At 38.7% G+C, this 72,089-nt stretch overlaps 1 protein-coding gene, 1 long non-coding RNA gene and 1 other non-coding gene across 7 annotated transcripts; 1 reads left to right on the top strand and 2 right to left on the bottom strand.

The window, feature by feature from the left end:
- Nucleotides 1-39,731: 39,731 nt before the first annotated feature.
- Nucleotides 39,732-40,973, top strand: LOC132615258 (polygalacturonase inhibitor-like). Its single transcript, XM_060329824.1, has one exon. The coding sequence runs from the start codon at nucleotides 39,806-39,808 to the stop codon at nucleotides 40,799-40,801; it is 996 nt and encodes a 331-aa protein (XP_060185807.1). The 5' UTR covers nucleotides 39,732-39,805; the 3' UTR covers nucleotides 40,802-40,973.
- An 863-nt stretch (nucleotides 40,974-41,836) lies between these two features.
- LOC132614908 (uncharacterized) lies at nucleotides 41,837-48,653 on the bottom strand. Of its 5 annotated transcripts, XR_009572498.1 has the most exons (6): nucleotides 48,507-48,652; nucleotides 48,187-48,292; nucleotides 45,226-47,637; nucleotides 44,870-44,945; nucleotides 44,546-44,612; nucleotides 41,837-42,284 (listed from the first exon to the last, which is right to left on the bottom strand). It is a non-coding gene; the product is annotated as an uncharacterized LOC132614908 (long non-coding RNA). The 5 variants fall into 5 exon arrangements; XR_009572497.1 differs by having other exon boundaries at nucleotides 44,870-47,637; XR_009572496.1 differs by having other exon boundaries at nucleotides 44,546-44,945.
- A 6,202-nt stretch (nucleotides 48,654-54,855) lies between these two features.
- Nucleotides 54,856-54,961, bottom strand: LOC132616305 (small nucleolar RNA R71). Its single transcript, XR_009573095.1, has one exon. It is a non-coding gene; the product is annotated as a small nucleolar RNA R71 (small nucleolar RNA).
- Between the last annotated feature and the right edge of the window lie 17,128 nt (nucleotides 54,962-72,089).

Below are 72,089 nucleotides of genomic sequence, written 5' to 3'. Positions count from 1 at the left end.
ATAAGAGGACCCAAGTTCATTTATTTCATTCCATTTTCACCTCTCACTTCAAGAACACTCTGGAAAACCCTCACTACTCTTCATCCACAAGAACTCAAGAAAGATTCATGATCAACTTCATCAAACCCACAAAATCAAGTGTATGAAACATAACAAAGTTCATCTAAGCCAAGGAATCCCAAGGGAAGTGGACTAGGGTTTTTGTGCAACAAGAGAATTCCCACTCAAGGCTTATTCTTCCATTATCTAAGGTGAGTTTTATGATCATTCTTTGTTGTTTAACGTGTTTAAAGTTAAAACACTTGGATTGTAGAAAGATATAGAAAATGGGTCATAAATGTTGGAATAGTGTCATTGTTAGGTAAAGGCTTGGATTGAGTCATGATGATTGATATTTTGTGATTGTAAGTATGTTATGAACGACATTTAGAACATGGAATAAGTATTATATGTGAGAAAATGAAATAATGAACTATGACCATGATTATAGAGAAGTTGGAGTGAAATTGCGAAATGTGGGTAATGTAGATGAATAATGATTGTTGCTTGTGATATTGTGAATGTTGTTATCGATGTTTGGGAGTTGATATGGAATATGGGGAAAGTTGTATAAACAAAGGAAATGCTGCCCAATTTTCTCTAGCTTTAGAAAACACGTTCTTATAATCGTCTAACTAATGTTAATACGAACTCCCTTGAAGGTAAGGACGTGAGCATTGAAGGAGAACGATCAAGCAGTAGAATAGCTAAAAGAAAAGGTATGTAAGGCTAGTCCTTTCTTTCTAAGGCATGACTCTTATAGTATAAACCCTCCCATCTTTCCATGGTCTTCCTACATACCATCAATTATGAATCTACGAGTATAAAGAGCTTCATACGAGGTAAAGAAAAGAGATACGTTACGAGCATGATGATGCCGATGATGAACATAAGTCTAGAAGTCCTAAAGCTCAGGATATGACATTCACACGAAGTTAATGATCCTTATGTAATTAATATGATATTATTTTCCCTACCTCTCCATGACTTTCTTATATTCCGGAACTAAGAGTCTATGTTCATAAATAGCCACATGAGATAAAGATAAGAAACACATTATGAGCACGATAATGAAGATGATGAGCTTAAGTATAAAGATTCTAGAGATCATGGTATAATGATTCTACAAAGATAACGAGGTTAACTTTGATCCATTAATATTGTTTGTTGTATATACTCACCTTATATTCTAATTCCTTCAAGGTGAGTATGAATGCTCCATAATGTAATCGGGGGTTATCGACCTTATGTCACCTCGATATTGTTATAGATTGTCTATAAGATCTACTGCATGTCTTATGACCAATGTTCCGAAAAAAATTACGATTCTATCTTCATAGAGGATTTCATATGACATAAAAGGTAAGAGATATGCCATAGATGCGAGGATGGTAATGATGAGCCTAAGTCTGGGGATTATAAAGTCTACCATACGATATTTATACGAAGTTCATGCTACGAATATGATATGATTTTCATAGATTGCCTTTAAATTCAAATGCATGCTTTAATGAAAGGTGACGATGAGCTTATGAGATATATGTGATCGCAATGATGATGATGAGATATACCGAGCCTTGTCATGGCCGGGTACGGAAGACATGTATGTGATATTGTCGAGCCACTATGTGGCCGAATACGGATAATGCTTTATGGGTATGAGCAGATATGGTACTACGATGATGAATTATATGACACAATGATGCATGCGTTATGATGATTCATGTACTACGATTATGTATATATGATATATGTATGAAATGTATTCATCCTTAAAGGTCACGCAGGTCTTGCCTTCACCTTATGACATATGATTTCTCTATAATGTTTATTTCATTCATGCCTTACATACTCAGTATAATATTCGTACTAACGTCCGTTTTCTTTGGACGCTGTGTTCATGCCCACAGGTAGACAGGGAGACGGCACAGACCTATAGGAGCTATCAGCAGATTTACTGGAGCACTCCATTATTCCGGAGGTGCTAATTGGGTTTATCCTTTTGTGTATATATATGTATATGTATTTTGGGCACGACGGGGTCTTGTCCCGTCCATATGTCTAGTACTCTAGTAGAGGCTCGTAGATATGTATGTGTGGGTAGTATGGTCTCACGGGTTCTCCTCGTACGTATATATTATTTTGACAGCTGGAAGGCTTATGTATATAGGGTAATTATGTTTCCAAATGAAAAATGGTTTTCCTATGATTATGAGCATGATAAGTAATAGAATGAGTGGCGCTCGGTGGTTAGCCCCGGGTATCCATCATGGCCCCTAGCCGGGTCGTGACAAAAGTGGTATCAGAGCAGTTCAGTCCTAGGAAGTGTCTACGAGCCGTGTCTAGTAGAGTCTTGTTTATGGTGTGTTGCGCGCCACACTAATAAACAGGAGGCTACAGGGCATTTAGGAAAAATGACCATCTTTCGTCTTAAGAGATCGTGCGATAGAGATGTGTTATAAGATTTCCTTCTCCTTAATAATGTGCTATGATTTCAGAAATGCCGCCAAAGGGAAAAGTTGCAGCCGCGCAGAAGGGCAAGACTACGGTGAAACGGCGGGTAGAAATAGAGCCACTAATGAATGTAGAAGAGGGTGAATCACATAATGAGGCTACATCTAATACTTCTCCTACCCCACCTATTATAGAAGAACAAGAAGGGGCTTCAGCTCCGGCTCCTATGCCTCCAGTTCCTCCACCAGTTGCTTCGGGTCAACAAGTGACCGAGGCTATCCACTTATTGATACAACTAGTTGCCGCCCAGGCACAACAGCAGGGTTCGGGTTCAAGTGATAGGGTCATTAGTACTGGAGCCCGTGATTTCATGAGTTTGAATCCTCCAGAGTTTTTCGGGTCAAAGCCGGATGAAGACCCTCAAGGTTTTATTGATGAAATGTTGAGAACATTAAGAATTATTCATGCCTCCGAAACCGAATCGGTGGAGTTAGCATTTTATAGACTCCGGGATGTGGTAGTCTTCTGGTATAATAACTGGGTATCATCAAGAAAAGAGAATGCGCCTCCTCCGGTTTGGCAAGAATTTGTAGATGCCTTCCTCCGCCACTATTTGTGTCACGACCCAACCCCGTGGGCCGCGACCAGTACCTGAGCTGGGCACCTATACGTACCCGATACCCAAATTAGCATATTAACAGAATAATAATATAATAATAGTATCAGTGGACGCTACAGAATTTAACAGAAAAGCAGACTTGGCACACATAGGCCGATAAGGCCATCATAGAACAAAGTATCCCAAACATATGTACAGAACCCACACAGATGTATCCACAGACCTCTACAGAACATATCATAATCATAAGACGGGACAGGGCCCCGTCATACCCAGAACAAAGTACATATCCAGATAGCAGTGACAGACTGTACCAAAAGATGGGCTCTGAAGAAGAGAGCGCCCCAAAATAGCAGAAGTGGGATCCTAAACAGATGGATCAGCGAACCTGTCGTCTGTACCTGCGCGGCATGAAAACGCAGCCCCCGAAGGAAGGGGGTCAGTACGAAATATGTACTGAATATGTAAAGCGGAATCACAGAAGTCAAATCATAATGGTTACAGAAAATGAGTACAAAATCCAGAGTGTCAAATGCATATTTCCCAAAACAGACAGAATGTGTACAGAAACATATGTCATATCATATCCGGCCCCTGCCACGGGACTCGGCAGACAGAACGTGGTCACCCTCCCGACACTGGTGCCACAATACAGAGGAATCAGAAAAAGGGGTGTGGCCCCGTATCATAAAATGTCATATCAGAATGGCCATAACAGATCAGATCAGAATAGGCGGACATGGCACATCATACTCCACAGACCCATGTACGCGTATACTTGCCCCCTCACATCGGGGCACGGCGAACAATGCAGAGAATCACGCTTGACAACATATCCTGGCCCGGGCTCAGTGTGGGGAACATTGGGGCATCCACGAATGGAGTAGTGAGAAACTAATGCAATTTAAAAATATCATAAATGTTTTCAAAGACTCGATGAAGCGTAGCAAAGACAAACAAATCAAATGGAGTCGGACGAAATCAGAATTAATACAATTCGGATATCATAATAATTTACAGAAATATAACCTCCCTGGAGTCATTCCGAGTGTCAAAATAATTTATAAGATTTAATAGAATATTTAAAATAATATTCTTTAAGCGATTAGTAGGGTAATCAAAACATTTCTTTCAAAAATCGCTTAAAAAGTAAGCTTTAGCAAATTAGGGGCAAAACCGGAAATAGTGGGCCCGCCTCGGGACAAATAAGGCGGCGGGCTCAAATTGTGCCCTCTAAGCATATAGTATCACCTAAAAAGGTTATACAGACATTCTATGACTTTCTGAGTAATTTAGAGCAAAATTGCATAATTCCAGAAAAACACGTATCAAAAATGATTCAATTCTACTGAAGGAAAAACTGAAGTTTTGTCTTGCGGATTCCGAGGGCCAAGAGGTCCTTCGAGGCCCGGATCCGACCCTAACTCACTAAGGGCATGCCAAGGGAAGAAATAGGGTTGCTTTACATACCTTTCACGCTCCTTAAGCCTTTCCAAATTCACTTCCCGTTTCGTCGAAAAACTGCAATTGGTCAAGTTTACCAATTGTAAGCTATGAATACCAAAGTTCCAACTTAATGCATATTTGGCTACCGAAATTTCGGCAGCACTTCCCCTATACATATAGCACCCCAAGAATTCAACTCGGCTATAAATCATCAACAACAACCCAAACGACAACAACAATATCAACAATGAACATTAAAAACATAAATATCCTTCAACTAGTCATTTTTCTCACAAGTTGACATAATCTTCAATTCAACCCAACTTTCAACTAAGATCAATAATTTCACATTCAACAACAATCATGATCATCACCATATAGTTCTAGAAACATTTCATATCGTTTTCCTCAAGATATACACTCGATATACATAATATACAACTTTCCGCCAAAGTCATAACTTATGCAACACATCAAATCTTTGGCATACAACTTCATAACAAGTTTCCAACTTCCAAATTCATCAATGATCATCACTATTAGCAACCAAACAACTTCATTTCCTTAATGTCGGAAAATCATACTAAAACGACATAAGTTTCTACATTCCAATTCAATACAAACTTATATCATTCTAACTTCATTTACATATCAAGCATTACAACAACACTCCAATACACTAAACAACTTAATTCATTTCTATTCCAAATGCAATATACCACACGGCCATATGCTTATTTTCCCATATCAACTAAATTCATCCAACGTTCAATTCCCATATGCATTTCATCACAATCACAACTAGAATATAACATGAATTCTATACATTTTGGCTATACAACATATATATACACACGGCTACACCTCCAATTCCAAACCCACATTACAAACTTCCATTTTTCCATACAATCAACACATTTCTACATACTACAACACAATCAAAACTTCATAACACAATAAAAAGGTAGAAATTCTTACCTTTTCTTCAAGTCTTCTTCACTTGAACTTGTGTTCACTTTGAGGAATCTAATGCTCCCCACTCCAAACCAACTATACCAAGTTACAAAGGAACCTTGACTTAGTAGGAAAATCACAAGAAATGAATTTTTGGAGCAATATGTTTTGTGGCTATTTTTCTAAGCCAAACCCGAAACCCTCTTGGTTTTTGCTCTTGTTCTTGACTTCTTTCTTGCTTATTTTTCTTGAATGTTCTAATGCATATAATGAAGACTTTAGGCTTCTTATATTAATTGTCACATGATCATGCACATGACTAATTAATTGGGCTTGGATCAAGACCTTATGTTAATTAATCACATGGAAATTTAATACAAAATTTTGGGCTTGGGCCACTATGGCCGGCCACTACAATGCATTGGGCCTTAAATTCCATTCCATTATTTTTGGCCCAATGACTTATAGTCCACGTTTTGTAATTCCCGAAACTAATTTCCAAAATTCCAAAATTTCCCTTAGCCTTGTCTCACACTTTCATGACTCTATTCTTTCATGCATAACTCCTATGTCCAACAAAATATCAAATTTGACCTTATATCTCAAGAATCCAATATAATTCAAGTTTTTTTTTTTTTCAAACGTGTGAAAACACGGGATATAACATCCTCCCCCCCTTTAGAACATTCGTCCTCGAATGTAAAATTAATCTTATAGGGTTGGAAAATACTTTCGGGGAGTTTTTGATTATAGACAACACATACGTCATACCATTGATATTGAAATGAAATTAAACAGGAATTTAAGGTTACCTGTGGGCATAGGGAACAGATGAGGATATTTTTTCTTCATTTCCTCTTCAGCCTCCCACGTCATTTCCTCCCTATTATCGTTCCGCCACAGTACCTTAACAGATGCTACGTCTTTATTCCGGAGCCTCCTTACCTGACGATCAAAAATAGATACGGGCTGCTCCTCGTACGATAGTTGCTCCGTCACCTGAATATCATCCGCAGGAAATATTCTGGAAGGGTCACCAATGCATTTGCGGAGCATAGACACATGGAATATCGGATGTACCGCTTTCAAATCAAATGGCAAATCTAACTCATAGGCGACATTTCCAACCTTCCGAACAATCTGATAAGGCCCAATATAACGCGGACTGAGCTTACCCTTTCTGCCGAACCGCATCACGCCTTTCATAGGCGATACCTTCAGAAATACCCAATCGCCTACCTGAAACTCCAACGGTCGATGTCGTTTATCCGCATATGACTTCTGTCGACTCTGGGCTGCCAACAGTCGCTCTCGAATAAGTTTTACCTTGTCCACGGCCTGCTGGACCATATCTGGGCCAATCAACTCTGACTCGCCAATATCAAACCAGCCGATCGGCGATCTGCATTTCCTGCCATATAATGCCTCATACGGAGCCATCTGGATGCTAGAATGGTAACTGTTATTATATGCAAACTCAATCAACGGCAAGTGATCATCCCAGCCGCCTCTGAAATCAATAACGCATGCCCGCAACATATCCTCCAGCATCTGTATAGTGCGCTCGGCCTGTCCGTCGCTCTGAGGATGAAAGGCTGTGCTCAGACTCACCTGAGTCCCTAGACCCTCCTGAAAAGACCTCCAGAAATGCGCCGTAAACTGGGCGCCTCTGTCAGAAATAATAGATAGAGGAATTCCATGAAGCTTCACAATCTCCTTAATATAGAGCCTGGCATAATCCTCGGCGGAAAAAGTAGTCCTGACGGGAAGGAAATGGGCTGATTTCGTCAGCCTATCAACAACGACCCAGATGGAGTCATACTTCCGTGGAGTGCGAGGCAAACCTGTAATGAAGTCCATATTAATAACCTCCTACTTCCAAGTCGGAATCTCCATTTCCTGCAATAGTCCACCCGGCTTCTGATGCTCAATCTTGGCCTGCTGACAATTAGGACATTGGGCGACGAATTCTGCAATATCCCGCTTCATACCGTCCCACCAGTATAAGAATCGAAGATCATGGTACATCTTCGTAGACCCAGGATGGACTGAATAGCGAGCATAATGTGCCTCGCTCATAACCTGCTGCCGAAGGCCTGCAATATCCGGTACACACATCCTGCCTCTGTGTAACAAAGTGTCGTCCGATGAAAACTCGAACGGAGTCTCCTCCTTATCATAGGTTGTGTCCCTGTACCGAGCTAAGACAGGATCTTCATATTGTCGCCGCTTAATATCGTCCCTGATGGACGACTCAGAAACCCCTCGAACAGAAATCCGTGTATCTCCAGAATCGGCCAGACGAACCCCGAGACTAGCCAACTGCTGAATATCACGTGCTATCTCTCTCCTGTCTGGCTGTAAGTCGGCCAAACTGCCCATAGACTTCCGACTGAGCGCATCAGCAACAACATTAGCCTTACCCGGATGATACAGAATATCCACATCATAATCTTTCAGAAGCTCCAGCCACCTCCGCTGCCGCAAATTAAGCTCTCTCTGTCTGAAAATATACTGGAGACTCTTATGATCAGTATAGATATTCACATGAACGCCATATAAATAGTGTCTCCATATCTTCAGAGCATGAATCACCGCTGCGAGCTCCAGATCGTGGGTAGGATAATTCTTCTCATGCTTTTTGAGCTGCCGGGAAGCATACGCTATAACTCTGCCGTGCTGCATCAATACACAGCCCAAACCCCATGCCAGAAGCGTCACAATAAATAACATACCCGTCCGGTCCCTCTGGAAGAGTCAGAATTGGGGCTGTAGTCAGCTTCTCCTTCAGCAACTGGAAGCTCCGTTCACAAGCGTCAGACCACTGGAACTTAGCTCCCTTCTGAGTCAGCCTTGTCAAAGGCGCTGAAATCGAAGCAAACTTCTCCACAAACCTCCTGTAATAACCTGGTAACCCCAGGAAACTGTGTACCTCTGTGGGCGTCGTAGGTCTGGGCCAATTCTTCACGGCCTCAATCTTCTGTGTGTCCACCCGGACACCATCAGCTGCAATAATATGCCCCAAGAAAGCCACTGAAGACAGCCAGAATTCACACTTAGAAAATTTTGCATATAATTTCTGATGCCGGAGTACCCCTAATACCGATCTCAAATGCTCTGCGTGCTCCGCCTCAGACCGAGAATAAACCAGGATATCATCAATGAATACAATTACAAACATATCCAAGAATGGCCTGAATACCCGGTTCATCAAATCCATGAATACTGCGGGGGCATTAGTAAGCCCAAAAGACATAACCCTGAACTCATAATGCCCATATCGGGTCCGGAAAGCTGTCTTAGGGACATCGGCCTCTCGTACTCGTACCTGGTGGTAACCGGATCGAAGATCTATCTTCGAAAAACACTTAGCGCCCTGCAGCTGATCAAACAAATCATCAATCCTGGGGAGGGGGTATTTATTCTTTATAGTTACCTTATTCAGCTGTCGATAATCAATACACATACGCAGCGACCCGTCCTTCTTACGCACAAATAATACCGGGGCTCCCCAAGGCGAAGTACTGGGTCTGATGAAGCCCTTATCTAACAAATCCTTCAGTTGCCCTTTCAACTCCTTTAATTCTGCAGGCGCCATTCTATACGGAGGAATAGAGATAGGCTGAGTGTCTGGGAGTAAATCAATAGAGAATTCTATCTCCCGCTCTGGAGAAAGACCTGGAAGCTCGTCGAGGAAAACATCCGGAAACTCATTAATCACGGGGATTGACTGAAGTGTCGGCGTCTCTGCATCCAAGTCTTGTACCCGTACCAGATGATAGATATAACCCTTTCTAATCATTTTCTTTGCCTTAAGGTATGAAATAAACTTACCTTTCGGCGATGCTGTATTACCAGCCCATTCTATAGCTGGCTCCCCGGGAAACTGGAAGCGAACCACCTTATTCTGGCAATCAACATTAGCGTAACAGGAAGCTAGCCAATCCATACCCATAATAACATCAAATTCAGTCATATCTAACTCTACCAGATCTGCCTTAGTGTCACGGTCACAAACAATTACGGAACAATCTTTATATACTTGTTTCGCTACAATAAAGTCCCCGATCGGTGTGGCTACCTCAAATGGCTCTATAGGTTTAGACATAATACCAATTTTTCCAGCAACAAGGGGTAAAATATATGATAAAGTTGAACCTGGATCAATTAATGCATACACAGACCGAGAGAAGACCAATAAAGTACCTGTAACGACATTAGGAGATGCCTCCTGATCCTGGCGACTAGCCAAAGCATAAATGCGGTTCGAAGGACCGCTAATACCAGAAGCTCCACCACGGCCTCTGCCGCAACCCGCTGGCGCTGGAATACCCTGCCCCGTAGGGCGCATAGCCACTGACGAAGATGAAGACCCAGCGACTGATCCGGTAGGCTGCGCTGCACCACCCGAACTACCCTTATACGGGCAATCTCTCACAGAATGGCCCTGATGACCACAAGAAAAGCATGCACCGGTGGATCTGTAGCACTCTCCCGTATGGTATCTGCCGCAAAAAGAACACTGAACCCTGGGTGGCCTCATCTGACCAGAACCCCTATCTGTCCGTGAACCTGAAGCCCTGGAGCTCTGGCCTGCTCCTGAATACCCTGGGCTATCAAATCTGCGACCGGTAGGATGGGGAGGTGCGCTCTGCGCCCGCTGAGATGAAAATATGCTAGGCTGCTGCAGCTGTTGGGGCTGTCTGCCCCGAAAATCTCCAGATGACCTAGCCCTCTTGGGCTGTCTCCGATCCTAGCCCCTGTCAGGCTGGTGTCCTCCTCTGCCCCGATCCTCCATGCCCTGGGCGTGGGCCTGAATACGGGCAATGTCCATACCGGGCTGAGCAGCCAATACTAAACAGTTATCAACAAAATACCGGTCCAGCCCCATAATATATCTGTGTATCCGGTCCGCCATAGTAGTCACCACAGTAGGTGCATATCGGGCCAAAGAATCAAACTCCAGACTATAGTCCCGGACACTGCGGCCCTTTTGCCTCAATAATAAGAATCTATCAGATCTGGCTCGTCGCAACTCTGGGGGCTGAAAATGTCCAAGAAATGCCTGAGAAAAATCGCCCCAAACCGCTGGGGGAGCGCCGTCCCCTCTGGATAGCCCCCATGACTCGTACCAGTTTGCCGCCACATCATATAACCGGTACGAAGCTAACGCGACTGACTCTGTCTCGGAAGCATTAATCAAATCTAGAGTGCACCGCATCTTCCTGATAAACTCCTCAGGATCCTCCTCGGGCTTTGTCCCGAAGAACTCTGGAGGACTACAAGTCAAAAACTCACGGGCTCTCGAACTATCACGCCTGACTGCCCGGTCACCTCCCAGTCCATGCCCCTGAACCTGCCCTGCCACAAGTCTCGTCAGCAACTGGACTGCCTCCCTCATAGACTGAACCTCAGTGCCTGGCCGTGGAGCTGGAGGCTCAGGTACTGGAACTGCGGGAGCTGGCGGTGGAGCCGCCCCCCGATCTGCAGCTACGGCTGCCCCTATCTCCTCCACGAGTGGCGGTGTAGAAGAACCCTCTGTCTGGGGCAAAGTCTCCGGAGCAATATGTGCCTGGGCCCTGGTAATCCTCTGGACCCGGCTAGTCTCTCCCAAGGCTGCTGACTTGGCCTTTTGGGCCGCTGTTGCCTTTTTTGGAGGCATATCTGCAAATATAGCCACTCGTTAGGGAGGGGTCATCCTGATAACACAGCTCTATCGCACGATCTAAGACAGAAAGAAGGGTAGTATCCTAAATGCCCTGTAGCCTCCTGTTTATAAGTGTGGTGCACAACACACCGATAAACAAGACTCTACTAGACACGGTCTGTGGACAATCCGAGGACGAACAGCTCTGATACCACTTTTGTCATGACCCAACCCCGTGGGCCGCGACCAGTGCCCGAGCTGGGCACCTATACATACCCGATACCCAAATTAGCATATTAACAGAATAATAATATAATAATAGTATCAGTGGACGCTACAGAATTTAACAGAAAAGCAGACTTGGCACACATAGGCCGATAAGGCCATCATAGAACAAAGTATCCCAAACAAATGTACAGAACCCACACAGATGTATCCACAGACCTCTACAGAACATATCATAATCATAAGACGGGACAGGGGCCCGTCATACCCAGAACAAAGTACATATCCAGATAGCAGTGACAGACTGTACCAAAAGATGGGCTCTGAAGAAGAGAGCGCCCCAAAATAGCAGAAGTGGGATCCTAAACAGATGGATCAGCGAACCTGTCGTCTGTACCTGCGCGGCATGAAAACGCAGCCCCCGAAGGAAGGGGGTCAGTACGAAATATGTACTGAATATGTAAAGCGGAATCACAGAAGTCAAATCATAATGGTTACAGAAAATGAGTACAAAATCCAGAGTGTCAAATGCATATTTCCCAAAACAGACAGAATGTGTACAGAAACATATGTCATATCATATCCGGCCCCTGCCACGGGACTCGGCAGACAGAACGTGGTCACCCTCCCGACACTGGTGCCACAATACAGAGGAATCAGAAAAAGGGGCGTGGCCCCGTATCATAAAATGTCATATCAGAATGGCCATAACAGATCAGATCAGAATAGGCGGACATGGCACATCATACTTCACAGACCCATGTACGCGTATACCTGCCCCCTCACATCGGGGCGCGGCGAACAATGCAGAGAATCACGCTTGACAACATATCCTAGCCCGGGCTCAGTGTGGGGAACATTGGGACATCCACGAATGGAGTAGTGAGAAACTAATCCAATTTAAAAATATCATAAATGTTTTCAAAGACTCGATGAAGCGTAGCAAAGACAAACAAATCAAATGGAGTCGGACGAAATCAGAATTAATACAATTCGGATATCATAATAATTTACAGAAATATAACCTCCCTGGAGTCATTCCGAGTGTCAAAATAATTTATAAGATTTAATAGAATATTTAAAATAATATTCTTTAAGCGATTAGTAGGGTAATCAAAACATTTCTTTCAAAAATCGCTTAAAAAGTAAGCTTTAGCAAATTAGGGGCAAAACCGAAAATAGTGGGCCCGTCTCGGGACAAATAAGGCGGCGGGCTCAAATTGTGCCCTCTAAGCATATAGTATCACCTAAAAAGGTTATACAGACATTCTATGACTTTCTGAGTAATTTAGAGCAAAATTGCATAATTCCAGAAAAAAACGTATCAAAAATGATTCAATTCTACTGAAGGAAAAACTGAAATTTTGTCTTGCGGATTCCGAGGGCCAAGAGGTCCTTCGAGGCCCGGATCCGACCCTAACTCACTAAGGGCATGCCAAGGGAAGAAAGAGGGTTGCTTTACATACCTTTCACGCTCCTTAAGCCTTTCCAAATTCACTTCCCGTTTCGTCGAAAAACTGCAATTGGTCAAGTTTACCAATTGTAAGCTATGAATACCAAAGTTCTAACTTAATGCATATTTGGCTACCGAAATTTCGGCAGCACTTCCCCTATACATATAGCACCCCGAGAATTCAACTCGGCTATAAATCATCAACAACAACCCAAACGACAACAACAATATCAACAATGAACATTAAAAACATAAATATCCTTCAACTAGTCATTTTTCTCACAAGTTGACATAATCTTCAATTCAACCCAACTTTCAACTAAGATCAATAATTTCACATTCAACAACAATCATGATCATCACCATATAGTTCTAGAAACATTTCATATCGTTTTCCTCAAGATATACACTCGATATACATAATATACAACTTTCCGCCAAAGTCATAACTTATGCAACACATCAAATCTTTGGCATACAACTTCATAACAAGTTTCCAACTTCCAAATTCATCAATGATCATCACTATATGCATTTCATCACAATCACAACTAGAATATAACATGAATTCTATACATTTTGGCTATACAACATATATATACACACGGCTACACCTCCAATTCCAAACCCACATTACAAACTTCCATTTTTCCATACAATCAACACATTTCTACATACTACAACACAATCAAAACTTCATAACACAATAAAAAGGTAGAAATTCTTACCTTTTCTTCAAGTCTTCTTCACTTGAACTTGTGTTCACTTTGAGGAATCTAATGCTCCCCACTCCAAACCAACTATACCAAGTTACAAAGGAACCTTGACTTAGTAGGAAAATCACAAGAAATGAATTTTTGGAGCAATATTTTTGGTGGCTATTTTTCTAAGCCAAACCCCGAAACCCTCTTGGTTTTTTTCTCTTGTTCTTGACTTCTTTCTTGCTTATTTTTCTTGAATGTTCTAATGCATATAATGAATACTTTAGGCTTCTTATATTAATTGTCACATGATCATGCACATGACTAATTAATTGGGCTTGGATCAAGACCTTATGTTAATTAATCACATGGAAATTTAATACAAAATTTTGGGCTTGGGCCACTATGGCCGGCCACTACAATGCATTGGGCCTTAAATTCCATTCCATTATTTTTGGCCCAATGACTTATAGTCCACGTTTTGTAATTCCCGAAACTAATTTCCAAAATTCCAAAATTTCCCTTAGCCTTGTCTCACACTTTCATGACTCTATTCTTTCATGCATAACTCCTATGTCCAACAAAATATCACATTTGACCTTATATCTCAAGAATTCAATATAATTCAAGTTTTTTTTTTCAAACGTGTGAAAACACGGGATATAACAATTTGCCACCCGAGGTCCGCCGAGCTAGAGCAGATAGGTTCTTAAATTTGAAACAAGGAAATATGAGTGCCCGGGAGTATAGCCTTCAGTTTAATTCATTGGCTAGATATGCTCCAACCATGGTGGCCTATATGGGAGATAGGGTGCACATGTTTGTTAGTGGCTTAGGGCCACATTTATTTAAACATTGCTTAACGGCTTCATTGCAAGACGGTATGGATATTTCCCGTATCCAAGCCCGTGCCCAGAATTTAGAAGAGCAACAACATCCGCAAAAGGGCGAGCGTGATATTGAAAAGGGGTAAAGTAAGGGCCAGATCCATAAGTGCCGATAGCGACAATAGAAGGGGATTGAGGCAGTCATATTCAGGCCAATCGGCGACTAGTTTACCTCCACGAGTTGCAGGCTAGGGGTCCGATTGCTCTAGTCATTCCGGACCGGATCAGAGTTTCAAAGAGTCGGGCTCTCGGTATAGGAGTGATTCAGGCTAGACGGGATCATCTATACAACAATGTACCCAGTGGGATAAGCTACATTGGGGACTGTGCCGATTGGGTTTGGATGTTTGCCATGTTTGCGGCCAATCAGGTCACATTATGAGAGAGTGCCCATTTTGAGGCGGTAGGCATCCGGTTCATCCCACAGGATCAGCGGCTGGTTCTTCTTCGGTGCGCCCGGGAGGACAGACTCCCCCGATTCCAGTAGGCCGAGGTAGAGGCAGAGGGGGAGCATCTCCTTCAGGTGCCACTCAGCCCCGTATGTATGCTTTAGCTGAGTCATAAGATCTAGAGTCATTCCCCGATGCCGTCCCAGGTATATCTGCACCTTTGATAATGTGTTAAAGGAGAAATAAATATTTGTAATATTAAGCAAGTATGAATTTAGTGGTTTTAGGCTATGTAGCGACGGTAATCGGTAAAGTATGATATGTGGTATTAACAATGTTTATACATCCTTGAGGACAGTATTGATCCATCACCTGTAATCTTCATGAAATACCTTTTTAAAGGTACTACCGATGAGACTTAAGGGGGGCGGGGGGTTGTAAGGACGATGGTACTCACGTTTTAAGGAAGTAAAGTATGAAGAGTAGAACTTCCAAGATAGTAGTTGCTGAGTGATAGAGAAAAGATAGGGTCAGTTAGAAAAATAAAGTGAGAGATTGACGTACGCTACCGTGTAAGTTAGTTATTAACGAAAGCTTCCTTATCGTGCAGACTATATTGTCAATATGTTTTATGAAGATGTGAGTGTAAAGAAAATATGCGAGACATGAGTTATAGCACTTTAGAAGTTTACTGTTACAAGATTATTGAGTTAGTAGTACGAGGCTGCATAATCAATGAAGGACACGAGAGGTGTCCTAGAAGAATTAACTGTATGATAGAAAGGGAATGGGAGAGGCATAGGCAGATATAAAAATGCCCTCCCAAATAGACCCAGGATGTAAGTTAAGAACTAGAAATGTAAGCTTGATAAAGGTATGTATGTTTTCTTTTTATGCATATAGGTCGTGTGTGGCCGACTTATACTGCTATTGTGTTGTGGCCATGTGAGGCATTATTATTATGGGCTGTTGTGATAGAATAGTAGTGCCATATTACAGGGGAAACTCTAGCGATTTTTTTTTTTTAATCCCCAAGGACTTAACATTCGAGGACGAATGTTCCAAAAAGGGGGGAGAATGTTACACCATGGAAATTTTTCATTAACGTACAGTGAATAGACTAACGAAGAGCACGACGTATAAAATGTTTTGATAAGCAAGAAATAGCATTTGACGATCCTAATAGAAATTTTAAAGACATTTGAGGTGAGGGAAGAAGGTTGTCAAGGCAAGCAAGGGGTAAGTTGTGTGTCATGTAAGAATTACGAGTAACAAGTTAAGGATGGCGTAATGATATCTTGGGGAAGAGTGATAATGTCCCTTAGATTGGTATTGAAGTGTTAAAAAAGTGCCAAGAAGGTTCCATAAGGATTGGAGATCAAACGAGTCGACGAGAACGAGATCGGAATAGCTGGGCATTATACAGCCCAACAATTGGCCATATAAATTATACTAGCCGTATGTTAGGCCGTACATTTAGCCCAGAAGGGCAACCTTCACTGGACCAAACATATGGCCAGACATACGGCCCATATAAAATGTACGGACCGTATGTTGGTCCGTATGTTCGTGTCGGGACAGATTGTATGATTTATATAAGAGGAACCAAGTTCATTTATTTCATTCCATTTTCACCTCTCACTCCAAGAACACTCTAGAAAACCCTCACTACTCCTCATCCACAAGAACTCAAGAAAGATTCATGATCAACTTCATCAAACCCATAAAATCAAGTGTATAAAACGTAACAAAGTTCATCTAAGCCAAGGAATCCCAAGGGAAGTGGACTAGGGTATTTGTGCAAGAAGAGAATTCCCACTCAAGGCTTATTCTTCCATTATCTAAGGTGAGTTTTATGACCATTCCTTGTTGTTTAAGGTGTTGAAAGTTAAAACACTTGGATTGTAGAAAGATATAGAAAATGGGTCATAAATGTGGGAATAGTGTCATTGTTGGGTAAAGGCTTGGATTGAGTCATGATGATTGATATGTTGTGATTGTAAGTATGTTATGAACTACATTTAGAACATGGAATAAGTATTATATGTGAGAAAATGCAATAATGAACTATGATCATGATTATGAAGAAATTGGAGTGAAATTGTGAAATATGGGTAATGTAGATAAATGATGATTGTTGCTTGATTGTGATATTGTGAATGTTGTTATCGATGTTTGGGAGTTGATATGGAATATGGGGAAAGTTTTATAAACAAAGGAAATGTTGCCCAATTTTCTCTAGCTTTAGAAAACACGATCTTATAATCGTCTAACTAATGTTAATACGAACTCCCTTGAAGGTAAGGACGTGAGCATTGAAGGAGAACGATCAAGCGGTAGAATAGCTAAAGGAAAAGGTATGTAAGACTAGTCCTTTCTTTCTAAGGCATGACTCTTATGGTATAAATCCTCCCATCTTTCCATGGTCTTCCTACATACTGGGAATTATGAATCTACGAGTATAAAGAGCTTCATCCGAGGTAAAGAAAAGAGATACGTTATGAGCATGACGATATTGATGATGAACATAAGTCTAGAAGTCCTAAAGCTCAGGATATGACATTCTCACGAAGCTAATGATCCTTATGTAATTACTATGATATTATTTTCCCTACCTCTCCATGACTTTCTTATATTCCGGAACTAAGAGTCTATGTTCATAAATAGCCAGATGAGATAAAGATAAGAGACACATTATGAGCACGATAATGAAGACGATGAGCTTAAGTCTAAAGATTCTAGAGCTCATGGTATAATATTTTTACAAAGCTAACGATATTAACTATGATCTATTGATATTGTTTGTTGTATACACTCACCCTATATGCTAATTTCTTCAAGGTGAGGCAAAATGTTTATGAATGCTCCATAATGTAATCGGGGGTTCTCGACCTTATGTCACCCCGATATTGTTATAGTCTATCATACGATATTTATACGAAGTTCATGCTACGAATATGATATGATTTTCATAGGTTGTCTTTAAATTCAGGTGCATGCTTTAATGAAATGTTACGATGAGCTTATGAGATGTATGTGATAGCAATGATGATGATGTGATATACCGAGCCTTGTTATGGCCAGGTACGGAAGACATGTATTGTCGAGCCACTATGTGGCCGAATACGGATAATGCATTATGTGTATGAGCAGATATGGTACTACGATGATGAATTATATGACACAATGATGCATGCGCTATGATGATTCATGTACTACGAGTATGTACATATGATATATGTATGAAATGTATTCATCCTTAAAGGTCACGCAGGTCTTGCCTTCACCTTATGACTTATGATTTCTCTATCATGTTTATTTCATTCATTCCATACATACTCAGTACAATATTCGTACTGACGTCCGTTTTCTTTGGACGTTGTGTTCATGCTCACAGGTAGACAGGGAGACAGCACAGACCTATAGGAGCTATCAGCAGATTTACAGGAGCACTCCATTATTCCGGAGGTACTAATTGGGTTTATCCTTTTGTGTATATATATGTATATGTATTTTGGGAACAACGGGGTCTTGTCCTGTCCATATGTCTAGTACTCTAGTAGAAGCTCGTAGATACGTATGTGTGGGTCATATGGTCTCACGGGTTCTCCTCGTATGTATATATTATTTTGGTAGTCGGAAGACTTATGTATATAGGGTAATTATGTTTCCAAATGAAAAATGGTTTTCCTATGATTATGAGCATGATAAGTAATAGAATGAGTGGTGCTCGGTGGTTAGCCCAGGGTACCCGTCATGGCCCCTAGCCGGGTCGTGACAATTATGGAGGAATCGAAGTGAAATTGTGAAATGTGGATAATGTAGACGAATGATGACTTTTGTGTATAATATTGTGAATGTTGTGATGGATGTTGGGAGTTGATATGTAAAGTGAGGAAAGTTGTACAAACAAAGAAAATGCTGCCCAATTTTCTCTAGAAATAGTAACACGTACTTATAATCAATTAACTAATGTTGATGCGAATCCTCTTAAAGGTAGAAACGCGAGCATCGAAGGAGAACGATCAAGCGATAAAACTGTTAAACGAAAGACGTATGTAAGGCTAGTCCCTTCTTTCTAAGGCATGAATCTATGGTATAATATTTCCTCCTCCTCCATGAATTTCCTACATTCCGGAAAAACTAAGAGTCTATGCTCATGAATAGCCATATGAGATAATAATAAGAGATATTACGTACGTGATAACGATGAGTTTAAGTCTAAAGATTCTAAGGCCTATAATACTATGTTTCTACAAGTCTAATGATCCATATTATGATCCGTTGATGTTGTTCATTGAATACACTCACCTTATATGCTAACTCCTTCAAGATGAGGCAGAATGCTTATAAATGCTCCATAACGGAATCGGGGGTTCACGACCTTATGTCACCCCGATAAAGTATAATTGTCTTAAGTTTCCAGTCATGCATTATGATAATAGTATGAAGAGAATATGATAATTCTATGAGATGTACATGATGCTATCACACCGCGCCTACATGGCCGGGCAGACACCGCTAAAGCGGGTAACGTATACACCATGTCTAGATGGCATGGGCAGACACCACTAGTGGGCGGCATGAGACGGTACCCCGGACGCGGGCTAATGATTATCACACCGTACCTATATGGTCGTGCAACTTATACATATATGCATACATGATATGATGATGATTATGAAGTAAGTTAGCATGCATTATTTCAGTTTTAAGTGACAACTAGTACAGATTGCTCTTCACTGGATGTCTCCGTATTTCATTGATATATCATTATTGTTCATGCCTTACATACTCAGTACAATATTCGTACTGACGTCCGTTTTCTTTAGACGCTGTGTTCGTGCCCACAGGTAGACAGGGAGACGGTGCAGATCCATAGGTGCTATCAGCAGATTTACAGGAGCACCCCATTATTCCGGAGGTGCTATTCGATTTATTATTTTGTGTACATATTTGCGCACGGCGGGATCCTGTTCCGTCCATATTTCTAGTACTCCATTAGAGGCTCGTAGATACGCATGTGTGGGTAGCATGGTCTCACGATGTTACTATTGTATAAGTATTATTATTTTGATAGCCGAAGGGCTTATGTATATAAAAGTAATTATGTTTCCAAATGAATAATAATTTTCGTATGATTTGAGTATGATGAGTAATATAATGAGAGGTGCTCGGTGGTTAGCCCCGGGTACCCGTCATGGCCCCTAGTCGGGTCTTTACAAAAGTGGTATATAGTCCTAAGAAGTGTCTACGAGCCGTGTCTAGTAGAGTCTTGTTTATGGTGTGTTGCGCACCACACTAATAAACAAGAGGCTACAGGGCATTTAGGAAAAATGACCATCTTTCATCTTAAGAGATCGTGCGATAGAGCTGTGTTATAAGATTTTCTCCTCTTAATAGTGTGCTATGATTTCAGAAATGCCGCCAAAGGGAAAAGCTACAGTCGCCCAGAAGGGCAAGACTACGATGAAAAGACGGGTAGAAAGAGAGCTACCAATGAATGTAGAAGAGGGAGAATCACATAATGAGGCTCCATCTAACGCTTCCTCCGCTCCGCCTATTATAGGAGAACAGGAAGGGGCATCAGCTCTAGCTCCTATGCCTCCAGTTCCTCCACCGACTGCTTTGGGTCAACAAGTGACCGAGGCTATTCATTTACTAATGCAGTTAGTTGCCGCCCAGTCACAACGGCAGAATGCGAGTCCAAGTGATCGGGCAACTAGTACCAAGGCCCGCGATTTTATGAGTTTGAATCCTCCGGAGTTTTTCGGGTCAAAGCTGGATGAAGACCCGCAAAGTTTTATTGATGAGATGCTGAGAACATTAAAGATTATAAATGCCTCCGAAACTGAATCTGTGGAGTTGGCATCTTATAGACTCCGAGATGTGGCGGTATTATGGTACAATAATTGGCTATCATCAAGAAAAGATAATGCGCCTCCGCCCGTTTGGCAAGAATTTGTAGATGCCTTCATCCGCCACTATTTGCCACCCGAGGTCCGCCGAGCTAGAGCAGATAGATTTTTAAATTTGAAACAAGGAAACATGAGTGCCCAGGAGTATAGCCTTCAATTTAATTCCTTGGCTAGATATGCCCCGTCTATGGTGGCCGACATGAGAGATAGGGTACACAGGTTCGTGAGTGGCTTAGGGACACATTTGTTCAAGGATTGTTTGACGGCTTCGTTGCAAGATGGGATGGATATTTCCGGAATTCAAGCCCATGCCCATAATTTAGAAGGACAACAACATCCGCAAAGGGGTGATTGTTATATTGACAGAAGGCAAAGCAAGAGGGCCAGATCTATAGGGGCCGGAAGTGATTACAGAGGGGGATCAATGCAGGCATATTCTAGACATTCGGGCCAATCGGCGACTAGTGCGCCTTCACGGTTTGCAAGTAGGAGATTTGATCGCTCCTTTCATTCAGGATAGGGTCAGAGTTCGAGGGCCTCGGATTCTCAGTTTAGGGGAGATTATAGTCAGAGAAGACCCCCAGTACCGCGATGCAGCCAGTGCGATAGACTACATTCCGGATAGTGTCGCTAAGGTTCAGATACTTGCTATGCCTGTGGCCAGGTTGGGCACGTGATACGAGATTGCCTGTCGATGAGTGGTAGAGTTAGGGCTCAGCCCACAGGATTAGCAGCTGGTTCCTCTTCAGTGCGCCCGGCAGGGCAGACTCCCCAGATTTCAGTAGGTCGAGGTAGAGGCAGAGGGGGAGCATCTACTTGAGGTGCCACTCAGCCCCGTATGTATGCTTTAGCCGGACGACAGGATCTTAAATCCTCCCCGGATGTGGTTACAGGTACATTATCTATATTCTCCTATGATGTGTATGCATTGATAGATCCAGGTTCTATCCTATCGTATATCACTCCGTATGTTGTTGGACATATTGGGGTGAAACCCGAGCCAATTAAACCTTTCGAGGTGTCTACTCCGGTTGGTGATCCCGTGATAGCTAGACGAGTGTATAAAAATTGTGTAATTGTGATATGCGACCGCCAGACTAAAGCTGACCTAGTTGAGTTAGAGATGTTAGACTTTAATGTGATTATGGGTATGGATTGGTTGGCCTCATGTTATGCTAATGTTGATTGCCGAATGAAAGTAGTTCGATTTTAATTTCCGGGAGAGCCTGTGCTTGAATGGAAGGGTAATACAGCATATCCAAGAGGTAGGTTTGTTTCCTACCTTAAGGCAAGAAAGATGATAGCTAAGGGCTATATTTATCACTTAGTCCGAGTTCATGATACCGAAACAAAGTCACCAACTTTCCAATCTGTTCCGGTAGTGAATGAATTTTCGGATATATTTCCAGATGAACTTCCAGGCCTTTCTCCACAAAGAGAGATTGATTTCGCTATTGATGTGTTGCCGAACACCAAGCCTATTTCCATTCCTCCCTACCGAATGGCTCCGGCAAAATTGAAAGAATTAAAAGCACAGTTGAAAGATTTGCTTGAGAAGGGATTTATTAGACCCAGTTCATCACCGTGGGGAGCACTAGTCTTATTCATGAGAAAGAAAGATGGTTCCCTGCAAATGTGCATCGATTATAGGCAGTTGAATAAGGTGACGATAAAGAACAAATATCCTTTTCCGAGAATTGATGATTTATTTGATCAACTACATGGTGCCAAGTGGTTCTCCAAAATAGACTTGCAGTCGGGTTATCATCAAGTGAGAGTTAAAGAAGAAGATATTCCCAAAACAGCTTTCAGAACGAGATATGGCCATTATGAATTTCGGGTGATGTCGTTTGGGTTGACTAATGCTCTGGTAGTGTTCATGAATTTGATGAATAGTGTATTCATACCCCTCTTGGATTTATTCGTAATAGTGTTCATTGATGATATTATGGTATACTCTCGCACAGAATCAAAACATGTAGATCATTTACGTATTGTCCTTGGAATTCTTCGAACTCGAGAATTGTATGCAAAGTTTTCAAAGTGCGGGTTTAGGTTGAATTTTGTGACATTTCTGGGTCATGTTATTTCATATGATGGCATTCGAGTTGATACTCAGAAAATTGAAGCTGTGAAGACTTGGCCAAGGCCTACAACGCCTACAAAGGTCCCTAGTTTTCTGGGATTGGCTGGGTACTATAGAAGATTCGTAGAAGGATTTTCGTCTATTTCAGCCCCATTGATGAAGCTAACCCAAAAGTCAGTTAAATTCTAATGGAATGATGCTTGTGAACGTAGTTTCCAAGAGTTGAAGGACAGATTAACCTCAGCCCCAGTCTTGACACTCCCAGAAGGGTCGGATGGTTATGTTGTATATTGTGATTCTTCCGGTGTTGGTTTAGGATGTGTGTTAATGCAGCACGGCAAAGTCATCACTTATGCTTCGAGAAAACTACGGAAACATGAAAAGAACTACCCAAGTCATGATCTCGAATTGGCTGCAGTTGTTCATGCATTAAAAATATGGAGGCATTACTTGTATGGTGTGCATGTTGATATCTATACAGATCACAAGAGTCTTCAATACATTTTCAAGCCGAAGGAGTTGAATCTGCGGCAGAGGCAGTGGTTAGAATTATTGAAAGATTATGATGTGAGCATTTTATGCCACCCCGGAAAGGCAAATGTAATAGCTGATGCGCTTAGCCGCCAATCAATGGGCAGCCTATGTGAAGTTCGTCCAGAAAAGAAAGAATTTATTCATGAGCTCCACCAACTAGCTAATCTTGGAGTACGTGTGATTGATTCAGGTAGTGCTGGAATTGGTATTAATGATCCCACAGTTTCGTCCCTGAATATGGAAGTAAAAGAGCATCAATATGAAGATCCTCATTTGAGCCATTACAGAGACACATTTCATGAAAAAAAGAAGTCTCCATTTGAAACTTCTATGGATGGAATTCTTAAATACTGAGGCAGGCTATGTGCTCCGAACGTCGCAGAATTGCGTCGTCGAATCTTAGAAGAAGCTCATTATTCTCGGTATTCTATTCACCCAGGTGCAACAAAGATGTATCATGATCTCAAGTTGATATATTGGTGGGATGGCATGAAGAGAGACATAGCAGAATTTGTAGCTCAATGTCCAAATTGCCAGCAAGTGAAAATCGAACATCAAAAGCCAGGAGGATTATTGCTAGCAATGGAAATCCCTACTTGGAAATGAAAAGTGATCAACATGGATTTTATTGTGGGGTTACCTCGTTCCTGAGGCAAGTATGATTCCATATGGGTGATCGTGGACAGACTTACGAAAGCGGCTCATTTTCTTCCAGTTAGAACCACATACTCGGCACAAGATTATGCAAGGTTGTATCTCAAAGAAATTGTACGACTCCATGGTATTCCGATATCCATTATCATAGATAGAGGAGCGCAATTTATAGCCAAGTTCTGGAAATCCTTCCAAGAAGGTCTAGGTACTCAAGTAAAGCTCAGCACGGCATTCCATCCGCAAACTGATGGGCAAGCCGAACGTACTATTCAGACCTTGGAAGACATGCTACGGGCATGTGTACTAGATTTTGGTGGTAGTTGGGATGACCACTTACCTCTTATTGAGTTTGCATACAACAATAGCTATTATTCCAGTATCCAAATGGCTCCGTATGAAGCTCTGTATGGAAGGAAGTGCAGATCCCCAATTGGATAGTTTGAAATAAGAGAAGTACAGCTAATAGGCCCTGAGTCGATTCAGCAAGCGATAGAAAAATTCAAGGTGATCCGAGACCGATTACTGACAGCCCAAAGTCGCCAAAAATCTTATGCGAAAAACCGTTGGCGAGATTTAGAATTTCAAATTGATGACTGGGTATTTTTGAAGGTGTCTCCAATGAAAGGGGTGATGAGATTTGGCAAGAAAGGAAAATTAAGTCCTCGATACATTGGACCCTATAAGATTATCCGCAAGGTGGGTCAAGTAGCTTATGAATTGGACTTGCCTCCAGAACTTGAATCCGTCCACCCAGTTTTCCATGTCTCAATGCTCCGCAAGTGTGTTGGAGATCCTACGAGGATTGTTCCAATAGATGACGTTCAAGTGACAGAAAAGCTAGTCTATGAAGAAGTGCTCATTGCCATATTAGACAAGCAAGTATGAAGACTTCGAAATAAGGAAGTAGCTTCAGTCAAATTCTTGTGGCGAAATAACAACCAAGAAGAAATGACTTGGGAGGTGGAAGAGAAAATGAAATCCACATACCCGCACTTATTACAACCCCCAGAAGAGATCCAAGATGGAACACCAAGAGTATGAGGTATGTATGTTTTCTTTTATGCATATGGGTCGTGTGTGGCCAACTTATATTGCTATTGTGTTGTGGCCCTGTGAGGCAATTTTATTGTGGACTGTTGTGACAGGATGGTAGTGTCATATTATAGGGGAAACTCTGGCGAATTTTTTGTAGAATTCCCAAGTGTTTAACATTCGAGGATGAATGTTCCAAAAGGGGGGAAGAATGTTACACCTTGGAAATTTTCCATTAACGTACAGTGAATAGACTAACGAAGGGCACGACGTATACAATGTTTCGATAAGTAAGAAATAGCATTTAATGATCCTAATCGAAATTTTAAAGACATTTGAGGTGAGAGAAGAAGGTTGTCAAGGAAAGCAAGGGATATGTTGTGTGTCGGGTAAGAATTACGAGTGACAAGTTAAGGATGGTGTAATCATGTCTTGGAGAAGAGTGATAATGTCCCTTAGAGTGGTATTGATATGTTAAACAAGTGTCAAGAATGTTCCATAAGGATTGGAAATCAAACGAGTCGACGAGAACGAACTTCGGAGAGCTGGGCATTATACGGCCAAACATACTGGCCGTATAAAACATACTGGCCGTATAAAACATACGGACCGTATGTCCAGCCATATGTTCTGCCCAGAACGAGGGTCTTCACTGGACCAAACATACAGTCCAGACATACGGTCAGTATAAAATATACTGACCGTATGTTGGTCCGTATGTTCGTATCGGGTCAGATTTTAAAACGATATAAGGACCCTCTCTCTCATTTATTTCATTTCATTTCCACACTCTACACTTCAAGAATACTCTAGAATTCTCTCCACTCTTCACCCACAAGAAACCAAGAGAAATCCATGATCAACTTCATCAAATCCACAAAATCAAGTGTAGAAAACATATCAAAGTTCATCTAAGCCAAGAAATCCCAAGGGAAGTGAGCTAGGGTTTTGGTGCAAGAAGAGAATTTCCACTCAAGGCTTATTCTTCCATTATCTAAGGTGAGTTTTATGATCATTACATGTTGTTTAAGGTATTGAAAAGTTAAAACATTTGGATTGTAGAAGGATGTAGAAGTTGGGTCATGTATGTGGGAATAGTGTCATTGTTGAGTAGTAGTTTGGAGTGAATTATGAATATTGATATGTTGTGATTATAAGCATGCTATAAGTGAGATTTAGAACATGGGATAAGTATTATATGTTAGAAAACATGATAGCGAACTATGACCACAATTATGGAGGAATCGAAGTGAAATTGTGAAATGTAGATAATGTAGACGAATGATGATTTTTGTGTATAATATTGTGAATGTTGTGATGGATGTTGGGAGTTGATATGTAAAGTGAGGAAAGTTGTACAAACAAAGGAAATGCTGCCCAATTTTCTCTAGAAATAGTAACACGTTCTTATAATCGATTAATTAATGTTGATGTGAATCCTCTTGAATGTAGAAACGCGGGCATCGAAGGAGAACGATCAAGTGATAAAACTATTAAACGAAAGAGGTATGTATGTAAGGCTTGTCCCTTCTTTCTAATGCATGAATCTATGGTATAATATTTCCTCCTCCTCTATGAATTTCCTACATTCCAGAAAAAATAAGAGTCTATGCTCATGAATAGCCATGTGAGATAAGAATAAGAGATATTACGAACGTGATAACGATGAGTTTAAGTCTAAAGATTCTAAGGCCTATAATACTATGTTTCGACAAGTCTAATGATCCATATTATGATCCGTTGATGTTGTTCATTGAATACACTCGCCTTATATGCTAACTCCTTCAAGGTGAGGCAGAATGCTTATAAATGCTCCATAACGGAATCAGGGGTTCACGACCTTATGTCACCCCGATAGAGTATAATTGTCTCAAGTTTCCAGTCATGCATTATGATAATAGTATGAGGAGAATATGATAAGTCTATGAGATGTACATGATGCTATCACACCGCGCCTACATGGCCGGGCAGATACCGCTAAAGAGGGCAGCGTATACACCATGTCTAGATGGCATGGGCAAACACTACTAGTGGGCGGCATGAGATGGTACCCCGGACGCGGGAGGCCTGGACGCGGGCTAATGATTATCACACCATACCTATATGGTCGGGCAGCTTATACATATATGCATACATGATATGATGATGATTATAAAGTAAGTTAGCATGTATTATTTCAGTTTTAAGTGACAGCTAGTACAGATTGCTCTTCACTCGATATCTCCGTATTTCATTGATATATCATTATTGTTCATGCCTTACATACTCAGTACAATATTCGTACTGACGTCCGTTTTCTTTGGACGTTATGTTCATGCCCACAGGTAGACAGGGAGACGGTGCAGATCCATAGGAGCTATCAGCAGATTTACAGGAGCACCCCATTATTCCGGAGGTGCTATTCGATTTATTATTTTGGGTACATATTTGGGCACGGCGGGGTCCTGTCCCATCCATATGTCTAGTACTCCATTAGAGGCTCGTAGATACGCATGTATGGGTAGTATGGTCTCACGATGTTACTATTGCATATGTATTATGATTTTGATAGCCGAAGGGCTTATGTATATAAAAGTAATTATGTTTCCAAATAAAAAATGATCTTCTTATAATTTGAGTATGATGAGTAATAGAATGAGTGGTGCTCGGTGGTTAGCCCCGGGTACCCGTCATGGCCCCTAGGCGGGTAGTGACAGAGCAGTTTCGCATATATTCCATGAGGTAGCCGGACCGCATACAGTTACGCTTTGTTTCTTAAGGAGGCGGCCAGATCGCAGAGAGTTATATGTATATATCTGTGTTGGGATTTTTCTGAGTGCAGGTGGCCACTTTAGGCCTATCCATGTTCTTAGCTAAATGTAAGTTTAAATGTTGGTTTGCTCGGTCCAGGTAGGCACCAGGTGTCGGTCTTGGCCCTCCAGATTTGGGGTGTGACACCCTTAAGTTACCAAATAACCTCCTCACGGTCATATGGACTCCATGTTCACCTTAAACTTGCGTTAGTCTATTCACAGCATAACGACATGAAATGTCCGTGGTGTAACAATATGGATCGGGTCGTACGTTCCTCGGCATTATTATATGATATATGGATCGGGTCGTACCTTTTTCGGCATTATTATATGATATATGGATTGGGCCGTACGTTCCTCGACACTGTTATATGGGATATGGATCGGGCTGAACGTTCCTCAGCACTATGACCTATATTTATGTATATGAGCATGACTATCATTGAGAGCATGCATATTATGCACCCACAGAGGCATAGTCAGCTATACATATTTATGCAAATAACTACAGGTACTCGTTCATACAAATGCATGCAGAGTTGCATAGATATGATCCGATATTCAGTCATACACATGCAATCAGATAGTCATTTCAGCTTATGAGTTTCATATTTCATTCATGATGCCTATTTATACGTTACTCTTATGCTTTACATACCCAGTACATTATCCGTACTGACTCCCCTATTGTTCGGAGGGCTGCATTCATGCCCGCAGGTTCAAGTAGACAGACAAGCGGTCCATCTTAGTAGGACCTTTATCCAGCGGTGGTCAGTGCACTCCATTTGATTCGGAGTTGCAGTCTATTTTGGTATGCTATTCTTTTAAGATGTATATGTATATGGGTATGACGGGGCCCTGTCCCATCCTTTCTACAGCTTGTATCCCAGTAGAGGTCTGTAGACAGTTGTATGTATTTGTCAGATGATGTAGCCTTATCGGCTTCTATTCTTTTGTGTACAGTATATGCAGCGGCCTAGCTGGGTTGCACGGTCCTTTCAGTATGTATATGTCTATTCAGCTTGTACAGATTTTATGATGCCATCCCCTTTCCATGGGCCAGTATGAGGTCAGTTTAGGTCACTTATGGGCCCTTGATGTTCAGATATGTGTATAAGGGCGTTTGGTCACTAGAGGTCAGACACTCGTCACGACTCATCGGTTTAGGTCGTGACAGTTCTCACCCCTGAGGTTGGGCGAGAACTGTTTTAGTGCCTCATCATCCTCAACGTTCACAACACGCAGTTAGCCGCTGCCACTTCCTTCCATGCTTCAATAAGGCAACGTTGGGTCCTCACCCGAGATTTAATTCCTTCAGTCGGGGTCCCAGCAAACTGTGAATGGCTTTGGGGTTAGCGTTTTTGGCTGCTCGAGGCTCGGGTTACGGTGTTCATAATATTGGACAAAGAGTGTCACTGGAAGAAATCTCTCGGGTAGTTAACTCCTTGTAGGAATACCTATACAGAGGGGAAGGGACTATGAGCACGAGGGGTCAGGAAAAAGGCATATGGGGAAAAGGATTCAACATCTTACCGTGGCTTTTTCCTTTCCACCAGTCGGAGGTCAGGCTTTTCTAGGTCCTAACAAGGTTAGGAGATACTCGCAACAAGGCCATCACCCAGTCAAACATTCCTTGCACAAAACCAAGTGCCACGGGAGCAGCTGCATATGTTAAAGCATTAAAAGTACCTCGTGTATGTATTTGAAATGGGAGAAAAAATCGTAAAAATTCGGACTTACGGGTGTTGTTCCACTTCTCCAGGAAAGGTTCTGGGGAAGCACGATGGAGAAAGTTTATCCAGATCATGACGAAGCGATCGTACCAACAGCGATTGAAGTCGTCCTCAGTGCTGGTGATCAGGCCTCAAGAACCCTGGGGAAAGAGGTGGATCATTCCTCCCCGAAATAGGTAAAGTTACATCAAATGGTCGATGTTGATGGCTATCCTGGCACAGTCAGCTAAATGTTGGATACAGTAGTCTATCCTCCACAGTTGAGGGGCAAGTTCACCGAGGCATACTTGATACCGGCGACAGAAGTTTCCCACAATACGGGCAACCAAAAGCGTGAACTCTATAGTAAACAGGTAGGTATGAATTATGGCATAACCCTCAACATGATGTGTCATCCGGCTCTCCATGCCAACTGGAAAGGCCAGAACTTCAGGGGCCCAGTTACACTCAGAATATACCTTGGGAAGGTTTTCACTAGTGATGAGCGAACTTATCTCTCCCACAGATTCGTGAAGATTGTCAATGCAAAAATCCCCTTGGTAAGCACAGTCAAGAGGGAGGATGTCCGCAGCAAGTGAACCCAAATCTACCTCTTCAGTGGTTGAAGTCTCAAGGGCTTTCTCTTGCCTCTAGGATGGAGAACCAGTGTCTTTAGAGAGGTTTGAGGGGGAGGAGGACATGCGTGATGGGCTAGGAGAGGCCATGATTAAAGTTGGGTTGAAAGTATTCCACAAAAAAAGGAAGAGGGTTTTGCAATAAAAAATGCATACAAGGAAAGAAATAAGGTGCATATGTGTAAAAGATAATGGAGAGGATTTTGAGTTTATATCGGGAAAGAAAATCTTTTGATTTTCATAAAACAAGGAGTCGTGAATCATCCTGAAGTGTCAATCGTCGCCGCCTTCAATGGGCAATAATGGCTTTGGCAGCTGTCGCGTTGATTGACATGATTGGTCTCTTCCATTTCCCGCTCAAAAGATTTAAGCATGAACCTCTTCTACTTCCCGATCACACTTGTTCGAGTTATCGGAAAGGGAATGTGGGGGGACTATCTGTATTAGGTAAAATTCGTATAACACGGCTGGACGAATGCAGTGGTAACACGTATCAGCATGTGGGACTCAGACACAAGTCAGCATACAAGGCCTCTGGAAGAGACCTAATAAATCCGAAGATATTAAAAGACACTGGTTGGTAGGCAACGGTCAACCGTTACAAATAGACCTTGCAACTTCCGCAGGATATTAATGAGCTTTATTGTCCTCTTTATTGTTTATCATTATGGTGGGATTAATCTGTATTATTAGCAGAGACACAATTCATGGAATGTGTACCTCTTATCCCAAGTATAAATAGGGCTTATCATTTCATTGTAAGGGATACGATATTCAATAGATATATACAACGCAAATACTTGATACTCACTTTGTTTGTTAACATTTCATTTATATTTGGCTAAATTGGCATCGCAACTTATAGTCAGCCCGAAGACTCTAGCTCAAAACTTATACAAGGCTCAGGCACTTCTTAACTCTTCTCTTTTCCGTTTGTATTAATCTTAACTGCATATTATATTGCTTTTTTGGTCACTTTGATCTGCGTGTCCTTGACCACAAACACAAATTTAACTAAACCGATTTCCGGGTAAACAATTCCATAATAGTTTCTTGATATATAAGCGACTGCAAAAAGATGGAGGCTATAATTTCTTAAAAGGCAAGATATGAACTTTAAGACTTGCTAAGCATTTACAACCATATATATAGCGGACATTGATCATATTAATATTTAAGCTATAAGATGTTGAAATATCAAAAACAAGAAAAGTACAAGGTAAATATTTGATATATTAAAAAAATATTATATGAGAAAAGTTTGATCTGACCAGTATGAAACATAAGTACAACGCACATATCAGAAAACTAATATATTTTCCTCTGTCTCAATCTATGTGGCAGGGTTCAAATTTAGAGACTCAAATAGTTTGATCTTGTCTGTGAATTCGAGCATGGAATTTTAAGTTTTTTTAGAATAAAATTTACATATTTAAAAACTTTGTAAAATTACTATAAGTCACGTTAATTGATAATTCAAAATATTTAAAAAATACATAAAAAAATTACAAGAAAGAAATACTTGTTTGAATCACGAAATCCGAAAGATACCACATAAATTGAAATGAAGAGAGTGTGTGACATGTGTGTGTATATGGAGAGAGAGGGCGGGGGAGGGGGTTAGGGGTATAAATAGACAAATGGAGCACGAGGCGATTTACTTTTGGTGTAGAGTCTTTATCAGGAATAAGATATTAAGATGTATACATGCATATGGTCCAAATACAGCACATAATGGTTCTGTCCCTTTGCATCGGTAGCTCAAAAGCCAAAGTCAATAATGCGCCATCGGATTGCTAATGCATCACCCAAAGCCCTCCAAATATCTCAAGTGGCCCTCGAAACAAATACAGTCATCTTTAAATTTCTAAAGATAGATATCCTTCGTGATGCTGAGTGTAGGCGATTTATGGATTGATTTATAAACTTCTCTAGATTTTTTGAAATTTTCTTAGGGGTACTTTATGGTTCATTTACTAACTATGAGAGATTCTATTGTTGAAATTATTTATGTGAATAATAATAATAATAATAATAATAATAATATCCTTATCTCGTGAATAAATTGTGATGTAACTGTTATATGGTGAATAATGAATGACCCATGAAATATTATGTAGGATAACTATAGTAGGTGTTTTCGTCTTTAAATACTTTTTATTTATATATGTACTTCTATCATATTATATTTTTCATAAACTAATAAAATTGATTTGAAAATACTTAAATACAATTAATATTTCATATCATCAACCAATCGATGTATATGTGAGATTATTTTGTCAGTACGATTGATTGCATTTATTATAAGGGATTTATTCTTTGGGTCACCTCTGGGGTACTGCGCGATAAGAAAGTGTTGCCAAGGCTTAAAGGTAAATTCTACAAAATTGTGGTTCGACAAACACTTTTGGCTGGGGCAGAGTGTTGGCCAGTCAGGAATGCCCTCGTTCAGAAGATGAATGTGACGGAGATGAGGATGCTTAGATAGATGTGTGGGCATACTAGGAGGGATATGATTAGGAATGAAGTTATACGGGGTAAGGTGGGAGTGGACTCTGTGGCGGACAAGATGAGAGAAACGAGGCTGAAATGGTTCGGACATGTGAAGAAGAGGTGCGAGGATGAGCCAATGAAGAGGTATGAGAGGTTGACTATAGCAGGAGTTAGGAGAGATAGAGGTAGGTCGAAGAAGAATTGAGGGGAGGTGATTAGACAGGACATAGCAGCAGTTGACTGAGGACATGACCTTGGATAGAAAGGTGTGGGGGTGGAGGATTAGGGTACATGGTTAGTAGGTAATAGCGTGTTATCGTATTTTTAGTCGTATGTTTTAGGATAAGTCATGTAGTTTCATTTTCGCTAATGTGTATTGATATCTGTTACTACATTTTTTTACATTTGCTATTTTGCTGTCCCTTTTTCTTTCTTACGTTTCTGCATCAGTCACACTTCTTTTGAGCCGAAGGTCTATCTAAAATAGCCTCTCTATCCCCAAAGGTAGAGATAAGGTCTGCATACATCTTACATTCCCAAGACCCCACTAGTGGAATTACATTGGGTATGTTGTTGTTGCTCGTGTTCTTATTCTTTTTGTTAATCTTTTCAACTGAACATTATATTATTTTATAAGAGATCTTACACTAATGTTTTTTCCGAATCAATTTAACCAAACGGGCATGGTTACACGGTACGCTATCCATCATTTCAATTTATGTGGCATTATTTTATCAAACACATAATTTCAAAATCAAGAATAGACTTTTGAAATTTATAATAGCATAAGTTATACAAATATTTATGTTGTTATAAATTATTTTAATAAAAATAAAAAAGTTAATTTTAAACATAAAATTATACGTATAATCTATATTATATTAAAAGCACGAAAAGCCTCAGAATGTTGATTGAACTTTTTGTCCTTCATTAAAAGACTCTACAAGCGACAAAATAGTCATGTAATAATTATTCAAATATTTAAGACTTTAAATTCTAACTAAAATTTTGATTATTAAATCCTTCCTTAATTAAACTATGCAGGAAATCCTAATATTTAGAAATTTAAAACTAACTAAGATTCCACCTTATGTAATTATTTCCATACTTAATTTATGTACCATAACATAAAATATTATTTTATGTAACCAATTAAAATTTTATATATCAATTCATACGAAACAAAATTAAGAAAGTTGGCGCTTCCAATCTGAACATTATCAAATAATTGGACGAAAAAGCAATTGTTAGCACCTCAATTCTCCTTATTGAATATATAAGAATATAACTACTATTAAATCTTTAAATTTTAGTCGATATGAACATTTGATTTTTCTTTCCCAGAAATATTGGAAAGTAATCGAAGTAATATTCAATTATGAGGAATATATATTGTGCTCCAACCTGGTGATGATACGACATTGTCATGCATAATCAGGTAATTATCAATTTTTTTTTTTATTTTTTTTTTTGCGCAGATTCCTTTCAATTGGGGTGGTCTTTAATTTTTTTCCTTCAAATTGGTGGTCTTTAAGTTTTGCTCTTAGCCTAATACCTCGAGATTGTGGGTTAGAACTCCAGCTAAGTAAAAAAAAAAATCGCACGGCAGAATTGCAAAATTCTGCCCATGTGCAAATTCTGCCTGAAGGGAAAAAGTTAAAGACCACAAATTTGAGGGATAAAAATTACAGACCACCTCCAGCGAAGGGCAATCCTGCAAATTGCCCTCATCTTTTTATATACTTCAGTTTTGATATTCTTCAAATTTTCATCTTCCAATTTTTTATCTCTATGAATCAACATTGATCGACCAAAAGAAAATTACTCAAGAAACTAGCTTAAAGTTACAATCAACCATGAAATATTTAAAAATATTTTATAATAAGTAACGAGCAGTTAATATTAGTTGTGATTTATTAAAAGAGCTAACTTGAATTCAAGTGAGTCAACCATTTGAATAACGAACCAAGTGAAGAATTATTAGTACTTAACTTCAAGATCCTAAGATAATTTTAACTCACATGAACTTATATCTTGAAATTTTATTTGTTGGATGGATACAAATTGAGGCTAAAGAAATTAGCTGCAAGCAATTTAGCGTCAGATTAACGATAAAGTTATAGTAGAATTTAATTTTTTACCATCATATTAATTATCAAACGAAATACGCGCTCTGATCACGAAGCGATTAAACTAAAATTACTTTTATTAAAAAACTAAAAATAAGGTGTGGCACATATATGGGGAGAGGGGGAGTAACAAGGACAATGAGTTGACAAGGACAACAATTTGACCAGGCCCTGACTAGATAAGCTGACAATCATCATCAGATCTTCGAGTACACAACTAGCAACTATGTCCACTCAAATGAACTCATTTTCTTCGTGCTTGACAGCTCGATTTATAAAACGCTTACCCTTGTATAAGTTGGGAGTATTCGTTTTCTTGTTGTACTTTTTTTTTATTTTTAGATTTATATTATGTAAATCTTAATCAATATTTAAAAAGTATATTTTATTGATATCAGAAAAGTTAATTTATATTTGATCCGTTTTAAGTTATTTGTCTGCTTTTGATTTGATATGAGAAGACTTTTGAATGTCATAATTTTAAATTAAAGATATATAGAATGTAGTCAAGGGCGGATTTAGAGGGTTGGGACGGTGTTCACCCGAACACCCTCGGCAAAAAATTACATTGTATATATGTGGTAGATTTTCTACGTTTGAATACATATATTAACAATTGAATACCCTGACCAAATTCAAAAGGTTCGCTCAAGCGGTCTAATTTGTTCAAAATTGTCTCTAGCATCCTCAGTTTGATTCCCATGGGCACAATTTTTTTTTATATTTAGCTTTTGTTGTTTTTTCCGAATCCTCATGAGTAAAATATTGAATCCGCCACTGAATGTAGCAAAATGTTTTTTGATATTGTGGTTTTAAACATGCAAAGATATGTAGAATGTTCTTTAATCTCGTTTAAATTGGTATTTATCTCGTTTAAATTGGTATTTTTTGTCTTAATTTTATGTTGTACTATTTGTTTTTTTAGATTTAAATTATGTAAATCTTAATTAATACTTAAAAAGAATTTTGTATTGATATCAGAAAAGTTAATTTATATTTCATCTGTTTCAATTTGTTTGTCTGATTTTGATTTTACATGGAATTTAAGAAAGTAAAAGAAGATTTTTTAATCTTATAGTGTTAAAATAAAGATACGTAGAATGTAGCAAAATGTTTTTTTTAATCTTGTTGTTTTAAACATTCCATGTGAAAAGTTGAAATTAAAGAGATGCTAAAAAAAAGAGACATTATTTTCTAAACGGAATAAAAAGGAAAGTAAGACAAACAAATTGAGACAGAAAATAGTATTTTTTTAAAATAGTTTTTAAATTTTATTTTCAAAATATTTAGTTGATCTAATTCAGGTTAGCTTTAAAGATTAATTAAATTAACTCTTAAAAAAGAAAAATATCACATAAATTGAAGTAGGGGAAGTATTGTCAAAATAATACTCATGAGTGTTTTAGAGATTTATAGTTTAAATTTTCAATAAGGAGGCGTTTAAACATGATTTAAAATCATGATATGAAATCAGTGATTTGAAATCATGATGATTTGAAGTTGAAATTTTGTTTGGACAAGTAATTTGAATTTCTTAAGTTGTATTTTTTACAGAAATAAAAACTCTACAAGTTGTGAAATTCATTAAAAAAAATAATTCAATTCTTAAAATTTTTACCAAATATGCAAATCATAGTTCATAACAATATTAATACACTACTAGAAAGCTTTTCTAAAATTTATGGGTCAAATTTTACATTTTAAAAAATTTGAAATCATCATTAACTTGAATTCAGGTGAGTCAATCATTTGAATAACGAACCAAGGGAAGAATTATTAGTACTTAACTTCAAGATCCTAAGACAATTTTAACTCACATGAACTTATCTCTTGAAATTTGATTTGTTGGATGGATACAAATTGAGGCTCAAGAAATTAGCTGCAAGCAATTTAGCAACAGATTAACGATGAAGTTCGTAGTAAAATTTAATTTTTTATCATCATATTAATTATCAAATGAGATACGCGCTTTAATCACGAAGCGAATAAACTAAAATTACTTTTATTAAAAAACTAAAAATAAGGTGTGGCACATATATGGGGAGAGGGGGAGTAACAAGGACAATGAGTTGACAAGGACAACAATTTGATCTTGGATCTTGATTACTGTTTCTCGCGGGCGACAAAGGACCAGGCCCCTACTAGAGAAGCTGACAATCATCATCAGATCTTCGAGTACACAACTATGCCCACTCAAATGAACTCATTTTCTTCGTGCTTGACAGCTTGATTTATAAAACGCTTACCCTTGTATAAGTAGGGACTATTCGTTGTCTTGTATTTTTTTTTTTTAGATTTATATTATGTAAATCTTAATCAATATTTAAAAAATATATTTTATTGATATCAGAAAAGTTAATTTATATTTCATCTGTTTTAAGTTATTTGTCTGCTTTTGATTTGACACGAAAAAAGACTTTTGAATCTCGTAATTTTAAATTAAAGATATATAGAATGTAGTCAGGGGCGGATTTAGAGGGTTGGGACGGTGTTCACCCGAACACTCTTGGTAAAAAATTACATTGTATATATGTGGTAGATTTTCTGCGTTTAAATACATATATTAACAATTGAATACCCTGAACAAATTCAAAAGGTTAGCTCAAGAGGTTCAAGATGTTTAAAATTGTCTCTAGCATCCTCAGTTTGATTCCCATGGGCATAAAATCTTTTTTACATTTAGCTTTTGTTGTTTTTTCTGAATCCCCATGAGTAAAAATATTAAATCCGCCGCTGAATGTAGCAAAATGTTTTTGATATTGTGGTTTTAAACATGCAAAGATACGTAGAATGTTCTTTAATCTCGTATAAATTGGTATTTTTTGTCTTAATTTTATGTTATACTATTTGTTTTTTTAGATTTAAATTATGTAAATCTTAATTAATACTTAAAAAGAATTTTGTATTGATATCAGAAAAGTTAATTTGTATTTAATCTGTTTCAATTTGTTTGTCTGATTTTAATTTTACATGAAATTTAAGAAAGTAAAAGGAGATTTTTGAATTTTGTAGTGTTAAAATAAAGATACGTAGAATGTAACAAAATATTTTTTTAATCTTGTGATTTTAAACATTCCATGTGAAAAGTTGAAATTAAAGAGATGCTAAAAAAAGAAAGAGACATTATTTTCTAAACGGAATAAAAAGGAAAATAAGTCAAACAAATTGAGACAGAGAATAGTAATTTTTTAAATAGTTTTTAAATTTTAATTTCAAAATATTTAGTTGATCTAATTCGGGTTAGCTTTAAAGATTAGATAAATTAACTCTTAAAAAAGAAAAATATCACATAAATTGAAGTAGGGACAGTATTGTCAAAATAATACTCATGAGTGTTATAGAGATTTATAGTTTAAATTTTCAATAAGGAGACGTTTAAACATGATTTAAAATCATGATAAGAAATCAGTGATTTGAAATCATGATGATTTGAAGTTAAAATTTTGTTTGGACAAACAATTTGAATTTTTTAAGTTATATTTTTTTCAGACATAATAACTTCAGAAGTTGTGAAATTCATTTAAAAAAAAATCCAATTCTTAACAATTTTACCAAATATGCAAATCATAGTTCATAACAGCATTAATACACTACTAGAAATCGTTTCTAAAACTTATGGGTCAAGTTTTTACATTTTAAAAAATTTAAAATCATCATTTGGAATCCCAAATAATACATTTTTGGAGAATTTAAAATTTAAAATCATGATAAAATATTAAAATTAAAATTTTATGCAAATTGCATAAATAAAGCTGATTTGAAATCAAAATCATTCCTTATACGAGTGTAATTACTCTTAAAGCTCTTACAAGGGTTTATCGTTTGCATTGCTCTCTAGCTCCTCCCTCCAAGATAAAAGGAAGAAAAAGGAGGATTTGAAGAACAGTAAATTTTTAATATTTTTAAAAGCAGCCCTACAGCCTGTTTGGATAGGTTTAAAAAAATTAATTTATAAGCTACTTTAAATAAGCTAAATTAAATGGAGTTAATTATTTTTTTAAGTTTATTTTAAGTATAATATAATTTTAAGTTGACTAGCCAAAACATAAAAAAGTTGAAAACAGCTTATAAGCAACTTATAAGTCAATCCAATCGGGCTCCTAGTCTACTGCCCTGATCCACAACTCCATCAAAATTATATATATTATCTCCATTTTCGTAATTCTGCACATGCTGACTATTTTCCTAATTTGAACTGTGAAAATTGTTGCTCAATATAGAAGAAGTTGGTCCTAATTTAAATTTTAAATTACGTAAATCTTAATTAATATTTAATATTTTTATCACATTAAGAAGGTTTCGGTGCACAAATCTCTCGCTGTGCATTGAATCCGGGAAAGAATTATACCACAAGAGTATAATCATATTGATATAAGAAAAATTATAATTTATAATATATTTTAAATATTTTAATTATACATTATTGAATTGATCTAATTCAATTTAACTTTAAAAATTAATCAAACTAATTCTTATACATCGAAAAAAATCACATAAATTGAAATAGGAGGAGTACACTCACATGGTCACATTAATACTCACTACTCGCGAGTGTGTTGTAGAGGTTTATAGTTTAAATTTTCACTAAATCATTCCGTATAGTCTACTGCCCTGATCCACAACTCCATCAAAATTATATTATCTCCATTTTCGTAATTCCGCACATGCTGACTATTTTCCGAATTTGCACCGTGAAAATTCCTGCTAAATATAGGAGAAGTTGGTCGAATAGTTGATACGTAGACATCATAATTATAATGATTTAGACAGTGAAAATTCTTTAATACGTCTATAAAAAAAATAACAGAAAAGGGAAATTTCTGAAAAACAAATATTAACAGAAACAGAAAATTCCTAAAAGATGGACATTTATGTAATTCTCTATTGAGAGGGACAACCAACACTATAAAGCAAGAATATCATGCTCCTATAAGATTAAGAGCTATGACCAAACCCTCACAATCTCACATGTGCTTATCTATTAAACGCTTTGTTTCATAAAAATGACACTCTCTCTAGTTTCCATTCTTTCTTTTTCTCTCTTCTTTCTCTCCCGATTGTCCACATCACTCTCCGAAAGGTGCAATGCAAATGACAAAAAAGCCCTTCTAGAAATCCAGAAAGGGCTAGGCAATCCCTATGACCTCCAATGGGATCCCAAAACTGATTGTTGTACTGATTGGATCTCTCTCTCATGTGATGACAAGACCAATCGTGTTACTTCCTTAAGCCTCTACAGAATTGAAGATGCCGGCCACCTCTCTCTTGCTTTTGGAGACCTTCCGTACCTCAAAAGTTTGAGCATCAACAATTTACGTAATCTCTCAGGCCCGATTCCACCCACAATTGCTAAGCTCTCGGAGCTCACATTCTTGAGAATTAGTCGAACAAAAATTTCAGGACCTGTCCCTGAATTTCTTAGTAAGTTGAAAAAAATAACTTACATCAACTTGTCATACAACTATCTCGTTGGTACAATCCCTCCTTCACTTTCCACATTGTCAAATCTCGAGTTCCTTGGTTTAGATAGGAACAAACTCACTGGACCAATCCCAGAATCTTTAAGTAAGTTAGCTCCAAAACTCACGTATCTTTACCTTGGACACAACCAACTAACAGGGGTTGTGCCGACTTCTTTTGCTGGTTGGAGCTTTGAGACAATTGACTTGTCACGGAACATGCTTGAAGGGGATATTTCATTCTTGTTTGGCAAAGATAAGACAACATTTGAAATGCTTTTGGATCGAAATAAGTTCAAGTTCGACTTCTCAAAGCTAACATTTGGGAAAAGGTTATGGAGGTTGGATTTGAACCATAACAAGATTTACGGGAGCCTTCCAGCAGTCATAACGAAACAACCATGGCAGCTATTTAACGTGAGTTATAACATGCTTTGTGGGAAGATTCCACAGGGTGAATTTATGCAGGGGATTGATCGTTATTCGTATTTCCACAACAAATGCTTGTGTGACTCTCCATTGCCGCCCTGTAAATCATAAGTATTGGCTCTACCATTTGTTTTCAGAAATAAGAGTAGGCTGCTCCATGTATTTTGTGGTCCTACATCTATGTATGTATTTCAATCTCTCTCTTTGAATGTTGATAAGCCAGTGAACTTGAGGCTGCCAAGGCATGAAAAAGTGCTTCATGAATGATATCCTTTTTTAGTAACCTCTCGAATCCTCGATAGATGATTATTCTTCAACCATCAAATTAATGTGGAAATTTCTCGCTTAATTGCCATGAACAGCAAACAAACGAAAACAACTTATTGTTAATTAATGCATGTAAGGAGAAAGTTTATGAGGTAGCTGGTCGAAGCAATACTCGATTACATTTTAGGACGTGACTTCTGCCCATTTCAGTTCTTACGCATGTCCTATTTTAATAGTCACTTTGTCCCAATTTATGTAGCATTGCTTGATTAGACACAAGTTTAAGATAAAAAGGAAATTTTTTAAAATTTGTGTTCTAAAACATACATTAAACATTTGTGCTGCTACAAACAATTTGATTAAGGATAAAAAGGAAATTCAAAAAATAAGTTGATTCTAATTATACAAACACCCCACCCTTTTTTTAGTTCCTCTTACCACCATCTCTGACGCCCAATTAAGGGAAGTTTAATCTAAATTTTTTTCATCAGACATAAAAGATCTTTTTTTGGCACAAATATAAAAATTAGGGACAATATTTCAATAACAGCGAAAATACTCTCTTGTCCAACTCACCTAAACCCGTCAACCGGTTCAAATTGAACCGGATCGGTAACCGGTTACGGAATCAATCGGTTCCGGTTTACCGGTTACAAATTCGAAACCAGAATAGGTCTGGTTCAAATAGTCCCAAATCCCTTTTTTTTTGGGTTTTTTGCATTATATATATATATATATATTATAAGCATATTTTAGTTATTTTTCAAGTATATAACTTTCTAGTTTTTAATTTAAGTAGATGTATATCATAAGTATATTCTTAATATATTTTAGATATATTCCTAACTTAATATAAGTAAAAATATGAACACAAGTAAATAAAAGAAAGCTCAATGAGCCATATATTTCATTCATTCTTGGATAACATTTATTTGTATGTTGTAGTTTTTTTTTTAACTTGCAAATAATACATGAGTTGTAACTTGTACAGAAATAGTAGAATAATAAAATCATCAATTCTCAATCATTTAATTAATTTTCCCATATCATATTCGACCATGAAGATATCTTGAAAGTCTTCCATTTGGTCCGGTCCATTTGCTATCAAATCTTCAATTGCTTCCTTTTCGCCTTCCTTCGCTTCTAAGTTTTGGTTGCGTCACTCCGATCTAATCCAATCGCAAAATGCGCACTCCGAAGCCGCGGTTGATACTTGAACCGTAAAGATATTTCGAGTCATTCTTGAGAGTATCGAATGACTTGCCTTGTACTTATTCCATCATGCTAAGACGTCCAATTCATCCAGTTCCTTGATATCCACATTTGGCTGCTTCAAATAAAAGTTATATTCATCAAATTTTGCACTACAAGAAGAAGTTGGTTGTGAATGTAAAACTTTCAAATGCAACAAACCCGACAAACCTTTTTTGCTACTTTGAAAAGTAGTAGAGCGTGGAGCAACGGGTGTAGCACGTTCTTTCAAATTAGAATAATGAGTAAAAACTTTTCTAAACTCATCATCAATAACGAGTTCGACTTCAACTAAATCTAGATGGTTTGTCTCCTATGGAATTTTCGGGGGGAGGGAGGGGGGGAGGGGGGTTTCATCATCATCATCATCAATTGCATTAAAAGTGTCGGTAAAATGTTATTGCATTGCCTCATGACCTAAAAGTGGATTATTTCCACCAATATCAATACCTAAATTAGGTGTTTCTTCCACAAAATGTTTTCTCATTAAGCCCACCCCTAACAATACCACTACTACTACCGACACTACATCTTAATCTCTTTGCCATTATTAATAGAATTAATTTAAATGACACTAAAATAAATCAAAAGAAAATAAATTGCAACAAATTAAATTGCGAAAAATAAAAATAAAGTTGAAACGAAGGTACCAAATTGCTGGATTAATTTCCAACAAAGTAAAGGCGGTTAGAATTGCAAATCCACCAAAGCTACTTCGGATTGTTACAAAATCACTAACTCCACCAATAATATTATAATTGCAAAATTAATAATTGAAACTATAATAAGACTTTATAATATTTATTTGAGAGAAATTTAAAGTGACTAATTATTGCAAAGTAACTATAATTGAGAGATTGAGATTTGAGAGAAAGAGAAGAGTGAATTGGTGTGGATTAAAATGAAAATGAAAATGAAGAAGGGTTTATATAAGGGTGGGGGATGAGTTAAAGTGTTAAATAAAAGTTTGGGGGGGGGGGGGGGGGGGGAGGGGGCAAAAAATGAGTTTATGACCGTTTGGCAACAGCCATTTTTTGCAAATGGACCGTTGCCAATGGTCCAATAACGGACAACCCAATAGCTATATTTTTTTTTAAAATTTCACCGGTATAACCGGTCCGGTTCTGATTTTACCGGTTCTGATTTTAAAAAAATTGAAATCGGACCGGTAAGAAATATATGGTTAACCGGTCCAACCGGTTCCGATTTTACCGATTTGAAACGGTTAAACTGGACCGGTTGACGGGCTTAAACTCAACCAAATATTGAGCCTCCTTGACTGGTGGATGGGTCTATGTCTTGGGTATCCAAAGTCTTGGTTACTAGTACTTATTAGTTTTACTAGATGGCCCGTGCCCGCGCCATGTTGGTCTTAGAGCAGAATAAATTAAAAGATATAGCACGTATATGAAAGTTAGTGTATTACAAACCACCCTATTATAATTTGATACAACTAAAAAGTTCACTTAATAGAGAGTAGCCATTTTCATAAAGTTCAACAATTTAAAGAGTTTTAATAATCTATTGATTAGCTAATGAGAATTGAATATTAACAAAATCGTTTTTTCTTCTTTCAGGATATATCTCTTTAGAGTCTGAAAATTTCTTGCATATTTCAACTCTTCTACTTTCCATCCTACTCAAATTTCAAAGCACAAGTTTTCATGGAAAGAAGGAGACAACAAATAAGTTAAGAGATTCAGTTTGCTAGGAGAAACAACGGAAAGTTCAATGTCATGGAGCAACAAAACTTGGTAACCAAAACCCATGGAAAGTTCATTAAAGTGATGTTAGGAGTCATTATGTAGGAGACTTGATGAGTTAGAATTGACAATTTTGACATGGCATTAGCCACAAACAATTAGTAGCAAGAGATACTCATAATACCTCAAATTCTTCAAATGCAATATGTCAGCCTAACGTTGTCCTCTACCAATAATATGTTGTCATAAACAAAGTATCTAAGTGTTCTCGCAGAGCTTGTTTTCCTTCATTCCATACACTTTTAGTTTAATAGAGTGTACTTAATGTTTCAAATTGCTTCGTTACTTTGGAAATAATTCTATCTTCCAAAAGTGAATGAACTTCCCATTGAACTCAACTAAGAGATTGTTATAGGAGTTGTCCCTGGATGATCATATAAAATATTGCTTATCTTCCCCTAGGTCTGACATCATTGGCTATAAATCATGTTTCACATTAGATTATACATGTTTTGATAATTGTGTAAAACTTATAGTTAATATTAACAAATTTATTTCCCACTAAAATAATTGGTGTAGTATGACCATGGTGTCTTAAATCAGGGATATACTGTTGATGATCGAACTATCGTACCTTGATGAGCTCAAGAAACAAAGCGTTCACAATTAGTTGCAGATTCTGACTTGTAACCATTTTTTCCCTGTTTCTCAACAAAAAACATGAGAAGTTTATAAGTTTACCAGAATTATCTTGGTAGTAAGTAAAAAGCAAGAGTAAATTTTGTGAAAACGTGAACATAGATTAATATCATCAAGAATTTAAATTCACAGCTAGCTGTCGACCACAAATTTCGATGATGAAATATTAGTATAACAATTTTTACAGAACCAAACTCGAAGAGAAGTACTGATCAAGCAACACCAGCTTTTTAATAAATGGGAGAAAAAATAATTTTACCTTGATGCTGCACTTATGGAAAGGTATTAATGCAATATCTACTGTCACTTGTATTAAAAAAGTCAATCTTCATAAACTGGAAAAAATCAAGCTTTATTGGATAAGGAATTATAAGATTGTAATAATAAAGTAAATTAACATTATTACTTACCTAGAGCTAAGAGTGAGGTGATGGATATATTTTAAAACTAAAGGGAGATAAAATTTCTTCTCTACATTTCCTACTTCAGAAACAATAAAAACCTTAATTGGTATGCTAAATTGAAAGTTTAGAATATTTAGTGTCGCTGAACTACAATATGAACGTCATAGAGTGTAACATTCTATCAGTTATCAGAAAAGGTAGAGAATTTTACAATCTTAGTTATGTTTCTTGTCACCCTACGTGTCTGCCGTGTAAATGCCTCATTTCCAATCTCTCAGATATTGCTGGAAAGTGCAAAAAATATAGGGCCCACTCTCTCCAAATAGCAGTTGTGCTAGCTGTCATCTAAAGAAGAAAAAGCTCAACAAGAAGATGTTGCTGAATATCATCATTGAACACTTGGAACAAAAAGAATATGAATGGAACAACTGTATTAGGTTGAATTAGGTTGATCAAGTTTTCCATAGATCCTCCATATAATCAGTACACAATTCTTGGTCCATGAGATGCCAGCATCAGGATTTAAAAATGTGATTGTAGTGGAATAGTAGCAGTACACAGAGTTCTCTTTGGTAAATTCTTTTGTCCAATCTGTTCCCAGAAACACTTACTTCGCATCAGGAAATCTATATAAAGCTCTTCGTCTTCTTTTATCATACTTTTTTTCACAAGATAAAAAACAATCTGTTGGAAGTAATATCAAAATAAAACCAGAAACATATGAGACAGAGGTTGCGTGAGTTAAAATCAACTCCCATTTTTGTGATGTGAAAAAATTGTTGGAAGCAAAGAACTTAAAGAAAGAAAAGAAACATTGGAACAGTAATATGTAGCATAAGCCTTTTCCGTTTGCTTTAATAAATAAACCATCTCTGATCTAACTATCACAAAGCAACTCTGGGGCAACTGATTCCAGGTGGAAGAACAAGATTAAAAAAGATACAAACCTCTCTAGTTATTTTAATTAATTGTGGTGTATATATTGCTAACGTAGGATGTTTTGTGCATTGAGCTGCCCGTTTTTTTAGTGTGTATATAAACACTGTCGAAGTCCTCTACCACCAAGGTACGAAATATTTATTGCCAAAATTTGATGAGTTATCCCAAAAAAGAATCCAAAGAGTAATTTAATAAAAGAGAGCACATGATAACCAAAAGAGGAGTCAGAAAGAAAATTGACAGAACTTACCGATATGAAGTGTCCAGGACATTTGTATTATCCACATCATAGTGCTCTATATTTCTCGTATTGGCTATCCGTTCTTAAGTTCACACAGATGAAAACTTAACACATTATCCAGCTAAAAATAAGCAACAATAATTGTTGGCCCTAGCTCAAAAAGATAATAAAAATAATCTAAGCTGACCAAAATGCAACTTATAGCTAATATATGTTCATGAATCTGTTTGGTGAATCTATTTGGAGGGTAAAAGTCCGTTTGATTGTCGCTTGCTAAAAAAATGTAAGGATGATAAGTTCTATTCGTTTGAAATAGGTTGATCTGTATCAAAAATCATTTCTAAGGCATGATACAAATTAAATATAGTATTTATGTCCTTCAAATGTTCACTGCATTGTCTTAGTCTAGAAACTAAGCTCACATTTAACTTGCCAAAAATATTTGACCAACAAATAATATTCGAAGAAAATAAATCGATGCAATTACAAGTTACTGAGGTACCAGAGGAGACTTTAAATTTGTATTCATATCTCCTGAATGTCGAGGCACAAATAAAACTATGAAAACATTGTTAAAGATTTCTTCTTTCTCTTGCAGGCAACATACTTCTTTTTGGCTTCAAAATTGTTTAAAAAAAAAACAGTAATTAAAAAGGCTTGGAGAGAGTAATCTAAATGGACTATTTTGACAAGAGGGGGTTGTTCAGATGGTAAGCGCCCTCCACTTTCAACCTGAAGGTTGTGAGTTCGAGTCACCAAGAGAGCAGAGGGGGAGCCCCTATGTGGAGGGGGGCGGGGGGCGATGGGTAAAAAAAAAAACAAAAAAACAAAAAAACAAAAAAATCAAATAGACTATTTTTGTTCTACATGCAGAAAGGTGCAAACACACACCATGGAAAACCAGTCACAGCTTAATCCCGTGGACACAAACGGTAAAATTTACCACTTACAGTCAATCAAAACTGTGCATCCATTATATTACAACTAAATGGAATATAAAATTATTTGATATTGTAATTTATTAAAATATTAAAACCCATTGCATTTACAATCTACTAAGGTACAAAAATTGGCAAGCAAAGAAATGCAGTAATATACAGGTCATCCGAGAAACAGCATTAGCTTCACAATTCAACTTTTTTTGTTTGTTCTTAGCCTTATCCACTCTTAGCAAAATATTGAGAACCATCAGTCTTCTACTTAGAAATTCAATGCCATGGATCATTGTTTTGGTACTTCCATACTTGTTAATTGCCAGTCTTATAGGTTATGGGCTATTTTTTATTTCTATCACATCCTGTTATTTAGTTGTATCTACTGTAGGTTTCATAACCATTTAGCAATATAACTAAGCATATAACATTAGAGCAAACAAAGTGCAAAAGTTACCTTGACAAGCAGTGCCATTTCCTTCCAACCTTGACCAGCTGCGACTTTCAAAACCTGTGAAATCATAATTTGGCAATCATTAGATTCCAACTAAATGAATAATAGATTATCCGCATTGTAGCGTATTGAGAATTCAAAAAAAAATAGAAAATACAATAACAGAGAAGCTGTAAACAGATAGGTCCGAAATTAAAAAAAAAAAAATATGATCTGGTTGATCACTATGCCCTGAAGAAGACTAAATAATTGGAAAAAGCTTATAACCACGTTACAGTAATGGAAGCAAGAGAGTCGATAGCAGTAATAGCATCAACAACAAGAAGCCAGAGATATAGAAAGATCTAAGCACTGTAAATTTCTTCCAGCAAGAACATCATGTATTGACCATTAGAATTGAATAATAGATACGATTTCCTTTTGATAAAAAGAAGCTTCTGAATCAGAGGGCTTCTGAATCAAACACAGAGGGCGATGAAGAGGAAGAAGACAAATGAAAAAGAATCTGACCGACATACGAACAGAATCAGACTTATATTCACAACGAAAAAAATTATCGAGTCAATGCCCAAAAATTTGAACAATCGACAAAACAAGATATTTTACCTATTCACAACTACTTCCGAATCTAATCTCTGCCAGTGAAGAAACTTCTAAGTTAATCGTCACCATCACATCTGAGCTCCAAATCTTTCAATTCTTTGATCCATCTCTGAAAATGAAAGCGTAATTAATTTCTTAAAACCTCAAATTTTCAAACCCTAAGAGAAAACCTCAAAATCCTTGGTAAGAATCTCAAATTAAAATAAATTAACAACATGCACATCTCAAATTAAAATAAATTAACAGCATGCAATAATTGATTGAGCCAAAAAAAATAGCATCAAACGAACCACGAACAAAGACAAAAAGAACAAAATAATTACCAGCACATAATGAATAAAGAAGAACACGAAAGTGGAGCAAAGTGAAGCAGAAAATGGGACACGTGTTTTAACATTTATAATGAAGGGACACGTGAATATTTACATTTTTACCCTTCGTCGTACCAAGAAGTTTCACTTAGTAATAGTTTAAATTAAATTAAATTAAATTAATCTAATTGTTGGACCCAAAAATCCAATACATAGAAAAAATGCAGCATGATTTTGGACCTACAAATCCATTAATATCTCCGTTGAACAAAATTACACCATAGAGAATAATAAAGAGCATATTCAAAGATGCATTACGATTCTGGACCACCTGTGGTAATAAATAAATTGAGTCGACTTAGGCTGTGGTTGGTATGAAAGAAAATACTTTTTAGCAAATATTTTTCTATTTTTTCACTTTTAGTTGCACAAAATACTCCATAAAATTTTCCATAAAGGCATATGGAATGAGCAGATGCTAGAACAGGGTCTCTGTATTGGGGAAAATTCATAGAATACAACTGGACGTATGATGTTGTGACACATGTCAATAGATATGAATCCGATTCAAGTCAGCACTCGGAGCCTCCAGAGGTATTCGTGTGTCTCCGAAGTCTCACTAGGATTCGTGTCCACGGAGAGTTCGTGAATATGATAAGGCACCGGTTGAAGAGGCCAACAGTCAACCATTACGAGAAGACTTTGCACCTTCCATGGGATATTAATAAGCATTATTGTTATTTTTATTGTCCATCATTACTATGACATTAATTGTTAATATTAACGGAGGCATGATTCATGGAACGTATACCCCTGAGTCCAAGTATAATAGGGCTTCTAATTTCATTGTAAAGCATCTAAGAAATATATACAAGGCACATTTGATACTTGCGCTGTTTTTTAGTATCTTGTTTCAATTCAGTTTGTCAATATAGCAATTGATAGCTTTCCCGGAGACTCTAGCTCAAAGTTTCTCCAAGGTTCAGGCTATTCTATTTCTTTACTTTCGATTACATTTTGTTTATATTAATTTCTATTGCAACTTATCTTGCCATTTTGGTCACTCTGGTCCACGTGTCCTTGAACACATTTACAAATTCAACTATACCAATTTACGGGTAAACAATTTGGCGTCCACCGTAAGGCCAAGGCGATAGTGGTATCGCAGTGACCCTGTCTTTTAAACTAATTCTTTTTTAATTCTGTTGTCTCTAGCACCAACTTGAGGTATGTCAAGAGTTAACAACAACCCAATTACCGGAAAGGATGTTGACAACAAGCGGATGTTACACCTCGTGGTTTTGTACATTGAAATTCGTCGTATGTTAGTGGTTCTAACCTTGGATGATTAGACGAGTTTATCTTATAGTTATAAAGGGTTAAGTTCATGTTTAGTAAGTATTGGAAGGATAAAGAGTTGAACAAATCGATGAGAATATGTTTTGGAAAAAGATGGGTTTTACGGTCAGATATACGGACCATGTAATTTTTTACGGAACGTATATCTAGCTGACTTCCACCGTAAATTGATTCCAAAAGGGGTAAGTTACTGGTTGGATTTTACGATCCAATTATACGGACTGTATAAATTTTATGGTCCGTAAAAATGGACCGTAAATTCGAGTCGGCACCAGATTTTTTTAAGTTATATACCCGACCCTTATTCATTTTTGCTCATTTCCAACATTTTCCAAGTCCATGAATGTTCTAGAACCTTCTCCTAAACATATCCAACCAAACTCAAGTAAAATCAAGGATTGAAAGGTGAAAATCAAGAGATCCAAGTGTCAGGAGACTCACTAGGGTTTGTATAGTCCAAGAAATTCTTTTGCTGTTGAAATGGAGGTTTCCCTCAAGTGAAATAAATTGATCCAAATCTTATCCTTATGTGGTAAAAGGTTAGTTTTCATATCTATTTCATGTTATTAAGAATGCTTGGTTGTTGAATTTGTCACACCCCACTCTTAGTAGGGCGTGATTGGCACCCGACACCTTACGGTAACCGAGCGAACCAGCTTATAACTTACATCTTTCGTCTCAAATGGAAACAATAGGGTCGAGAGGCTAAATACGAACATAATATCATGCATAGCATATGTACATTGGACCCATGATGCCAACATTACTATCGTCACACTATGACCAAGCTGTATAAAGGAACTGTCTGCAAAACCTCTATGAACATGAGTGAAGTATACAAGTCGGGACAGGGCCCCCGACATATATATATATATATATATATATATATATATATATATATATATATATATATATATATATATATATATATATATATACTCGGCAGTGCTCCAGGAAGAAATGGAGCTCACCAATCAAACTGGTACCTGAAAACAGCCTACTGCGGAAGACCTTCGTCTCGTCTACTTGCACCTACGGGCACGAACGCAGCGTCTACAAGAAGGGACGTCAGTACGAACAATTTACTGAGTATGTAAGTCATGAATGGTAGTATGATATCAGAGTGAAGAAAACATAAGATAAAGTAAGTAATTATACCCCGTACTCTTCTTAAGATCGCTGTCATGTAAACTACTCGTCTACAGGAAACACATGTCATACACATCCATACACAACATACATACATATGTAATCACATACACTTACTATACATACATCTATCATATCCGCACTTGGCCCTTGCGGGACTCGATGTTATCCCCAGTTGATTAGTGGGATGCAATGCATACACACACACACACACACACTTATAGCTCGCAAGTCTACATTTAAGAGGATTTACACTAACGTTAACCTCTTTATCGCGCACTTATTCCAAGTTTCAAATCAAACTATTTTATATTCTTCCAAAAATCGGGCAGCATCTCCTCTGTTTGTATTCCTATCCCGAATTCTCAACTCAACAACCAACAACAACCACAACAATACTAATATTAACCATAATATATCCAACACCAAAATACTTCATAAATATCCCATATGGTGTTTTTCCCATATTTCCATCACAGAATCATTTTATAATAATTTTGCAGCTCCTTCTCCGTAAATAAATTAAGATTAACGTTAATAGCAAGAGATTTATACCTTTCTTTCGATAAGAATGCTATATCTTCACTCCCCCACCTTAATCTTAATCCACAACGCGTTGGTACACAATTTTGTTATTGCAACTATACGCCGTCTAGACCAGAATTTGGAAATTATACCTGGTTTGGGCTAAAAAGTTGGTGGTGGAAATTTGGGGAATTTTTTGGAATATTTGAGGGGTTTTTGGTTTGTTTGGGACGAAAATGAGGGGGTCTCCCCCTTTATATATCGGTCCAGGTTCTGCTTGGACCGACTTAAATTTCCTTCAGCGCATTTGCGCTGGCTTATTTTTTCTGACTGCACCTTCATTCAGTAAACAAATCATTACTCTTGATACCGATATCATGTGAGGTCCCACAACCTATGGTTAGAAAGCTCTTTAATTTATCTACAACTTTCATTCTTTGTGTTTTTCCAAATTTCAAACTAATAATATCATTTTGGCCCCTCCAAGTCAGATCATCTGAAAACGTTTCCTTAAATCGTCCGTTTGGAGGGCTTATGCCCATTTTAGTTTTAAGGGTCCTTCTTAAGACTTGCTCAAATTTCCATACTACTCATATGTCTTTTCACATTTCCTTCATGAAACTGCGGCGTGTGGGCCCCACTTTGGCTTACAGCAACGAGGGGTTTTCGGCGAGTGACATATGAACCGATTCACCCTATATGGTCTCCACATGTCATACATATGCCATTATTCACTCTTATAGTATAACCTTTCTCCTTATTCCTCACATGACTTTACTATTGTTCAAGCTCACACTAAGTTGTCTACAGTCTAGGTAGCGCAAAAGTTTCCGGGGTGTAACATTCTTCCCCCCTTAGGAACATTCGTCCTCGAATGTTGCAGTATTGAAAACCCACAACATCATCTTTGATTCCTTAGAGCAGTTATTCTTTCTTTAGGGTCCGATTACCAGTTGCTTAAACTAGAACTTGAGTCAGTCTCTTCTCATTCTTCCTTAACCCTTTTATTGCCTTCAGTCAACTTCTTTCACTTCTTTGCCCTCATGTACATGATAGAAATTTAACTAGTATGTCTCTCTTACCCTGTCTCTATTAATGTAGCCTTGAATTGTCGTGCCGTAACTATTCGTCATCCCATAAGTAGTCTCTTTTTATCGCTTCTTATTTCCTTGTTAGTGGACAATTACCTTTCTCATTCATAGCGTCCTCTTTGTGTTCCTTCGGTACCATATTGGGCTATCTTTTTATACTCATTGATTTTTAAGTATGCACTTTACCGAATTCTGGTAGCTCGTTAGTCAGGCTCCCTATTCCCTTACATTCCTGGCACTACCTCTCTTACTCTTACATTCCAATTGCTTATTGATGTGGCGTGATTTTACGCCACAATCGATGCTTTTTGGCTGTAAGTTTTACTTGTTCTTAAGCAATCCTATGTGATTTTACGTGATTTTTCGTGCTTTTCAGGTAAAGGAACAGATTTGGCATAATAACAGTTGAAGTGCAAAACCAGGTCGTAAATGCAGTTTACGGTCCGTATTCCACAATACGGGCCGTATTCCATGGTCGTATTAAAGGATCCCAGAAACAGAAAGTCAAGTTGAGAAGATGGTGATTTACGAGCTAAGTTTACGGACCGTATTTCAGTTTACGGTCCGTATTCCATCACGTATTTAACCATTCCAGCATCTGGCAGAAAGTCTGAGTTTTGGCAAAGTAAAAGACGATCATACAGTTTACGGACCGTAAACCACTTTACGGTTCGTATTTCAACAGACACAACTGAAGGACGACTGGGTTGTAAATTGACTTTACTGTCCGTAAACCAGTTTACGGACCGTATTTCGTGATGACGGGACCAAAGTGCAAATCTGTAACTTGTGTATTTCCAAAACTTATAAATAGTCATTGTAGGGTTTTAATAGTTATCGGTTGTTATAATTTTTTCTCTTGACTTAGAACAAAAACTTCTTTCTAGTTTTTGAAGATTCAAACATCAATTCAAGTATTATCAATTCCTCTTACATTCAAAAGTAAGCAATTATGAATTCTTCAATTTCTTATTTCTTGTTCTTTGTCATGAGTAACTAACTTCCCTTGCTAGGGTTGTGAACCCAATGATGGGTGTTTTGTGATTGGGTTTGTGATTGATATACAAATAATGGATTATTAGGGTTTAGTTATTCTTCATTCTTCATTCATAATTAATGGTTGCAAACATTGATTAAAGCCATAAACCCTAATTAATTTGGGAAAATAATTAGGGTTGGTAAGAATAACTAACAAGAACTCAAAGCTTTAAACTTTGTTTAATAAATTCACTTAGGAATAAGAAGAATTTACTTGGCATGATTAATCGTTCTTCATAGTCACTTTCCTATATTTGGAAAAATCATAGAAAGATATAATCTTTATTTGTTGAGAAATAGTAGAGATTCACATAGAGATTAAGTGCATTCATATAATGATCCATTACAAGTATATCAAGATCAATACCCGTGATCATACACTTTATCTAACGGGGACACAACCTTAGTTTCTTTTACTATAAATTTCCACTAAAGCAATAATTTAGCAACTAGTCATAGAAAAACCAAATTTTACCTAAATCACCGGATTAAGACATTAGACCTAGAACTTAGCATCTACAACTTTAGTAACCTCTTCACACCATATTCCCTGTGGGATTCGACCCCAACCTTGTTGGGTTACTATATTTGACAATGTCCGCGTTATACCATTAATAGGTGTAATTTGAGCGTATCAAATTTTGGCGCCGTTGCTGGGGAATACGGTTTTGAAATTACTAAATAGTGTTTGCTTTTATTAAAGTATTTTACTTATTCCATCACACCTTGTTTGCTACTTTGTGTAAACCAGGTGAACATGAATCAAAATCAGCAAAATCAGCGTGCTGGTAATCAGCAGAATCGGTTGAATAATCAATCGAACGAATCCGATGAAGAGAATATTTTTGTTGAACTTGCTCAAGAGGAAGACTATGCATCTGCTATTGTTCAACCTCGAGTTGGAGCTGCTACTGTAAAAATTGACTCATCTCTATACCAGCTGTTGACACTTGAGGGATACTTTCGGAATTCTACCGAGAATGACCCTCAACGTCATTTGCAGAATTTTGTGGATGTGTGTGCTAATCACATCCAGAACAATGTTCCACAAGATGCTATTCGGTTGAGGTTATTCAAATATTCCTTAGTTGGGGAGGCTAGAACATGGTTCGAGAAGCGACCCCGAAATTCGATTACTTCATGGGCAGAAATGGTAGTTGCTTTTCTTACAAAGTGGTATCCCCCTAGCAAGAAGGATGAGATTCGTGACAAGATATATGAATTTAAGCAGCGACCGGGGGAATAGCTATATGAAGCTTGGGATAGATTCAAGGAGTATTTGCAGAAGAGCCCAAATCATGGTTTCCCGGAAAATATATTGATGGAGAAGTTCTACCGAGGGTTAGATCCAGTGACACAGTCAGTAGCTAACAATGCAGCTGATGGGTGTTTTATGAACAAAACCTTTTGACGAGTGACCATCATACTTAACAAGATGACAACTCACAATCAGGCGTGGCACTCGAACAATGCTGATGTGGTACCGTATGGTAGTGCTATGCTCAGAATATAGTGAAAGAGAATCAGGACACCCAGCAAACATTAGCAGAACTTGCAACAAATATTTCCTTGCTGACAAAGAAGTTTGATGAATCTCAAATCAAAAAGGTAAATATTTGTGAGGATGATGTAATTTTGCTAAAAGGGATGTACCATGCTCAAGATGGTCCGTTCCTTGATGGGCCATCTATGCAGGTTGAAGATGCCAATTTTGTTAATAACTCTCAAGGGGGTTATCAAAGACAGAATTACCAAGGTGGCTATCAAAATCAGAATCAATGGAGACCTCAGCAAGGTCAAGGTGCTTACAATAACTTTGGGAACTACAACAATAATTATGGTGGTGCGAACCAAGGGAGCTACAACAACAGCAATAATTTTGGGAACAAGAGTTCCAATCCTTATATACCACCGAAAGGGCAGTCATCAGAACAGGGTAGTTCGAAATTTGAAGCAATGCTTGAGAAGATTTTGGCCAATCAATCGAAGTCTGAAAGGACTTTATCTGGGATGACAGAAACAGTGAGGTCTCATACAGTGGCTATTCAAAAGCTTGAGTCGCAGATGAGGGATATTTTTAAAGAGCAGCACCCTCCTAAAAAGGGAGGAATTCCAAGTGACACCATCCTAAATCCGAAGAATGAGGGAGGCGGTGTAAACAATGTGTTTGCCATCACTACTAGAAGTGGTAAAACAATACAGGGAGCTGCTAAGAAGGTAATTGATCTTGAGCCGATAGATGAAGGGGAAGAGGTGCAGTCTAAAGCTCCCATTACTGCTGATGAGATTCCTAATGACCAGAAGGTTGCTGATATTCCAGAGATAGTGAGAGAAGCTGATGGTGCAAGTAAGCAGGATGTGAAAAGGTCTTTCCGTCCTTTGACACAGCTATTGAAATCCAAACCTCAAGCAGGCTGTGAAAAGGGCTTTCCGTCCTTTGACACAGCTATTGAAATCCAAACCTCCCTTTCCTCAGAGGTTGGCAAAGAAGAAGGAAGATGCTAAGTTTGAGAAGTTTTATAATCAGCTGAAGTAGTTATCTCTAAATTTCCCCTTTTTGGAAGTTGTCAAGGAAATGCCCGATTATGCGAAATATTTGAAGGATTTGCTGACTAAGAAGAAGACGGTTCCATATGAAACCGTGAGTTTGACTCACACGGTGAGTTCCATTTTCTCAACCACAACTGTCCAGAAAAATGGAGATCCTATCATTCTGGGGAGACCTTTCCTTGATACAGGGAGGGCTTTGATGGATTCGAGAAAAATGAGATCAAGTTCCGAGTCAACAATGAAAAAGTGACTTTTCAGGCTAGCGAAGGGATGAAGTTACCAAGTGCTTACAAGAGTATTTGGTAATTGACTCATTCGATGTTGTTGATGAAGCAGTGGATTCAAGATGGAAGAAGAGAGTTTGGGTGAGGCTTTAGCTGGTATTCTGATGAATTTCGATGTTGAAGACATGGAAGGCTATGAGGAGACAGTTAATTCACTTTTTTGGTTGGGCTCATATACATACCACCCATAGAAGTTAAATCTTGATCTGGAAAATAGAACAACTCCTCCAGCAAAGCCTTCGATCATTGAGCCACCTAAGTTAGAGCTTAAGCAGCTCCCATCACATCTGAGATATGAGTTCTTTGGTCCGGATAATACATTATCGGTGATTGTTTCAGCCTTATTGACTGAGGAGCAGATTTTGCAGCTTTTGGAGGTGTTGAGGGAGTATAGGCGTGCTATTGGTTGGACCATAGCAGATATTTGAGGCATTCCATCTGGGATCTGTGAGCATAAAATTCAGTTGGAGGAGAGTAGCAAATCGAGTGTAGAGTATCAGAGGCGACTGAACGAAAATATGCAAGAGGTCGTAAAGAAAGAGATCATCAAATGGCTGGATACGGGCGTGGTTTACCCAATTGCTAATAGTAAATGGTTGATCCTGGTCCAATGTGTTCCTAAAAAATGCAGCATCAATGTTTTGCCGAATGCTAAGAATGAGTTGATCCCGATCAGAACTGTCACTGGATGGAGAGTTTGCATGGATTATCGCAAGCTCAATACAGCCACTTGCAAGGACCATTTCCCTATGCCCTTCATTGATCAGATGCTTGATAGGTTAGCAGGGCGTTCCTACTATTTCTTCCTTGATGGTTATTCGGGCTACAATCAGATCAACATCGCTTTAGAGGATCAGGAGAAGACCACTTTTACTTGTCCTTATGGGACATTCGCATTCAGTCGGATGCCGTTTGGTTTGTGTAATGCACCAGCCACGTTGCAGAGGTGCATGATGTCAATCTTCTCTGACATAGTAGAGGATTTCTTGGAGGTGTTCATGGATGATTTTTCTGTGGTGGGTGATTCGTTTGCAGATTGTCTTGGCCATCTGGGTCAAGTGCTAAAAAGGTGTGAGGAGACCAGTCTGGTGCTAAACTGGGAGAAATGCCATTTTATGGTGAAGGAAGGAATCATCCTCGGTCACAAAGTCTCTGAAAATGGAATCGAGGTCGATCAATAAAAAATTGATGTGATTTCAAAACTTCCTCCACCTATCTCAGTCAAAGGAGTCCGAAGTTTCTTGGGACATTCTGGGTTCTACAGGTGCTTCATCAAAGACTTCTCCAAAATTTCCAATCCATTGTGTAAGCTTCTTGAAAAAGAGGCTAAATTTGTGTTTGATGATAAGTGTCAGAAGGCTTTTGAGGAGTTAAAAGAGCGTTTCACTACGGCTCCTATTATTGTTGCTCTTAACTGGTCCTTACCATTTGAACTGATGTGTGATGCTAGTGGTTTTGCAATAGGTGCTGTGCTTGGGCAGAGGCACATAAAATTATCCACCCGATCTATTATGCTAGCAGAACACTAAATGCTGCACAGATGAATTACACAGTGACGGAGCAAGAGTTGCTTGCCATTGTGTTTACTTTCGAGAAATTTCGGGCCTACTTGTTGGGGTCCAAAGTTATGGTTTATACTGATCATGCAGCCTTGAGATACCTCATGGCAAAGAAGGATGCAAAGCCGCGACTAATCAGATGGGTGCTACTGCTGCAAGAGTTTGATTTTGAGGTAAAGGACCGAAAGGGCACTGAAAACCAGGTGGCTGACCATCTCTCTCGGCTTGAAGAAGCTGGGAGACCTTCTGATGAGCTTGATATCGATGATGCTTTTCCAGATGAAAGGGTGTTGGCTGTGTCCATGGAGGTAGCACCGTGGTATCCTGATATTTCTAATCATTTGGTAACAGGTATAATTCCCGATGATATCAAAGCCTACCAAAAGAAGAAATTCTTGCGGAATGCTCGGCAATACTATTAGGACTAGCCTTATTTATTCCGGACATATGCTGACAACATCATTCGGCATTGTGTCCCGGAAAAGTGAAGTGATGGCGATTCTAAAGGCGTGCCATGACTCTCCTGTTGGGGGTCATCATAGTGAAAATCGGACTGCAGCCAAGGTACTTGAGTGCAGCTATTACTGGCCGACTATTTTTCATGATGCTAATCTATTGATGCGGTCCTGTGGTTAATGTCAAAGGCAAGGGAATATCGGCAAAAGGCAAGAGATTCCTATGAATTTTGTTATGGAGGTGTAAGTGTTCGATGTCTGGGGGATCGACTTTATGGGACCTTCTGTGAGTTCTGGTGGCATGAAATACATCATGGTAGCTGTGGACTATATGTCAAAATGGGTAGAAGTCGTGGCTTTACTCAATAATGAGGCCAAAAGTGTTGTGAGGCTCCTCAAGAAGAGCATATTTACTCGTTTTGGTACTCCGAGGGCGATAATCAGCGATGGTGGATCCCATAAAGAATTCGCGGGACTGATGGAGAAATATGGTGTAAAGCATAGGGTGGCAACGCCTTATCACCCTCAGACAAGTGGATAGATTGAAGTGTCCAATAGGGAGATCAAAAGTATTCTAGCAAAGACAGTGAATGCCAACAGAACTGATTGGGCCCGCAAGCTCGATGATGCTCTATGGGCATACCAGACTGCTTTCAAGACTCCAATTGGGACTTCACCCTTCAAGCTTGTATTCGAGAAAGCTTGTCACTTGCCGGTTAAACTTGGACACAAAGCTATGTGGGCGCTGAAGAAACTGAATATGGATTGGGAGGAAGCAACCAAGCTGCGGTTGTTTCAATTAAATGAGATGGATGAATTTAGGTACCAGGCATATGAGAGTGAAGCCCTTTATAAAGAAAGGATGAAACAATACCATGACAAGAAGATTCTGAAGCGAGAGTTCTACAAGGGTGACTCTGTATTACTGTTTAACTAACGGCTAAAGTTGCTACCGGGTAAGCTTAGATCCAGGTGGTCTGGTTCGATTGAAATCCGGAGATGGTACTCGGACATTTAAGGTGAATGGGCAGAGATTGAAGCACTATCACAGAATGATTTCGGAGGAGAGGATTGTTGATCGTTACAAGTTGAAACACCTCGGAACGAACAATGATCTGGTGTACCAAGATAAGGAGTGATTGGTCACCACCGTCGTGCCGCGACGTTAAATCAAACGCTTCTTGGGAGGCAACCCGAGCGTAATGTTTATTTTTCTTTTTTTTTTATTACATATAGGGTAATGGTTGTTTTGGTGCAGGAAGATATCACAGAAAAATTCTACTGAAAAGCAGGTAAGTTCAGTTGTAAGACACTATTTAGCAACATTGCAAAATACGCTTGAAGTTTACGGACCGCATTTCACAATATGGCCCAAGCACTGTAATGACATGCTAGTTTATGACCATGGAGGACGGACCGTGTTTCAGAATACGGTCCGTAAACCTGATCGTAAACTAGAATGCAACATCGCAGTGTTTTGCACAAACTAGTTTACGGACCGTATTTAGAGATATATATAAAAAAAATTAAAGAGGCACGATTTAAAACCACAACAGCATTTTTAATAAGGGCAGAGAACCACGATCATTCCCTCAATTAAAACATTACACCCATTAAACTTCCCTTCATTAATTTCCCCTCAACTGAACGATCATCCCACGATCAACCTTCATCACCCATCATCTTCCATCTTACTAAACACACCACCTTCCATCTCCCAACCACAATATATACACAACGTGTTGAACACATCATCTTCCATCTCACCAAATATTCATACCTCCCCTCTGCCCTAGGTTTAAAATTATTGGTGATTCAAGTGTGTTCTCTCAAAACCTGTGCCTACAGTGATCAGTTAGTTCTTCATCAAAAGGTATGATTGGCTTTCTCTATTCTTCTACATCTGTGAGTTTGAACTCAGTGGTAAGTGATTATTTAGGCTGGTTTGCGAAATTAAATGCCTAATTACCTTGGTTAATGATCTTGTGAGGGGATAGATGTGTTCAATTTCTTTTAATTGTCGTGGGTAATTATTAATCAAACCCAAAAGGGTTGGAGGGCATTCCATACTTTAAATTTCAATATTTGAGTTGGTCTGCCCACTAATGGCTTGACTACAGCGGGAATTATGAAAAATTGGAAGAAATATAGGTGAAGTCTGAGTAACCTAATCCCCAAAACAACGTGAAACCGAGATGTGACATGAAATGTTGAAGTGCAAAATATGTATCTGTCTGTGGTGCGAAATACGACTACACTTTATGGACCATATTTCAAATTACGATCCGTATTTAACCATGTACGAGTGGATAAAATGTTATCCAAAAGGACTCACAGTTTACGATCTAAGTTTACGGACCATATTTCATTTTACGGTACGTATTAAAGATTACATGATGGGATAGAATGTCATCCACTAAGCATGCTCCGTTTACGATCGTAATTTACGGACTGTAAACCAGGTTACGGTCCGTCTTTTGTATTTACGACCACAGACAGAACAAACATTTTGTGCCCAGTCAAACTATCTTACCTTTGATCGGATGTTCGATGGCTACTACTATGCTGCGTCTTTTGCAGGAATGGGTCTGGAAAGGAAAGCAACGAAAGCGGGGACCCAAAGCACGGGTAAAAGAAGGAAGGCGCGTTCGGATTCAAGATTGATAGATGAACCTTCCAATTCGGAAGGGGAACAATCAGGGTCCGAGTACACCGAGGAGATACCACCACCAAAACTCAGGGGGGCCCCACCCAAGACACAGCGGCAACCACATCACAACCCTCACCTATGACTCCATCCAAGTCTACGTCGGAAGCCTCCCAGTCTGAAGAGAGGGATTCTGACGCGGAAGCATCAAGCAGGGGGGCTGCGACCTAAACTCCACCAGAGAGTGACTCAGCAGGGCTTAGTGAGGGCAGTGATCCAGTTGATGATACGTCGCCTAAGGGTCGTAAGCTGGTCGTACGGACAAAACGTCTAGAGGAAGAGAAGCTGCGGTTTTCGGTAAAAGGGTCCAAGTAGTTGTATGACCAATGGATGGCCGGGACTGAGACTGGTGGACAGCCGGCACGAAAAATATTTGAAGAACGGCGACTGATTTTCGATGGTATTTCAGCCCATCCACAGTTTGATGATACCATCAAAGGGTACAAGTTAGATGATTTCACTCATGAGCTGGGAGAATATGCCCCGCATATTGTGCGGGAGTTCTATACATACTATGGGGCCGTCTTGATGTCGATGAAAAAGCTGATTCTAGCATCAGATTCCCATGCCCGAGAATGTGACAGTGCGGAACTCGCTGGTTGATATTTCCTCCAAGGCCATCAACAGGGTTCTATTCGGTGATGATTTTGTGGCTCTTACTAATCTGAGCCTGTTCCTGAACAAACGAGACAGGAAGGACAAGAAATCCGTCCGGGAATGGACTGCGGAAATTATCACATCGGAGCCATATGAGCAAAAAATGGACCACTGATGGGAAGGTCAAGATCACTAAAAGCTGTTTGTCCACAGAGGCTAAATTTTGGTGGACCTTGCTGCGGTACAGGATCAGTTCAACCCTGGCAGATAATACTCTATCCACCAGTCAGGCAGTCACTATTGCCTCTTTCATCTCAAGGTACCTGATGGATATTGGGGAGCTGATAGCTGAGGAGCTGCATGTGCGGGCACAGAAACCCAACAAGAACATGGTATTTCCGTGTCTTATCACGACATTGTGTCGACGGGCCAGGATAATTTTGCTTCCATATTGGGACGGTACCATCACAGTTGCGCATGTAGGGGATTGGAGGAAAAACAAGGTGATAAGCAAAAAGGACCGGAAGGTAGATCAGTCCGGTGATGACGACGACACTCAGCTAGAGTTGAGTCCGAGTCGTGCTTATGGGACTGATCCAGTAGGGTCCGAGTTTGGTGCTGCTACTATTGGTCCTGAGGCCCCTACGACAGGTGTTCCGGATACTATCAATACATAGGATGTTGCAACTACACTAGGTGTTTCTGAGGCAAGACCTCCACCACCACTTTCGGCCACACAGGGTCCTTCTTTGGGGTTCGCCACTGCTGCTGCGATAGCCGAGCCTGCTGATCCAGAGCTGGTGTTGCTACACTTTATCCCTGCTAACTACAGCTAGATTGCAATCAAAGCGGTGCGGACCAAAAGGCAAGTAGACAAAATCTTGCAACAATTTAGGCTGAAGGTGGTGAAAATAGTGCAACAGCTGGTTACTGAGGCGACCACAGAGATCCGTGCTGAATTTGAGAAGAAGCACGAGGTGTATCAAGCTAGGCTAGACAGCTTTAAGGCGAGATTGTTGACTCGAGAGCAGAGCACACCAGGTGGGGAGTCTAGTTCTTTGAGGAGTGAGCTAGAGAAGCTAAAAAAAAGCTTGAAACACTCAAGGGACACGGGATGATAGCCGCACCAGCACCAGCACCACGTCCCATTTTTCCTACTACGTTTAAGGTGCTGGATTTGCTCGATTCTGAGGAGGAGTCGGAGGATGCCGAATCTTCTGTTCGAGAGACTGGAAAGAGGGTCCGTGAGATATCTGAGGACCCGAAGGAGTTGGCCATGAGTTTAAAGAAGACTGAAAAGAAGGAACTGTAGTAGGCGATCTTTCAGTCATTAGTTGAGCCACAATGCCAGCCAGGAGAGTCCTCAAGTCAACCACCGGATGCGGCGGGCCAGCTATGAGATGCTCACGGTATCAAAGTACCATTTTATTGCTCCCTCGTTCCTATAATTGAAGCACTGAGACAGTGCTTGATTTTCTAGTTGGGGGTGGGATTAATTGATAGTACGGTAGTGTAAATATGTGTTTAGGAACCCCCTCAGCTTTTCTTTGCCAGAGTTCTTTTCCTGAGGAGGTTTTATTTTGTTGAAACCCGTATGTTTAAGATGTTACTTAGGTTGAGTAGAATAATTTTGACTTATTTGGTGTTACTTTGTAACTGATGGCATGCGTCGTGGTTTGTTGAAAAGTTTGGACCCCTCAGAATTTTGAAAAAATGCATACTTAGAACAGTTATTGTCTGACATGATTGATTCTCTATATAACATTGTAATTATTGGGGTGTTGTGTGTGATAAATCACTACTTAGGAGGTCACGAGGGTAAAAATGATTGTCCTTATGCCGATGCGTGTGCGAGTTGTTAGTTTAATTATGTTTACGCATGTATAATCTAGTACTTACCTGGTTGGTCTTATTTGAAATGAGAAAATTAGTTTGGTTGTGAAATGATCTTAGACTTTCTTTGTATAATTAAGTCACTGTGCCTAAATAAGACTTTCCAAAAGCTGAAAATATCACTAGTGTCCCTTTTTTAGCCTCTTTGACCTTTTTCTTGGCTAGCCCAATGAAACCTCACCCGTTGTGAAATTTACCCATCTTCGCACCCGTTCCCTCCTTGATGCTACTAGATAGACGAGGCAAAGCACCTAAGTTGGGGGTGAACTAAATGTGAAGTAGATGTTGAGAACAAAGGTTGGGGGGGGGGGGTTGGAATTTTCTAGTAGAGAGTCGATGTGGTAGTTGATACTAATAAAAAAAATCATCAGTAAATTGAAACACAAAAATAATTTCTAGTTGGATAGGAATAGAACTACATCGAGGTCAAAAACGTGAAAGAAAATAAAGAGGTTGGAAAGAAAAGAGGCGAATCAAGGTAAAGAGATGTTGTAGTGTCAAGGAGGGTGAGTCACTAATACCCAAAAAGTATCCTACCCATCCTTAAGCCTACATTACAAGCCGAAACAAGTCCTAATGTGATCACAACCGAACGATCCTAGGACGAGAACATAGAAAATAAGGGCAAGCCTATGGTATTTGCATGTGTAGATATGAATTCTTTGTGAGTGTTGAGTGTTTTTCTCTTCTCTTTTATCTTCGTCCCATTCTTGTTATATATATGTGTGTCGGGACATTTTTTGGTCTACGTGAGGGCATAAGGATGAGAATTGAACAAAATAAAGTGACCGCCGAAAGTAGCGTTTGTGTGCATAATAACATGTTCAATAACGTAATGTCATGTATTGAAGCTTCATGGTTAGTCATAACTTTCTTAAGTTGTGTATACTGCTTTACAAAAGACAGTTGGAGTGGTCAGTTGAAGGAAAACATGCATGCCAGAAGTTCCAAGTTAAAACCGATGTAGACATTGTTATTCTAAGATTTCTAAGTATTAGATTGAGTCGTTGTGTGGTATAGCCTACTTGAGGACAAGCAAATAATTTAAGTTGGGGGTGTTGATGTGGCATGATTTTACGTCACAATAGATGCTTTTTGGCTATAAGTTTTACTTGTTCTTAAACAAGCCTATGTGATTTTACGTGTTTTTTAGTGCTTTTCAGGTAAAGGAACTGATTTGGCATAATAACAGTTTAAGTGCAGAACCAGGTCGTAAATGCAGTTTATGGTCCGTATTCCACAATACGGGCCGTATTCCATGGTCGTATTAAAGGATCCCAGAAACAGAAAGTCAAGTTGAGAAGATGGTGATTTACGAGCTAAGTTTACAGACTGTATTTCAGTTTACGGTCCGTATTCCATCACATATTTAACCATTCCAGCATCTGGCAGAAAGTCTGAGTTTTGGCAAAGTGAAAGACGATCATACAGTTTACGGTCGTAAACCACTTTACGGTCCGTATTTCAACAAAAGGAAATAGTTCACAACTGAAGGACGAATGGGTCATAAATTGACTTTACGGTCCGTAAACCAGTTTACGGACCGTATTTCGGGATGAGGGACCAAAGTGCAAATCTGTAACTTGTGTATTTCCAAAACTTATAAATAGACATTGTAGGGTTTTAATAGTTACCGGTTGTTATAATTTTTTCTCTTGACTTAGAACAAAAACTTCTCTCTAGTTTTTGAAGATTCAAACATCAATTCAAGTATTATCAATTCCTCTTACATTCAAAAGTAAGCAATTATGAATTCTTCAATTTCTTATTTCTTGTTCTTTGTCATGAGTAATAAACTTCCCTTATTAGGGCTGCGAACCCAATGATGGGTGTTTTGTGATTGGGTTTGTGATTGATATACAAATAATGAATTATTAGGGTTTAGTTATTCTTGATTCTTCATTCATAATTAATGGTTGCAAACATTTATTAAAGTCATAAACCCTAATTTATTTGGGAAAATAATTAGGGTTGGTAAGAATAACTAACAAGAACTCAAAACTTTAAACTTTGTTTAATAATTTCACTTAGGAATAAGAAGAATTTACTCTGCATGATTAATCTTTTATATCCCGTACTTGGCACATTCGGATATTTCAAGATAGCCGCGATAAGTTAAGATGGGACCCACATGTCGGGATTTTATAAAGGACATATGAAGAGATATATGGGTAGTCCATGTGAAGTTGAGCAAGTCCTAAGAAGGACCCATGAGCCAAAAATGAGTGTAAGCCGTCCAAAAGGACGATCTAAGAAAACGTTTTCGGATGATCCGACTTCGAGGGGCCAAAGCGCTATTATACGTTCGGCATTTGGAAAGACTCAAAGAATGAAAGTTGTAGATAATTGAATTAGCTTTCCAACCATAGGTCGTGGTCCTTCATACGATGTCGGGATCAAATGTTATGGCCATATTAAGAGGAAGGCCTTAAGCTGCCAAAAAACAAAAACAAAAAAAACTCCGCGGGCCCCACATGGGGAGGTCAGTGAAACCGACCTAGGGAGGTTATAAATACCCCATAAGTATCATATTTTATATCATATTAACACTCCAAAAACTCCTATAAGCCTCTCAAACATCTCCCAAATATTATAGTCCGTTAAATCAAGAATTTAACAAGATTACGCCAAACTAGTCTGTGAAAAGTGATTATTCTTGCTTCTACTTATGCTTGGTGTTGGAAAAAGGTTGTTGTGGCTGATTTTATTCAAATATGAGGTATGTCATTCATACCATATCTTGTGTTGAGTTTATTTAAAGGTCTAGCAAGCTTTAAAAATGAAAATAGTTATGGAGAAAAGGTCATAAAGTGTTTTGTTGAAGTTGTGTTACGGGCTATTTTGAACATGTTGTGGATGTGTGGATGGACCGATTTATGCATATAAAAATGGTATCTAACATTGTTGGTGTGTTGATGAGATTATACTCCTGGATTGGGATAGAAGAAAGTGTGTGTTGTTGTCGTATGTTGAAAAACATCGTGTGGGATGTTTATAGAATATGTTGGTATGAATAATAGTGTTGTTGATGTTGGTATTATTGTTGTTGTTGATTGGTTGCTGAATTATAATTTTGGGCTAGGCATATAAACAGGGGAGATGCTGCCTAAATTTTGGCAGATCATAAGTGAATTTATTTGAAAGACTAAGACAAGTGTGTGTGGTAATGAATCTAATGATTGCGTCAATATTCTTGAATGTAGACTAGCGATAGCGAGCGTGGACAAATAAGCGTAGCTAATAGGATGTGAACCAGGTATGTTAAGGCTCGTCCCTTTCTTTCAAAGGCATGATCCCGATGTTATGATTTCATAAGAGTTCCCATATTTTCCTTGTTTTCAAAAGTTAGATGTTTATGACTCTAAGCGATTGTTCTCTTCTTGATAAACCGTAAATGTTTTCCAAAATGTCTAAACTTTTCCAAAACAAAGGTTGATGATCTTGTAATCTTTTATGACTACAACGACGGACATGTTTTTGTAATGAAAACAATGTTGCCAAAGATGAGAATATGTCTACGATGATTTTGATAAGAATGTTTTCATGTTTGAAAGTCTCAAGTTATGGATTCAATATGAATATGAGAATATTGAGTTAGTTCGTGATCCTCAGCTTTATTCCTCGATTATGAGTCTACTTTCTAAAGACTTCAAGTATATGAATTTACGTCTTATGAGGTTTATGATCTTATTATATGTTTCCTCTTAATGCTATTTTTTATTGAAAGTCTCGCCTTATAATACTAGTCCCTTCAAGGTGAGACAAAGCGATCATGGTTATCCCATAATGTAATCGGAGGTTACCGACCTTACGTCACTCCGATAGATATATGACTTTCTTTGGGCTCTCATGTATGCTATTATATGTATATGTATATAGGGAATATGGGGAAAAGGGACATATGTATATGTATATGGGGGGGGGGGGGGGGGGGGGGAGGGGAGATATGTTGCGCTATAAGACGCATTCCCACCTGATTAGTTGGCGTAATATCATCCCGGATGCGGGACATATATGGGCGAGCCGACGTTGTTCGGCGCTATGTGGGCGAGACGACGTTGTTCGGCGTTATGATATGTTCTATTTTCTATATATATGAAAAAGAAATGTTTTCAAAGGAAAGATAAGCATGTATGGCATCCGCCCTAAGAGGCACCCATATGTGCAGGCTACTCTTCTACCTCATGATATGTTCTATATTTCCATTTTGTTATTATTCATATTTATATCCCTTACTATGTTACTATTCATGCCTTACATACTCAGTACATTGCTCGTACTGACCCCCTTTCTTCGGGGGCTGCGTTTCATGCCGTGCAGGTACACCCAGATGAGTTGAAGCTAGTATAGAAGACGTTCCAGCAGAGATGGTAGACTCCACTTGTCCTGGAGTGCTGCCGAGTCAGAGTATACATGCTATGATGTTTTGTTCGAAGTTAGAGACTTTGCCGACAGAGATGTGGGTATTGGTTGTCAGTTCAGTAAGCGGCTCCATCAGCCGATGTGTCATTCGTGTTATGATTTAAATTTCATATGATTACAGATTTTGTTTGATTTGAAAGTAACGAAAAAGAATATTTCTGAAAATTTTACTATGCATTTCATCTTTATTTGATTTAAAAATTCCAAGGGATTATGTGAGTATTAAAAGTCAGTGGGTTCGCTCGACCCTAAGTATGGGTCGAGTGCCCATCACACCCTAGTATGGGCGGGGTGTGACAAAGTGGTGTCAGAGCAGGTCATCCTAGGGGTTGTCTGCAAAGTCGTGTCCAGTAGAGTCCTGTTTATGGGTGTGAAGCCGACCACATTTATAAACAGGAGGTTGCGGGGCATCTAGGGATTGTTGACCTTCTTTCTGTCTTAGATCGTGGGATAGAGCCAAGTCATAGGAAATAAGATTCCTTATACTAATCGTTGATTTCCGCAGACGCCTAGTATTAACGGAAAAAGGCGAGTGACGATATGGCAAGTCACAGAGGTAAGTCTGGATATTTTGTTTTGTTACCTGAAACTGGAAGCTGTGGATGGCCGGAATGTGTCATATCACCGTAGGTCCTGTGAGGTATTGTAGATATTTGCTACACACAAATTTTGAATAGTAGGAATGGTAAATGAGATTCTGCCAGAATGGATACGCCTAACAGGAAGAAGCGTGGAAAGGAAATACTGTAAATAGGCAATAAGTGAGATACGTTGTTTCAGAAAGGTTATGGATTTGGCATGGCGATGAAGGTGCGATCACTACCATTGCGAATCTGGGAATCCAGGACGAGAGGTAATTATACACGAAAGTAAAAGGTGAATATTGAGGATTGAAAAGGGTAAAACAGTAATTGTAAAAAAAAGGACGTGTTACGAAAATATCTCGGGATCTGTAAGACCTCGACTCGCTCCAGATTAGGTAATAAAGGTCATGCGAGGAAGTGGACACGATTATATCAGCATTAAGGCACCGGATTCCATCAAAGTTTCAAGGTTAAGCGTGCTAAGGTGAGAGCAATTTTAGGATGGGTGACCCCCTGGGAAGTATGCAAGGAATTCTACATATCCATACATAAGAGACAAATGAGAAGATAGGGTAGCCTAAGGGAAACTAGAGTATATGGGATGGTTGGAGACCATAAGAAGTCGCGCAGGACGAGACAAACTAGACTGGTGAAGAGATAGAAAATGCATTACAGCTTTGGAATTAGGATAGGCTTGAATAGCGTTTGGAGATATTTTGTGGGCTAGTTGATAGTATATATATACGAATGTGTAGGATGTCCCATATATGATCGTATCGGTGGGCGTGTGTGCCCCAGCAACCGGAGCTACGGTGAAGAAGGCGTTAATCAAGTAAGGGTACCGAAGTTTGAGTGATAGCAAGAATAAATGGTACAAGTGTTGCAAAGTAAGCTGCTATTATTTTACTATAGGTTAAGATTGGAAATTCTAGTATAACGATATTTGGAAAAGAAATAGAGTGAGTAGATGGAAAATAAAGAGATCAAAGTGTCGGAAGGAGGTGAAAGGTAAGAAACCTCAGTAAGTGAAGCTCCCGAAAGAAACTACCGGCAAAGCGTGAGACTATTTGGGTAAGAACTCAAAGTAGGCATGTGAAAAGAGATAGAGTGTGGTAAAAGGAAACATGAAAGGAGTGTATGAGGTTTGAGAACCGATTTCGATAAGTGGGGCTAAAGGAATAGTGACTAGGATAGGGGAATGCGAAGTAAGAGAAAGAATGCTTAGGCTCGCGATGATGTTGAGGTGAGAGATCTATAAAAGAATAAATGTGTAGCTATATTAATATAGTTAAGGGTTCGACGAACAAGGACGGGGAGAGTGAAAGCTGTAAGGATTTTGTGCTAAGAACAAAAGTAGCGGGACACTTGAGAAATATGGACTCACAGCTACAACACAAACACGTAATTAAGGAAGAATTACGAGCAAGTGAGCTAAGCAAGTGAAAGGATGAATAGTGGATGGAAGGGTATGGAAATGTGGACAAAAGGATGACATAGACAGAAAGTAAAAGAAAAACTTAGGATAAGAAGTTTTCAACATGTTAGGCACAGAGTTGGAAGGAAGATGAGGAATAAGGTATAAACGAAGACTTCATAAAAGGACTGTTGGCATATAAGGAACCCCTTAAAGGGGGGGGGGGGGGACCCCATATTATATTAGGCCAAAAAGGGACCACAACATTTTCAAGTACCAGAAAAGGAAACTTATTAGTTCGGGGCCAAAATTTAAAATATGTCGGCACATCGGGAGTAAGTAAAGAATGTTTCTAACGATGATGACTATTATAACGAAAGTATCAAAATTGGTAGTCTGAGAATTTTTTAAAGCAAGACAGAACGCAGTGCCTATGAATGAAACAAGAGAGTTCATCGGACACTAGAAAATAGTTCATGAACCATTAATTGTACGGAGCATGAGAATGCACTCTATGGAATTGTATGAATTATCGACACGAAGCAATACTCAATCATGTTTGTAGGGGATCCACATCGGAGGGCCAACAAGAAGTAACGATGGACGAAACGAGCGCCAATACAAAGAAATCAAAGACAAGTATACTTGTATCAAGAAATGACTTGGGAGGACGAGGATAAGGAGATGGCGCAGTGGGTTAGGAAACCCATGACGTGGAATAAGAACTCATGTAAAGACCGAGGAGTTCGATTATAAAGGAAATAGGGTGAAAGATAAGAAATGAGTACAAAGAAAAGGACAACTACAAAAAAAGGGACCCTCCCGAAGTATTATGACACCCTATAAGATCAGTTGAACATTCGAGGACGAATGTTCTAAAAGGGGGGAGGATGTTATATCCCGTACTTTGCACATTCGGATATTTCAAGATAACCGCGATAAGTTAAGGTGGGGCCCACATGTCGATATTTTATAAAGGACATATGAAGAGATATATAGGTAGTACATGTGAAGTTGAGCAAGTCCTAAGAAGGACCCATGAGCCAAAAATGAGTGTAAGCCCTCCAAAAGGACGATCTAAGAAAGCGTTTTCGGATGATCCGACTTCGAAGGGCCAAAGCGCTATTATACGTTTGAAATTTGGAAAAACGCAAAGAATAAAAGTTGTAGATAATTGAATTATCTGTCTAACCATAGGTCGTGGGCCCTCATACGATGTCGGGATCAAAAGTTATGGTCATTTTAAGAGCAAGACCTTAAGCTGCCAAAAAACAAAAAAACAAAAAACTCCGCGGGCCCCATATGGGGAGGTCCGTGAAACCGACCTAGGGAGCTTATAAATAACCCATAAGTCTCATATTTTTAGCATATTAACACTCCAAAAACTCCTAGAAGCCTCTCAAACATCTCCCAAATATTATAGTCCGATAAATCAAGAATTTAACAAGATTACGCCAAACTAGTCCGTGAAAGGTGATTATTCTTGCTTCTAATTACGCTTGGTGTTGGAAAAAGGTTGATGTGGCTGAATTTCTTCAAATATGCGGTATGTCATTCGTCCCATCTCTTGTGTTGAGTTTATTTAAAGGTCTAGCAAGCTTTAAAAATGAAAATAGTCATGGAGAAAAGGTCATAAAGTGTTGTGTTGAAGTTGTTGTATTACCGGCTATTTTGAACATGTTGTGGACGTGTGGATGGACTGATTTATTCATATAAAAATGGTATCTAACATTGTTGGTATGTTGATGAGATTATACTCCTGGATTGGGATGGAAGAAAGTGTGTGTTGTTGTCGTATGTTGAAAAACATCGTGTGGGATGTTTATGGAATATGTTGGTATGAATAATAGTGTTGTTTATGTTGGTATTATTGTTGTTGTTTATTGGTTGCTGAATTGTAATTTTGGGCTAGGCATATAAACAGGGGAGATGCTGCCGAAATTTCGGCAGATCATAAGTGAATTTATT

Source organism: Lycium barbarum, chromosome 10 (genome assembly GCF_019175385.1).
Source record: "Lycium barbarum isolate Lr01 chromosome 10, ASM1917538v2, whole genome shotgun sequence".
Classification (NCBI taxonomy): Eukaryota; Viridiplantae; Streptophyta; class Magnoliopsida; order Solanales; family Solanaceae; genus Lycium; species Lycium barbarum.
The sequence above is the reverse complement of the archived record's forward strand: the minus strand, read 5'-3'. Positions and strand labels throughout refer to the sequence as shown.

Bases quoted from the DNA above. Each gene is read 5' to 3' on its own strand.
- LOC132615258 (XM_060329824.1), top strand. From the start codon at position 39,806: ATGACACTCTCTCTAGTTTCCATTCTTTCTTTTTCTCTCTTCTTTCTC.